The following is a 62153-nucleotide window of genomic DNA, read 5'->3' as shown; positions in this document are numbered from 1 at the left end:
AAGTTATCATTGACTCAGTACTGGTACTCTGTGTATTAGTCAAGTTATCATTGACTCAGTACTGGTACTCTGTGTATATAGCCAAGTTATCATTGACTCAGTACTGGTACTCTGTGTATATAGTCCAAGTTATCATTGTCTCTGTACTGGTACTCTGTGTACAGCCAAGTTATCATTGACTCTGTACTGGTACTCTGTGTACAGCCAAGTTATCATTGACTCAGTACTGGTACTCTGTGTATATAGCCAAGTTATCATTGACTCTGTACTGGTACTCTGTGTATATAGCCAAGTTATCATTGACTCAGTACTGGTACTCTGTGTATATAGCCAAGTTATCATTGATTCAGTACTGGTACTCTGTGTATACAGCCAAGTTATCATTGACTCAGTACTGGTACTCTGTGTATATAGCCAAGTTATCATTGACTCAGTACTGGTACTCTGTGTATATAGCCAAGTTATCATTGACTCTGTACTGTACTCTGTGTATATAGCCAAGTTATCATTGACTCAGTACTGGTACTCTGTGTATATAGCCAAGTTATCATTGACTCAGTACTGGTACTCTGTGTATAGCCAAGTTATCATTGACTCAGTACTGGTACTCTGTGTATATAGCCAAGTTATCATTGACTCAGGTACTGGTACTCTGTGTATATAGCAAGTTATCATTGACTCAGTACTGGTACTCTGTGTATATAGCAAAGTTATCATTGACTCAGTACTGGTACTATGTGTATATAGCCAAGTTATCATTGACTCAGTACTGGTACTCTGTGTATATAGCCAAGTTATCATTGACTCAGTACTGGTACTCTGTGTATATAGCCAAGTTATCATTGACTCAGTACTGGTACTCTGTGTATATAGCCAAGTTATCATTGACTCAGTACTGGTACTTCTGTGTATAGGCCAAGTTATCATTGACTCATGTACTGGTACTCTGTGTACAGCCAAGTTATCATTGACTCAGTACTGGTACTCTGTGTACAGCCAAGTTATCATTGACTCAGTACTGGTACTCTGTGTATATAGCCAAGGTTATCAATTGACTCAGTACTGGTACTCTGTGTATATAGCCAAGTTATCATTGACTCAGTACTGGTACTCTGTGTATATAGCCATGTTATCATTGACTCAGTACTGGTACTCTGTGTATATAGCCAGTTATCATTGACTCTGTACTGGTACTCTGTGTATATAGTCAAGTTATCATTGACTCAGTACTGGTACTCTGTGTATATAGCCAAGTTATCATTGACTCAGTACTGGTACTCTGTGTATATAGTCAAGTTATCATTGACTCAGTACTGGTACTCTGTGTATATAGCCAAGTTATCATTGACTCAGTACTGGTACTCTGTGTATATAGTCAAGTTATCATTGACTCTGTACTGGTACTCTGTGTACAGCCAAGTTATCATTGACTCTGTACTGGTACTCTGTGTATAGCCAAGTTATCATTGACTCAGTACTGGTACTCTGTGTATATAGCCAAGTTATCATTGACTCTGTACTGGTACTCTGTGTATATAGCCAAGTTATCATTGACTCAGTACTGGTACTCTGTGTATATAGCCAAGTTATCATTGATTCAGTACTGGTACTCTGTGTATACAGCCAAGTTATCATTGACTCAGTACTGGTACTCTGTGTATATAGCCAAGTTATCATTGACTCAGTACTGGTACTCTGTGTATATAGCCAAGTTATCATTGACTCTGTACTGGTACTCTGTGTATATAGCCAAGTTATCATTGACTCAGTACTGGTACTCTGTGTGTATATAGCCAAGTTATCATTGACTCAGTACTGGTACTCTGTGTATATAGCCAAGTTATCATTGACTCTGTACTGGTACTCTGTATATATAGCCAAGTTATCATTGACTCTGTACTGGTACTATGTGTATATAGCCAAGTTATCATTGACTCAGTACTGGTACTCTGTGTATATAGCCAAGCTATCATTGACTCAGTACTGGTACTCTGTGTATATAGCCAAATTATCATTGACTCAGTACTGGTACTCTGTGTATATAGCCAAGTTATCATTGACTCAGTACTGGTACTCTGTGTACAGCCAAGTTAACATTGACTCAGTACTGGTACTCTGTGTACAGCCAAGTTATCATTGACTCAGTACTGGTACTCTGTGTATATAGCCAGGTTATCATTGACTCAGTACTGGTACTCTGTGTATATAGCCAAGTTATCATTGACTCAGTACTGGTACTCTGTGTATATAGCCAAGTTATCATTGACTCAGTACTGGTACTCTGTGTATATAGCCAAGTTATCATTGACTCAGTACTGGTACTCTGTGTATACAGCCAAGTTATCATTGACTCAGTACTGGTACTCTGTGTATATAGCCAAGTTATCATTGACTCAGTACTGGTACTCTGTGTATATAGCCAAGTTATCATTGACTCTAGTACTGGTACTCTGTGTATATAGCCAAGTTATCATTGACTCAGTACTGGTACTCTGTGTATATAGCCAAGTTATCATTGACTCTGTACTGGTACTCTGTGTACAGCCAAGTTATCATTGACTCAGTACTGGTACTCTGTGTATATAGCCAAGTTATCATTGACTCAGTACTGGTACTCTGTGTATATAGCCAAGTTATCATTGACTCTGTACTGGTACTCTGTGTATATAGCCAAGTTATCATTGACTCAGTACTGGTACTCTGTGTATATAGCCAAGTTATCATTGATTCAGTACTGGTACTCTGTGTACAGCCAAGTTAACATTGACTCAGTACTGGTACTCTGTGTACAGCCAAGTTATCATTGACTCAGTACTGGTACTCTGTGTATATAGCCAGGTTATCATTGACTCAGTACTGGTACTCTGTGTATATAGCCAAGTTATCATTGACTCAGTACTGCTACTCTGTGTATATAGCCAAGTTATCATTGACTCAGTACTGGTACTCTGTGTATATAGCCAAGTTATCATTGACTCAGTACTGGTACTCTGTGTATACAGCCAAGTTATCATTGACTCAGTACTGGTACTCTGTGTATATAGCCAAGTTATCATTGACTCAAGACTGGTACTCAATGTGTATATAGCCAAGTTATCATTGACTCAGTACTGGTACTCTGTGTATATAGCTAAGTTATCATTGACTCAGTACTGGTACTCTGTGTACAGCCCAGTATTCATTGACTCAGTACTGGTACTCTGTGTATATAGTCAAGTTATCATTGACTCAGTACTGATACTCTGTGTATATAGCCAAGTTATCATTGACTCTGTACTGGTACTCTGTGTATATAGCCACGTTATCATTGACTCTGTACTGGTACTCTGTGTATATAGCTAAGTTATCATTGACTCAGTACTTGTACTCTGTGTATATAGCCAAGTTATCATTGACTCAGTACTGGTACTCTGTGTACAGCCAAGTTATTATTGACTCAGTACTGGTACTCTGTGTATATAGCCAAGTTATCATTGACTCTGTACTGGTACTCTGTGTATATAGCCAAGTTATCATTGACTCAGTACTGGTACTCTGTGTATATAGCCAAGTTATCATTGACTCAGTACTGGTACTCTGTGTATATAGCCATGTTATCATTGACTCAGTACTGGTACTCTGTGTATATAGCCAAGTTATCATTGACTCTGTACTGGTACTCTGTGTATATAGTCAAGTTATCATTGACTCAGTACTGGTACTCTGTGTATATAGCAAAGTTATCATTGACTCAGTACTGGTACTCTGTGTATATAGTCAAGTTATCATTGACTCAGTACTGGTACTCTGTGTATATAGCCAAGTTATCATTGACTCAGTACTGGTACTCTGTGTATATAGCCACGTTATCATTGACTCTGTACTGGTACTCTGTGTATATAGCTAAGTTATCAGTGACTCAGTACTTGTACTCTGTGTATATAGCCAAGTTATCATTGACTCAGTACTGATACTCTGTGTATATAGCCAAGTTATCATTGACTCTGTACTGGTACTATGTGTATATAGCCACGTTATCATTGACTCTGTACTGGTACTCTGTGTATATAGCTAAGTTATCATTGACTCAGTACTTGTACTCTGTGTATATAGCCAAGTTATCATTGACTCAGTACTGGTACTCTGTGTACAGCCAAGTTATCATTGACTCAGTACTGGTACTCTGTGTATATAGTCAAGTTATCATTGACTCAGTACTGGTACTCTGTGTATATAGCCAAGTTATCATTGACTCAGTACTGGTACTCTGTGTATATAGTCAAGTTATCATTGTCTCTGTACTGGTACTCTGTGTACAGCCAAGTTATCATTGACTCTGTACTGGTACTCTGTGTACAGCCAAGTTATCATTGACTCAGTACTGGTACTCTGTGTATATAGCCAAGTTATCATTGACTCTGTACTGGTACTCTGTGTATATAGCCAAGTTATCATTGACTCAGTACTGGTACTCTGTGTATATAGCCAAGTTATCATTGATTCAGTACTGGTACTCTGTGTATACAGCCAAGTTATCATTGACTCAGTACTGGTACTCTGTGTATATAGCCAAGTTATCATTGACTCAGTACTGGTACTCTGTGTATATAGCCAAGTTATCATTGACTCTGTACTGGTACTCTGTGTATATAGCCAAGTTATCATTGACTCAGTACTGGTACTCTGTGTGTATATAGCCAAGTTATCATTGACTCAGTACTGGTACTCTGTGTATATAGCCAAGTTATCATTGACTCTGTACTGGTACTCTGTATATATAGCCAAGTTATCATTGACTCTGTACTGGTACTATGTGTATATAGCCAAGTTATCATTGACTCAGTACTGGTACTCTGTGTATATAGCCAAGCTATCATTGACTCAGTACTGGTACTCTGTGTATATAGCCAAATTATCATTGACTCAGTACTGGTACTCTGTGTATATAGCCAAGTTATCATTGACTCAGTACTGGTACTCTGTGTACAGCCAAGTTAACATTGACTCAGTACTGGTACTCTGTGTACAGCCAAGTTATCATTGACTCAGTACTGGTACTCTGTGTATATAGCCAGGTTATCATTGACTCAGTACTGGTACTCTGTGTATATAGCCAAGTTATCATTGACTCAGTACTGGTACTCTGTGTATATAGCCATGTTATCATTGACTCAGTACTGGTACTCTGTGTATATAGCCATGTTATCATTGACTCTGTACTGGTACTCTGTGTATATAGTCAAGTTATCATTGACTCAGTACTGGTACTCTGTGTATATAGCCAAGTTATCATTGACTCAGTACTGGTACTCTGTGTATATAGTCAAGTTATCATTGACTCAGTACTGGTACTCTGTGTATATAGCCAAGTTATCATTGACTCAGTACTGGTACTCTGTGTATATAGTCAAGTTATCATTGACTCTGTACTGGTACTCTGTGTACAGCCAAGTTATCATTGACTCTGTACTGGTACTCTGTGTATAGCCAAGTTATCATTGACTCAGTACTGGTACTCTGTGTATATAGCCAAGTTATCATTGACTCTGTACTGGTACTCTGTGTATATAGCCAAGTTATCATTGACTCAGTACTGGTACTCTGTGTATATAGCCAAGTTATCATTGATTCAGTACTGGTACTCTGTGTATACAGCCAAGTTATCATTGACTCAGTACTGGTACTCTGTGTATATAGCCAAGTTATCATTGACTCAGTACTGGTACTCTGTGTATATAGCCAAGTTATCATTGACTCTGTACTGGTACTCTGTGTATATAGCCAAGTTATCATTGACTCAGTACTGGTACTCTGTGTGTATATAGCCAAGTTATCATTGACTCAGTACTGGTACTCTGTGTATATAGCCAAGTTATCATTGACTCTGTACTGGTACTCTGTATATATAGCCAAGTTATCATTGACTCTGTACTGGTACTATGTGTATATAGCCAAGTTATCATTGACTCAGTACTGGTACTCTGTGTATATAGCCAAGCTATCATTGACTCAGTACTGGTACTCTGTGTATATAGCCAAATTATCATTGACTCAGTACTGGTACTCTGTGTATATAGCCAAGTTATCATTGACTCAGTACTGGTACTCTGTGTACAGCCAAGTTAACATTGACTCAGTACTGGTACTCTGTGTACAGCCAAGTTATCATTGACTCAGTACTGGTACTCTGTGTATATAGCCAGGTTATCATTGACTCAGTACTGGTACTCTGTGTATATAGCCAAGTTATCATTGACTCAGTACTGGTACTCTGTGTATATAGCCAAGTTATCATTGACTCAGTACTGGTACTCTGTGTATATAGCCAAGTTATCATTGACTCAGTACTGGTACTCTGTGTATACAGCCAAGTTATCATTGACTCAGTACTGGTACTCTGTGTATATAGCCAAGTTATCATTGACTCAGTACTGGTACTCTGTGTATATAGCCAAGTTATCATTGACTCTGTACTGGTACTCTGTGAATATAGCTAAGTTATCATTGACTCAGTACTTGTACTCTGTGTATATAGCCAAGTTATCATTGACTCAGTACTGGTACTCTGTGTACAGCCAAGTTATCATTGACTCAGTACTGGTACTCTGTGTATATAGCCAAGTTATCATTGACTCTGTACTGGTACTCTGTGTATATAGCCAAGTTATCATTGACTCAGTACTGGTACTCTGTGTATATAGCCAAGTTATCATTGACTCTGTACTGGTACTCTGTGAATATAGCTAAGTTATCATTGACTCAGTACTTGTACTCTGTGTATATAGCCAAGTTATCATTGACTCAGTACTGGTACTCTGTGTACAGCCAAGTTATCATTGACTCAGTACTGGTACTCTGTGTATATCGCCAAGTTATCATTGACTCTGTACTGGTACTCTGTGTATATAGCCAAGTTATCATTGACTCAGTACTGGTACTCTGTGTATATAGCCAAGTTATCATTGACTCAGTACTGGTACTCTGTGTATATAGCCAAGTTATCATCGACTCTGTACTGGTACTCTGTGTATATAGTCAAGTTATCATTGACTCAGTACTGGTACTCTGTGTATATAGCCAAGTTATCATTGACTCAGTACTGGTACTCTGTGTATATAGTCAAGTTATCACTGACTCAGTACTGGTACTCTGTGTATACAGCCAAGTTATCATTGACTCAGTACTGGTACTCTGTGTATATAGCCAAGTTATCATTGACTCAAGACTGGTACTCAATGTGTATATAGCCAAGTTATCATTGACTCAGTACTGGTACTCTGTGTATATAGCTAAGTTATCATTGACTCAGTACTGGTACTCTGTGTACAGCCCAGTATTCATTGACTCAGTACTGGTACTCTGTGTATATAGTCAAGTTATCATTGACTCAGTACTGATACTCTGTGTATATAGCCACGTTATCATTGACTCTGTACTGGTACTCTGTGTATATAGATAAGTTATCATTGACTCAGTACTTGTACTCTGTGTATATAGCCAAGTTATCATTGACTCAGTACTGATACTCTGTGTACAGCCAAGTTATCATTGACTCAGTACTGGTACTCTGTGTATATAGCCAAGTTATCATTGACTCTGTACTGGTACTCTGTGTATATAGCCAAGTTATCATTGACTCAGTACTGGTACTCTGTGTATATAGCCAAGTTATCATTGACTCAGTACTGGTACTCGATGTATATAGCCATGTTATCATTGACTCAGTACTGGTACTCGATGTATATAGCCATGTTATCATTGACTCAGTACTGGTACTCTGTGTATATAGCCAAGTTATCATTGACTCTGTACTGGTACTCTGTGTATATAGTCAAGTTATCATTGACTCAGTACTGATACTCTGTGTATATAGCCAAGTTATCATTGACTCAGTACTGGTACTCTGTGTATATAGTCAAGTTATCATTGACTCAGTACTGGTACTCTGTGTATATAGCCAAGTTATCATTGACTCAGTACTGGTACTCTGTGTATATAGTCAAGTTATCATTGACTCTGTACTGGTACTCTGTGTACAGCCAAGTTATCATTGACTCTGTACTGGTACTCTGTGTACAGCCAAGTTATCATTGACTCAGTACTGGTACTCTGTGTATATAGCCAAGTTATCATTGACTCTGTACTGGTACTCTGTGTATATAGCCAAGTTATCATTGACTCAGTACTGGTACTCTGTGTATATAGCCAAGTTATCATTGATTCAGTACTGGTACTCTGTGTATACAGCCAAGTTATCATTGACTCAGTACTGGTACTCTGTGTATATAGCAAAGTTATCATTGACTCTGTACTGGTACTCTGTATATATAGCCAAGTTATCATTGACTCTGTACGGGTACTATGTGTATATAGCCAAGTTATCATTGACTCAGTACTGGTACTCTGTGTATATAGCCAAGCTATCATTGACTCAGTACTGGTACTCTGTGTATATAGCCAAATTATCATTGACTCAGTACTGGTACTCTGTGTATATAGCCAAGTTATCATTGACTCAGTACTGGTACTCTGTGTATATAGCCAAGTTATCATTGACTCAGTACTGGTACTCTGTGTATATAGCCAAGTTATCATTGACTCAGTACTGGTACTCTGTGTATACAGCCAAGTTATCATTGACTCAGTACTGGTACTCTGTGTATATAGCCAAGTTATCATTGACTCAGTACTGGTACTCTGTGTATATAGCCAAGTTATCATTGACTCAGTACTGGTACTCTGTGTATATAGCTAAGTTATCATTGACTCAGTACTGGTACTCTGTGTACATCCCAGTATTCATTGACTCAGTACTGGTACTCTGTGTATATAGTCAAGTTATCATTGACTCAGTACTGATACTCTGTGTATATAGCCAAGTTATCATTGACTCTGTACTGGTACTCTGTGTATATAGCCAAGTTATCATTGACTCAGTACTGGTACTCTGTGTACAGCCAAGTTATCATTGACTCAGTACTGGTACTCTGTGTATATAGCCAAGTTATCATTGACTCTGTACTGGTACTCTGTGTATATAGCCAAGTTATCATTGACTCAGTACTGGTACTCTGTGTATATAGCCAAGTTATCATTGACTCAGTACTGGTACTCTGTGTATATAGCTAAGTTATCATTGACTCAGTACTGGTACTCTGTGTACAGCCCAGTTATCATTGACTCAGTACTGGTACTCTGTGTATATAGTCAAGTTATCATTGACTCAGTACTGGTACTCTGTGTATATAGCTAAGTTATCATTGACTCAGTACTGGTACTCTGTGTACAGCCAAGTTATCATTGACTCAGTACTGGTACTCTGTGTATATAGCCAAGTTATCATTGACTCAGTACTGGTACTCTGTGTACAGCCAAGTTAACATTGACTCAGTACTGGTACTCTGTGTACAGCCCAGTTATCATTGACTCAGTACTGGTACTCTGTGTATATAGCCCAGTTATCATTGACTCAGTACTGGTACTCTGTGTACAGCCCAGTTATCATTGACTCAGTACTGGTACTCTGTGTACAGCCCAGTTATCATTGACTCAGTACTGGTACTCTGTGTACAGCCCAGTTATCATTGACTCAGTACTGGTACTCTGTGTATATAGCCCAGTTATCATTGACTCAGTACTGGTACTCTGTGTACAGCCCAGTTATCATTGACTCAGTACTGGTACTCTGTGTACAGCCCAGTTATCATTGACTCAGTACTGGTACTCTGTGTACAGCCCAGTTATCATTGACTCAGTACTGGTACTCTGTGTACAGCCCAGTTATCATTGACTCAGTACTGGTACTCTGTGTATACAGCCAAGTTATCATTGACTCAGTACTGGTACTCTGTGTATATAGCCAAGTTATCATTGACTCAGTACTGGTACTCTGTGTACAGCCAAGTTATCATTGACTCAGTACTGGTACTCTGTGTACAGCCCAGTTATCATTGACTCAGTACGGGTACTCTGTATATATATCCCAGTTATCATTGACTCAGTACTGGTACTCTGTGTACAGCCCAGTTATCATTGACTCAGTACTGGTACTCTGTGTACAGCCCAGTTATCATTGACTCAGTACTGGTACTCTGTGTACAGCCCAGTTATCATTGACTCAGTACTGGTACTCTGTGTACAGCCCAGTTATCATTGACTCAGTACTGGTACTCTGTGTACAGCCCAGTTTTCATTGACTCAGTACTGGTACTCTGTGTACAGCCCAGTTATCATTGACTCAGTACTGGTACTCTGTGTATAGCCCAGTTATCATTGACCCAGTACTGGTACTCTGTGTATATAGCCAAGTTATCATTGACTCTGTACTGGTACTCTGTGTACAGCCCAGTTATTGTTACTCGTTGTGGATTTATTCCTTGTGTTATTATCTTTCTATTATTTCTATTTCTGTCTCTCTGTATTGGTGGGAAGGACCGTCAGGAAGCATTTCACTGTTAGTTTACACCTGTTTTTTACCAAGTATTAGAATGTTTTTTACATTTGATTTAGATTTTGTCACTTTTTTTCTGTGCGTGTGTGTGTCTCATGCCAGCCGTGTGATGTTGGACGTCCTAATAATAGGTGGAGGACCCCATGCCCTGACCCTGGCCACCCTGCTGTCCTGTCCAGACCAGGCCCTGTCCCCACCTCCCCCCAACACAGACATCCTCCAGGGGATCCAGCTCAGCCAGGGCAGGGCCAAGACCAGCCGCTCTAAGAACAAGAGAGGAGGAGCTACCAGTGAGGATAACTACACTACAGCTCAATGTTTTTACATGAGCTTTTCATAAAGGGCCCAGATGAAGCCTGTTCCCAGACTAAAGAGTGAATGTTTATTAAAAGGGCGTTTTAGTCAGGGGCTAGACGTCGGCGTGATCTGGGTCCAGGAAAACATCCCATAAAGTAGACAGATGTTTTCCCTCACATTTTGGCCTTTCTTGATTTCAGTTAGGAGAGACATTCCTCTCTAATCTCTCTACACACATAGTGTACAGCATGCTGTTAGTGCTCTCTGTTTGACAGGTCTCTAATGTCTCCCCATCCCCAGGACAACAGCCAGCTGAGGAGCCGGCCGCTCCAAGCCTTGCCCAGACCCAGTCTCTAGACTAAAAAGAACATCTCCATTGAAAGTGCTTTTTTAGTCGAGGTTGAAGGTGTAGGCTTAATTTGAAGTAGACACAGTATAGACTGTATTTTAGTCTCTCCAGTTCACACCATTCTGCTGGTGATGCTGTCTGGTTGACAGGTGTGTAATATGTCCCAGGAAAGCAGACAGCCGAGCCCGTGGAGCAGACCGCTCCAGACCCAGAGTCAGTTTCATCCTGCCCTCCGCTGGCCTTCAGAGTGGTGGACTCATACGGAACATGGACCTCACTGTGGGAGAGCCAGTTCAGAGCACTCAACATCCCTCACCTTCGCTCACACACCCTGGTGCACACAGACCCACTCAATAAGGTACATCCATCACCTCTGCTCACACACCCTGGTGCACACAGACACACCCTGGTGCACACAGACCCACTCAATAAGGTACATCCATCACCTCTGCTCACACACCCTGGTGCACACAGACCCACTCAATAAGGTACATCCATCACCTCTGCTCACACACCCTGGTGCACACAGACACACTCAATAAGGTACATCCATCACCTCTGCTCACACACCCTGGTGCACACAGACACACCCTGGTGCACACAGACCCACTCAATAAGGTACATCCATCACCTCTGCTCACACACCCTGGTGCACACAGACACCCTGGTGCACACAGACCCACTCAATAAGGTACATCCATCACCTCTGCTCACACACCCTGGTGCACACAGACACACTCAATAAGGTACATCCATCACCTCTGCTCACACACCCTGGTGCACACAGACCCACTCAATAAGGTACATCCCTCACCTTCGCTCACACACCCTGGTGCACACAGACCCACTCAATAAGGTACATCCATCACCTCTGCTCACACACCCTGGTGCACACAGACCCACTCAATAAGGTACATCCCTCACCTTCGCTCACACACCCTGGTGCACACAGACCCACTCAATAAGGTACATCCATCACCTTCGCTCACACACCCTGGTGCACACAGACACACTCAATAAGGTACATCCATCACCTCTGCTCACACACCCTGGTGCACACAGACACACCCTGGTGCACACAGACCCACTCAATAAGGTACATCCATCACCTCTGCTCACACACCCTGGTGCACACAGACCCACTCAATAAGGCGATGGTCGCTGCTGTAGGGTTGAATGAATGGTTCCTTCTGAACAACGCGAGTTGAGGTCACTTCAGTTTTCAATCCAGTCAATTCAGGCAGTGTACTTGTTTTTGCCTATAATCCCTTTGTGTTGGTTCCCCCCAGAGGGCTTTGCAGGAGTTTGTTCTGGAGAAGGATCGGACAGCGGAGCTACACTGCCTCCCTGACCACACCTTCATTCTGGATGAGAACGCCTTCTTCAACGACATGCGCCTGGGCAAGAAGGACAGGAGGAGACTGAGCAGCAGCAGAGGCCTGCAGAAGAGCCTGTACTTTAGCCTGCCAGGCACCAGGCTCAGTGTGGACTTCTTCAGGCAGCAGGTCGGAGATGGAGATGCACGCTGGCCGTGGCTTGAGTTGAAGTGAAAAGGCACCATACCAGGGTTGGGGTGAATTCCATTTCTATTCAGTCAATTCAGGAAGTTAACTGAACTTCCAATTGGAATTGAAATGGAATTCACCCCAACCCGGCACCATACTTAACATAGTGTGTGAGTCCCTCCACTACACCAAATTGTGCAATAACAGGGATGCTTCTCTGTGTGACACAAGTAGGACTTAACTGGGAGTGGTCAACTAACCCTCCTGCTGGAGAGCTACTGGGGTTGCAGGCTTTTGTTCCAGACCTGCACTAATACACTTGATGACTACTAATGATAGTGAATGTGAGTTTTACAGTGAATGCTTGCCCTATTGTAGGGTTTATGTATAGCTGCAAGACAAAGTATGTGAACCCTTTGGAAATACCTGGATTTCTGCATAAATTGGTCATAAAATGTATTCTGATCTCCATCTAGGTCACAACAATAGACAAACCGGTCTGCTTAAACTAATAACACACCAACAATTATACGTTTTCATGTCTTTATTGAACACACTGTGTAAACATTCACAGTGCAGGGTGGAACAAGTAAGTGAACCCTTGGATTTAATATCTGGTTGACCCTCCTTTGGCAGCAATAACCTCAACCAAACGTTTTCTGTAGTTGCAGATCAGACCTGCACAACGGTCAGGGGGAATTTTGGACCGTTCGTCTTTACAAAACTGTTTCAGTTCAGCAATATTCTTGGGATGTCTGGTGTGACCCGCTCTCTTGAGGTCATGCCACAGCATCTCAATCTGGTTGAGGTCAGGACTCTGACTGGGCCACTCCAGAAGGCGTATTTTCTTCTGTTGAAGCCATTCTGTTGTTGATTTACTTCTGTGTGTTGGGTCTGTTGCATCACCCACCTTCTGTTGAGCTTCAATTGGTGGACAGAGCCTTACATTCTCCTGCAAAATGTCTTGATAAACTTGGGAATTCATTTTTCCCTCGATGATAGCAAGCTGTCCAGGCCCTGAGGCAGCAAAGCAGCCCCAAACCATGATGCTTCCTCCACCATACTTTACAGTTGGGATGAGGTTTTGATGTTGGTGTGTTGTGCCTTTTTTCTCTCCACACACAGTCTTGTGTGTTCCTTCCAAACAACTCAACTGTAGTTTCATCTGTCCACAGAATATTTAGTCAGAAGCGCTGTGGAACATCCAGGTGCACTTTTGCAAACTTCCGATATGCTGCAATGTTTTTTTCGGACAGCAGTGGCTTCTTCCGTGGTGTCCTCCCATGAACACCATTCTTGTTTAGTGCTTTACGTATCGTAGACTCGTCAACAGAGATGTTAGCATGTTCCAGAGATTTCTGTAAGTCTTTAGCTGACACACTAGGATTCTTCTTAACCTCATTGAGCATTCTGCTCTGTGCTCTTGCAGTCATCTTTGCAGGACGGCCACTCCTGGGGAGAGTAGCAACAGTGCTGAACTTTCTCCATTTATAGACAATTTGTCTTACCGTGGACTGATGAACATCAAGAATTTTAGAGATACTTTTGTAACCCTTTCCAGCTTTATGCAGGTCAACAATTCTTAATCTTAGGTCTTCTGAGATCTCTCTTGTTCGAGGCATGGTTCACATCCGGCAATGCCTCTTGTGAATAGCAAACTCAAATTTTGTGAGTGTTTTTTAAAGGGCAGGTCAGCTCTAACCAACATCTCCAATCTCGTCTCATTGATTGGACTCCAGGTTAACTGACTCCTGACTCCAATTATCTTTTGGAGAAGTCATTAGCCTAGGGGTTCACATACTTTTCCTACCTACACTGTGAATGTTTAAATTATGTATTCAATATAGACAAGAAAAATGCAATAATTTGTGTGTTATTAGTTTAAGCACACTATGTTTGTCTATTATTGAGACTTAGATGACGATCAGATCAAATTTGATGACCAATTTATGCAGAAATCCAGGTAATTCCAAAGGGTTCACATACTTTTTCTTGCCACTGTAGTTGTTCATTAAAATCTATGAACTTGTGAAATATAATGTAATATGTGTGTGCATGTAATCTATTAGCCATCAACTCAAATCATCCTGAACAAAATAACTACAACGACATGGCTCTATCCAGGTGGACAAATATGGCCTGGACAGTGTCCTGACAAAGGGCACAGTGGACAGACTGACCCCTGTCATGTCAGAAGGAATTGTGACATCATTCAGGGTGTTCCTTCAGAACGGGGACGTCCTCGAGGCAAGGCGGGTAGTCATGGCGACTGGGCCGACCCGTGCCCAGATGGCCAACATTCCATTCTGGGTGTCGTCCATAGCGGAGAGCTACCCTGAGGAACGCCTGCAGCACACCGTGCAGCTCATGCACCACCACCCCGCCTCACGGTCAGCACGGCAACAGGAACCAAGAAGCCAGAACCAGGAACAGGAAGAGAGTTCTTCTTCTCTCTCATCAGGTGGGTTGAGATGAGAATCCTCTGGTATTGAAAGCTATGGAAGTCACACATCTGTATAGATGGACCATATGTCTCCACATGATACTGTACTATATAGCCCTCTCCTGGTGTTGAGGTGACATGACATGACACTGTACAATAATGGCCTCTCCTGGTGTAGAGATGACATGACATGACACTGTACTATAATGCCCTCTCCTGGTGTAGAGGTGACATGACATGACACTGTACTATAATGCCCTCTCCTGGTGTAGAGGTGACATGACATGACACTGTGCTATAATGGTCTCTCCTGGTTTAGAGGTGACATGACACTGTGCTATAATGGTCTCTCCTGGTTTAGAGGTGACATGACATGATACTGTACTATAATGCCCTCTCCTGGTTTAGAGGTGACATGAGATGACACTGTACTATAATGCCCTCTCCTGGTGTTGAGGTGACATGACATGCTGTCAAGCCAAAGGCTGCAATACTGTAATATCACACTGACTGGGCATCTGTTTGAGTTATCATATGTAGAAATATGTAGAAGAAGCACAATTAGACCCAAGCAAATCATGAGAAAACAAAAAGATAATTACTTGACACATTGGAAAGAATTAACAAAAAAACTGGCCCTAAACAGAGAGTACACAGTCGCAGAATACCTGACCACTGTGACTGACCCAAACTTAAGGAAAGCTTTGACTATGTACAGACTCAGTGAGCATAGCCTTGCTATTGAGAAAGGCCGCCGTAGGCAGACATGGCTCTCAAGAGAAGACAGGCTATGTGCTCACTGCCCACAAAATGAGGTGGAAACTGAGCTGCACTTCCTAACCTCCTGCCAAATGTATGACCATATTAGAGACACATATTTCCTCAAATTACACAGATCCACAAAGAATTCAAAAACAAACCCAATTTTGATAAACTCCCATATCTACTGGGTGAAATACCACAGTGTGACATCACAGCAGCAAGATTTGTAACATGTTGCCACAAGAAAAGGTCAACCAGTGAAGAACAAACACCATTGTAAATACAACCCATATTTATGTTTATTTATTTTCCCTTTTGTACTTTAACCATTTGTACATTGTTACAACACTGTAAATATACATAATATGACATTTGTAATGTCTTTATTGTTTTGAAACTTCTGTATGTGTAATGTTTACTGTTCATTTTTATTGTTTATTTCACTTTTGTATATTATCTACCTCACTTGCTTTGGCAATGTTAACACATGTTTCCAATGCCAATAAAGCCCCTTGAATTGAATTGAAATTCACTTATTTACTTAGTACTTATTTGTGTTGGACATTCTGTTCCTGTTAAGAGTCAGTGTGGTGTCACTAACTCTGTCTCCATCCAGCAGGTCTCTATGTGGTGTCACTAACTCTGTCTCCATCCAGCAGGTCTCTATGTGGTGTCACTAACTCTGTCTCCATCCAGCAGGTCTCTATGTGGTGTCACTAACTCTGTCTCCATCCAGCAGGTCTCTATGTGGTGTCACTACCTCTGTCTCCATCCAGCAGGTCTCTATGTGCTGTCACTAACTCTGTCTCCATCCAGCAGGTCTCTATGTGGTGTCACTAACTCTGTCTCCATCCAGCAGGTCCCTATGTGGTGTCACTACCTCTGTCTCCATCCAGCAGGTCTCTATGTGGTGTCACTAACTCTGTCTCCATCCAGCAGGTCTCTATGTGGTGTCACTAACTCTGTCTCCATCCAGCAGGTCCCTATGTGGTGTCACTACCTCTGTCTCCATCCAGCAGGTCTCTATGTGGTGTCAGTAACTCTGTCTCCATCCAGCAGGTCCCTGCATGGTGTCACTAACTCTGTCTCCATCCAGCAGGTCTCTATGTGGTGTCACTAACTCTGTCTCCATCCAGCAGGTCTCTATGTGGTGTCACTAACTCTGTCTCCATCCAGCAGGTCCCTGCATGGTGTCACTAACTCTGTCTCCATCCAGCAGGTCCCTGCATGGTGTCACTAACTCTGTCTCCATCCAGCAGGTCTATATGTGGTGTCACTAACTCTGTCTCCATCCAGCAGGTCCCTGCATGGTGTCACTAACTCTGTCTCCATCCAGCAGGTCTCTATGTGGTGTCACTAACTCTGTCTCCATCCAGCAGGTCCCTGCATGGTGTCACTAACTCTGTCTCCATCCAGCAGGTCTCTATGTGGTGTCAGTAACTCTGTCTCCATCCAGCAGGTCTCTATGTGGTGTCACTAACTCTGTCTCCATCCAGCAGGTCTCTATGTGGTGTCACTAACTCTGTCTCCATCCAGCAGGTCCCTGCATGGTGTCACTAACTCTGTCTCCATCCAGCAGGTCTCTATGTGGTGTCACTAACTCTGTCTCCATCCAGCAGGTCTCTATGTGGTGTCACTAACTCTGTCTCCATCCAGCAGGTCCCTGCATGGTGTCACTAACTCTGTCTCCATCCAGCAGGTCCCTGCATGGTGTCACTAACTCTGTCTCCATCCAGCAGGTCCCTGCATGGTGTCACTAACTCTGTCTCCATCCAGCAGGTCTCTATGTGGTGTCACTAACTCTGTCTCCATCCAGCAGGTCCCTGCATGGTGTCACTAACTCTGTCTCCATCCAGCAGGTCTCTATGTGGTGTCACTAACTCTGTCTCCATCCAGCAGGTCTCTATGTGGTGTCACTAACTCTGTCTCCATCCAGCAGGTCTCTATGTGGTGTCACTAACTCTGTCTCCATCCAGCAGGTCTCTATGTGGTGTCACTACCTCTGTCTCCATCCAGCAGGTCCCTGCATGGTGTCACTAACTCTGTCTCCACCCAGCAGGTCCCTGCATGGTGTCACTAACTCTGTCTCCATCCAGCAGGTCCCTATGTGGTGTCACTAACTCTGTCTCCATCCAGCAGGTCCCTGCATGGTGTCACTAACTCTGTCTCCATCCAGCAGGTCTCTATGTGGTGTCACTAACTCTGTCTCCATCCAGCATGTCCCTGCATGGTGTCACTAACTCTGTCTCCATCCAGCAGGTCTCTATGTGGTGTCACTAACTCTGTCTCCATCCAGCAGGGCTCTATGTGGTGTCACTAACTCTGTCTCCATCCAGCAGGTCCCTGCATGGTGTCACTAACTCTGTCTCCATCCAGCAGGTCTCTATGTGGTGTCAGTAACTCTGTCTCCATCCAGCAGGGCTCTATGTGGTGTCACTAACTCTGTCTCCATCCAGCAGGTCCCTGCATGGTGTAACTAACTCTGTCTCCATCCAGCAGGTCTCTATGTGGTGTCAGTAACTCTGTCTCCATCCAGCAGGTCTCTATGTGGTGTCAGTAACTCTGTCTCCATCCAGCAGGTCCCTGCATGGTGTCACTAACTCTGTCTCCATCCAGCAGGTCCCTGCATGGTGTCACTAACTCTGTCTCCATCCAGCAGGTCTCTATGTGGTGTCACTAACTCTGTCTCCATCCAGCAGGTCCCTGCATGGTGTCACTAACTCTGTCTCCATCCAGCAGGTCTCTATGTGGTGTCACTAACTCTGTCTCCATCCAGCAGGTCCCTGCATGGTGTCACTAACTCTGTCTCCATCCAGCAGGTCTCTATGTGGTGTCACTAACTCTGTCTCCATCCAGCAGGTCCCTGCATGGTGTCACTAACTCTGTCTCCATCCAGCAGGTCTCTATGTGGTGTCACTAACTCTGTCTCCATCCAGCAGGTCTCTATGTGGTGTCACTAACTCTGTCTCCATCCAGCAGGTCTCTATGTGGTGTCACTAACTCTGTCTCCATCCAGCAGGTCTCTATGTGGTGTCACTAACTCTGTCTCCATCCAGCAGGTCTCTATGTGGTGTCACTAACTCTGTCTCCATCCAGCAGGTCTCTATGTGGTGTCACTAACTCTGTCTCCATCCAGCAGGTCCCTATGTGGTGTCACTACCTCTGTCTCCATCCAGCAGGTCTCTATGTGGTGTCACTACCTCTGTCTCCATCCAGCAGGTCTCTATGTGGTGTCACTAACTCTGTCTCCATCCAGCAGGTCTCTATGTGGTGTCACTAACTCTGTCTCCATCCAGCAGGTCCCTATGTGGTGTCACTACCTCTGTCTCCATCCAGCAGGTCTCTATGTGGTGTCACTAACTCTGTCTCCATCCAGCAGGTCTCTATGTGGTGTCACTAACTCTGTCTCCATCCAGCAGGTCCCTATGTGGTGTCACTACCTCTGTCTCCATCCAGCAGGTCTCTATGTGGTGTCAGTAACTCTGTCTCCATCCAGCAGGTCCCTGCATGGTGTCACTAACTCTGTCTCCATCCAGCAGGTCTCTATGTGGTGTCACTAACTCTGTCTCCATCCAGCAGGTCTCTATGTGGTGTCACTAACTCTGTCTCCATCCAGCAGGTCCCTGCATGGTGTCACTAACTCTGTCTCCATCCAGCAGGTCCCTGCATGGTGTCACTAACTCTGTCTCCATCCAGCAGGTCTATATGTGGTGTCACTAACTCTGTCTCCATCCAGCAGGTCCCTGCATGGTGTCACTAACTCTGTCTCCATCCAGCAGGTCTCTATGTGGTGTCACTAACTCTGTCTCCATCCAGCAGGTCCCTGCATGGTGTCACTAACTCTGTCTCCATCCAGCAGGTCTCTATGTGGTGTCAGTAACTCTGTCTCCATCCAGCAGGTCTCTATGTGGTGTCACTAACTCTGTCTCCATCCAGCAGGTCTCTATGTGGTGTCACTAACTCTGTCTCCATCCAGCAGGTCCCTGCATGGTGTCACTAACTCTGTCTCCATCCAGCAGGTCTCTATGTGGTGTCACTAACTCTGTCTCCATCCAGCAGGTCTCTATGTGGTGTCACTAACTCTGTCTCCATCCAGCAGGTCTCTATGTGGTGTCACTAACTCTGTCTCCATCCAGCAGGTCTCTATGTGGTGTCACTACCTCTGTCTCCATCCAGCAGGTCTCTATGTGGTGTCACTAACTCTGTCTCCATCCAGCAGGTCCCTGCATGGTGTCACTAACTCTGTCTCCACCCAGCAGGTCCCTGCATGGTGTCACTAACTCTGTCTCCATCCAGCAGGTCCCTATGTGGTGTCACTAACTCTGTCTCCATCCAGCAGGTCCCTGCATGGTGTCACGAACTCTGTCTCCATCCAGCAGGTCTCTATGTGGTGTCACTAACTCTGTCTCCATCCAGCATGTCCCTGCATGGTGTCACTAACTCTGTCTCCATCCAGCAGGTCTCTATGTGGTGTCACTAACTCTGTCTCCATCCAGCAGGGCTCTATGTGGTGTCACTAACTCTGTCTCCATCCAGCAGGTCCCTGCATGGTGTCACTAACTCTGTCTCCATCCAGCAGGTCTCTATGTGGTGTCAGTAACTCTGTCTCCATCCAGCAGGGCTCTATGTGGTGTCACTAACTCTGTCTCCATCCAGCAGGTCCCTGCATGGTGTCACTAACTCTGTCTCCATCCAGCAGGTCTCTATGTGGTGTCAGTAACTCTGTCTCCATCCAGCAGGTCTCTATGTGGTGTCAGTAACTCTGTCTCCATCCAGCAGGTCCCTGCATGGTGTCACTAACTCTGTCTCCATCCAGCAGGTCCCTGCATGGTGTCACTAACTCTGTCTCCATCCAGCAGGTCTCTATGTGGTGTCACTAACTCTGTCTCCATCCAGCAGGTCCCTGCATGGTGTCACTAACTCTGTCTCCATCCAGCAGGTCTCTATGTGGTGTCACTAACTCTGTCTCCATCCAGCAGGTCCCTGCATGGTGTCACTAACTCTGTCTCCATCCAGCAGGTCTCTATGTGGTGTCACTAACTCTGTCTCCATCCAGCAGGTCCCTGCATGGTGTCACTAACTCTGTCTCCATCCAGCAGGTCTCTATGTGGTGTCACTAACTCTGTCTCCATCCAGCAGGTCCCTGCATGGTGTCACTAACTCTGTCTCCATCCAGCAGGTCTCTATGTGGTGTCAGTAACTCTGTCTCCATCCAGCAGGTCTCTATGTGGTGTCACTAACTCTGTCTCCATCCAGCAGGTCTCTATGTGGTGTCACTAACTCTGTCTCCATCCAGCAGGTCCCTGCATGGTGTCACTAACTCTGTCTCCATCCAGCAGGTCTCTATGTGGTGTCACTAACTCTGTCTCCATCCAGCAGGTCTCTATGTGGTGTCACTAACTCTGTCTCCATCCAGCAGGTCTCTATGTGGTGTCACTAACTCTGTCTCCATCCAGCAGGTCTCTATGTGGTGTCACTACCTCTGTCTCCATCCAGCAGGTCTCTATGTGGTGTCACTAACTCTGTCTCCATCCAGCAGGTCCCTGCATGGTGTCACTAACTCTGTCTCCACCCAGCAGGTCCCTGCATGGTGTCACTAACTCTGTCTCCATCCAGCAGGTCCCTATGTGGTGTCACTAACTCTGTCTCCATCCAGCAGGTCCCTGCATGGTGTCACGAACTCTGTCTCCATCCAGCAGGTCTCTATGTGGTGTCACTAACTCTGTCTCCATCCAGCATGTCCCTGCATGGTGTCACTAACTCTGTCTCCATCCAGCAGGTCTCTATGTGGTGTCACTAACTCTGTCTCCATCCAGCAGGGCTCTATGTGGTGTCACTAACTCTGTCTCCATCCAGCAGGTCCCTGCATGGTGTCACTAACTCTGTCTCCATCCAGCAGGTCTCTATGTGGTGTCAGTAACTCTGTCTCCATCCAGCAGGGCTCTATGTGGTGTCACTAACTCTGTCTCCATCCAGCAGGTCCCTGCATGGTGTCACTAACTCTGTCTCCATCCAGCAGGTCTCTATGTGGTGTCAGTAACTCTGTCTCCATCCAGCAGGTCTCTATGTGGTGTCAGTAACTCTGTCTCCATCCAGCAGGTCCCTGCATGGTGTCACTAACTCTGTCTCCATCCAGCAGGTCCCTGCATGGTGTCACTAACTCTGTCTCCATCCAGCAGGTCTCTATGTGGTGTCACTAACTCTGTCTCCATCCAGCAGGTCCCTGCATGGTGTCACTAACTCTGTCTCCATCCAGCAGGTCTCTATGTGGTGTCACTAACTCTGTCTCCATCCAGCAGGTCCCTGCATGGTGTCACTAACTCTGTCTCCATCCAGCAGGTCTCTATGTGGTGTCACTAACTCTGTCTCCATCCAGCAGGTCCCTGCATGGTGTCACTAACTCTGTCTCCATCCAGCAGGTCTCTATGTGGTGTCACTAACTCTGTCTCCATCCAGCAGGTCTCTATGTGGTGTCACTAACTCTGTCTCCATCCAGCAGGTCTCTATGTGGTGTCACTAACTCTGTCTCCATCCAGCAGGTCTCTATGTGGTGTCACTAACTCTGTCTCCATCCAGCAGGTCTCTATGTGGTGTCACTAACTCTGTCTCCATCCAGCAGGTCTCTATGTGGTGTCACTAACTCTGTCTCCATCCAGCAGGTCCCTATGTGGTGTCACTACCTCTGTCTCCATCCAGCAGGTCTCTATGTGGTGTCACTAACTCTGTCTCCATCCAGCAGGTCTCTATGTGGTGTCACTAACTCTGTCTCCATCCAGCAGGTCCCTATGTGGTGTCACTACCTCTGTCTCCATCCAGCAGGTCTCTATGTGGTGTCAGTAACTCTGTCTCCATCCAGCAGGTCCCTGCATGGTGTCACTAACTCTGTCTCCATCCAGCAGGTCTCTATGTGGTGTCACTAACTCTGTCTCCATCCAGCAGGTCTCTATGTGGTGTCACTAACTCTGTCTCCATCCAGCAGGTCCCTGCATGGTGTCACTAACTCTGTCTCCATCCAGCAGGTCCCTGCATGGTGTCACTAACTCTGTCTCCATCCAGCAGGTCTATATGTGGTGTCACTAACTCTGTCTCCATCCAGCAGGTCCCTGCATGGTGTCACTAACTCTGTCTCCATCCAGCAGGTCTCTATGTGGTGTCACTAACTCTGTCTCCATCCAGCAGGTCCCTGCATGGTGTCACTACCTCTGTCTCCATCCAGCAGGTCTCTATGTGGTGTCACTACCTCTGTCTCCATCCAGCAGGTCTCTATGTGGTGTCACTAACTCTGTCTCCATCCAGCAGGTCTCTATGTGGTGTCACTAACTCTGTCTCCATCCAGCAGGTCCCTATGTGGTGTCACTACCTCTGTCTCCATCCAGCAGGTCTCTATGTGGTGTCACTAACTCTGTCTCCATCCAGCAGGTCTCTATGTGGTGTCACTAACTCTGTCTCCATCCAGCAGGTCCCTATGTGGTGTCACTACCTCTGTCTCCATCCAGCAGGTCTCTATGTGGTGTCAGTAACTCTGTCTCCATCCAGCAGGTCCCTGCATGGTGTCACTAACTCTGTCTCCGTCCAGCAGGTCTCTATGTGGTGTCACTAACTCTGTCTCCATCCAGCAGGTCTCTATGTGGTGTCACTAACTCTGTCTCCATCCAGCAGGTCCCTGCATGGTGTCACTAACTCTGTCTCCATCCAGCAGGTCCCTGCATGGTGTCACTAACTCTGTCTCCATCCAGCAGGTCTATATGTGGTGTCACTAACTCTGTCTCCATCCAGCAGGTCCCTGCATGGTGTCACTAACTCTGTCTCCATCCAGCAGGTCTCTATGTGGTGTCACTAACTCTGTCTCCATCCAGCAGGTCCCTGCATGGTGTCACTAACTCTGTCTCCATCCAGCAGGTCTCTATGTGGTGTCAGTAACTCTGTCTCCATCCAGCAGGTCTCTATGTGGTGTCACTAACTCTGTCTCCATCCAGCAGGTCTCTATGTGGTGTCACTAACTCTGTCTCCATCCAGCAGGTCCCTGCATGGTGTCACTAACTCTGTCTCCATCCAGCAGGTCTCTATGTGGTGTCACTAACTCTGTCTCCATCCAGCAGGTCTCTATGTGGTGTCACTAACTCTGTCTCCATCCAGCAGGTCCCTGCATGGTGTCACTAACTCTGTCTCCATCCAGCAGGTCCCTGCATGGTGTCACTAACTCTGTCTCCATCCAGCAGGTCTCTATGTGGTGTCACTAACTCTGTCTCCATCCAGCAGGGCTCTATGTGGTGTCACTAACTCTGTCTCCATCCAGCAGGTCCCTGCATGGTGTCACTAACTCTGTCTCCATCCAGCAGGTCTCTATGTGGTGTCAGTAACTCTGTCTCCATCCAGCAGGTCTCTATGTGGTGTCAGTAACTCTGTCTCCATCCAGCAGGTCCCTGCATGGTGTCACTAACTCTGTCTCCATCCAGCAGGTCTCTATGTGGTGTCAGTAACTCTGTCTCCATCCAGCAGGTCTCTATGTGGTGTCAGTAACTCTGTCTCCATCCAGCAGGTCCCTGCATGGTGTCACTAACTCTGTCTCCATCCAGCAGGTCCCTGCATGGTGTCACTAACTCTGTCTCCATCCAGCAGGTCTCTATGTGGTGTCACTAACTCTGTCTCCATCCAGCAGGTCCCTGCATGGTGTCACTAACTCTGTCTCCATCCAGCAGGTCTCTATGTGGTGTCACTAACTCTGTCTCCATCCAGCAGGTCCCTGCATGGTGTCACTAACTCTGTCTCCATCCAGCAGGTCTCTATGTGGTGTCACTAACTCTGTCTCCATCCAGCAGGTCCCTGCATGGTGTCACTAACTCTGTCTCCATCCAGCAGGTCTCTATGTGGTGTCACTAACTCTGTCTCCATCCAGCAGGTCTCTATGTGGTGTCACTAACTCTGTCTCCATCCAGCAGGTCTCTATGTGGTGTCACTAACTCTGTCTCCATCCAGCAGGTCTCTATGTGGTGTCACTAACTCTGTCTCCATCCAGCAGGTCTCTATGTGGTGTCACTAACTCTGTCTCCATCCAGCAGGTCTCTATGTGGTGTCACTAACTCTGTCTCCATCCAGCAGGTCCCTATGTGGTGTCACTACCTCTGTCTCCATCCAGCAGGTCTCTATGTGGTGTCACTACCTCTGTCTCCATCCAGCAGGTCTCTATGTGGTGTCACTAACTCTGTCTCCATCCAGCAGGTCTCTATGTGGTGTCACTAACTCTGTCTCCATCCAGCAGGTCTCTATGTGGTGTCACTAACTCTGTCTCCATCCAGCAGGTCCCTATGTGGTGTCACTACCTCTGTCTCCATCCAGCAGGTCTCTATGTGGTGTCACTAACTCTGTCTCCATCCAGCAGGTCTCTATGTGGTGTCACTAACTCTGTCTCCATCCAGCAGGTCCCTATGTGGTGTCACTACCTCTGTCTCCATCCAGCAGGTCTCTATGTGGTGTCAGTAACTCTGTCTCCATCCAGCAGGTCCCTGCATGGTGTCACTAACTCTGTCTCCATCCAGCAGGTCTCTATGTGGTGTCACTAACTCTGTCTCCATCCAGCAGGTCTCTATGTGGTGTCACTAACTCTGTCTCCATCCAGCAGGTCCCTGCATGGTGTCACTAACTCTGTCTCCATCCAGCAGGTCCCTGCATGGTGTCACTAACTCTGTCTCCATCCAGCAGGTCTATATGTGGTGTCACTAACTCTGTCTCCATCCAGCAGGTCCCTGCATGGTGTCACTAACTCTGTCTCCATCCAGCAGGTCTCTATGTGGTGTCACTAACTCTGTCTCCATCCAGCAGGTCCCTGCATGGTGTCACTAACTCTGTCTCCATCCAGCAGGTCTCTATGTGGTGTCAGTAACTCTGTCTCCATCCAGCAGGTCTCTATGTGGTGTCACTAACTCTGTCTCCATCCAGCAGGTCTCTATGTGGTGTCACTAACTCTGTCTCCATCCAGCAGGTCCCTGCATGGTGTCACTAACTCTGTCTCCATCCAGCAGGTCTCTATGTGGTGTCACTAACTCTGTCTCCATCCAGCAGGTCTCTATGTGGTGTCACTAACTCTGTCTCCATCCAGCAGGTCTCTATGTGGTGTCACTAACTCTGTCTCCATCCAGCAGGTCTCTATGTGGTGTCACTACCTCTGTCTCCATCCAGCAGGTCTCTATGTGGTGTCACTAACTCTGTCTCCATCCAGCAGGTCCCTGCATGGTGTCACTAACTCTGTCTCCACCCAGCAGGTCCCTGCATGGTGTCACTAACTCTGTCTCCATCCAGCAGGTCCCTATGTGGTGTCACTAACTCTGTCTCCATCCAGCAGGTCCCTGCATGGTGTCACTAACTCTGTCTCCATCCAGCAGGTCTCTATGTGGTGTCACTAACTCTGTCTCCATCCAGCATGTCCCTGCATGGTGTCACTAACTCTGTCTCCATCCAGCAGGTCTCTATGTGGTGTCACTAACTCTGTCTCCATCCAGCAGGGCTCTATGTGGTGTCACTAACTCTGTCTCCATCCAGCAGGTCCCTGCATGGTGTCACTAACTCTGTCTCCATCCAGCAGGTCTCTATGTGGTGTCAGTAACTCTGTCTCCATCCAGTAGGGCTCTATGTGGTGTCACTAACTCTGTCTCCATCCAGCAGGTCCCTGCATGGTGTCACTAACTCTGTCTCCATCCAGCAGGTCTCTATGTGGTGTCAGTAACTCTGTCTCCATCCAGCAGGTCTCTATGTGGTGTCAGTAACTCTGTCTCCATCCAGCAGGTCCCTGCATGGTGTCACTAACTCTGTCTCCATCCAGCAGGTCCCTGCATGGTGTCACTAACTCTGTCTCCATCCAGCAGGTCTCTATGTGGTGTCACTAACTCTGTCTCCATCCAGCAGGTCCCTGCATGGTGTCACTAACTCTGTCTCCATCCAGCAGGTCTCTATGTGGTGTCACTAACTCTGTCTCCATCCAGCAGGTCCCTGCATGGTGTCACTAACTCTGTCTCCATCCAGCAGGTCTCTATGTGGTGTCACTAACTCTGTCTCCATCCAGCAGGTCTCTATGTGGTGTCACTAACTCTGTCTCCATCCAGCAGGTCTCTATGTGGTGTCACTAACTCTGTCTCCATCCAGCAGGTCTCTATGTGGTGTCACTAACTCTGTCTCCATCCAGCAGGTCTCTATGTGGTGTCACTAACTCTGTCTCCATCCAGCAGGTCTCTATGTGGTGTCACTAACTCTGTCTCCATCCAGCAGGTCCCTATGTGGTGTCACTACCTCTGTCTCCATCCAGCAGGTCTCTATGTGGTGTCACTACCTCTGTCTCCATCCAGCAGGTCTCTATGTGGTGTCACTAACTCTGTCTCCATCCAGCAGGTCTCTATGTGGTGTCACTAACTCTGTCTCCATCCAGCAGGTCCCTATGTGGTGTCACTACCTCTGTCTCCATCCAGCAGGTCTCTATGTGGTGTCACTAACTCTGTCTCCATCCAGCAGGTCTCTATGTGGTGTCACTAACTCTGTCTCCATCCAGCAGGTCCCTATGTGGTGTCACTACCTCTGTCTCCATCCAGCAGGTCTCTATGTGGTGTCAGTAACTCTGTCTCCATCCAGCAGGTCCCTGCATGGTGTCACTAACTCTGTCTCCATCCAGCAGGTCTCTATGTGGTGTCACTAACTCTGTCTCCATCCAGCAGGTCTCTATGTGGTGTCACTAACTCTGTCTCCATCCAGCAGGTCCCTGCATGGTGTCACTAACTCTGTCTCCATCCAGCAGGTCCCTGCATGGTGTCACTAACTCTGTATCCATCCAGCAGGTCTATATGTGGTGTCACTAACTCTGTCTCCATCCAGCAGGTCCCTGCATGGTGTCACTAACTCTGTCTCCATCCAGCAGGTCTCTATGTGGTGTCACTAACTCTGTCTCCATCCAGCAGGTCCCTGCATGGTGTCACTACCTCTGTCTCCATCCAGCAGGTCTCTATGTGGTGTCACTACCTCTGTCTCCATCCAGCAGGTCTCTATGTGGTGTCACTAACTCTGTCTCCATCCAGCAGGTCTCTATGTGGTGTCACTAACTCTGTCTCCATCCAGCAGGTCCCTATGTGGTGTCACTACCTCTGTCTCCATCCAGCAGGTCTCTATGTGGTGTCACTAACTCTGTCTCCATCCAGCAGGTCTCTATGTGGTGTCACTAACTCTGTCTCCATCCAGCAGGTCCCTATGTGGTGTCACTACCTCTGTCTCCATCCAGCAGGTCTCTATGTGGTGTCAGTAACTCTGTCTCCATCCAGCAGGTCCCTGCATGGTGTCACTAACTCTGTCTCCGTCCAGCAGGTCTCTATGTGGTGTCACTAACTCTGTCTCCATCCAGCAGGTCTCTATGTGGTGTCACTAACTCTGTCTCCATCCAGCAGGTCCCTGCATGGTGTCACTAACTCTGTCTCCATCCAGCAGGTCCCTGCATGGTGTCACTAACTCTGTCTCCATCCAGCAGGTCTATATGTGGTGTCACTAACTCTGTCTCCATCCAGCAGGTCCCTGCATGGTGTCACTAACTCTGTCTCCATCCAGCAGGTCTCTATGTGGTGTCACTAACTCTGTCTCCATCCAGCAGGTCCCTGCATGGTGTCACTAACTCTGTCTCCATCCAGCAGGTCTCTATGTGGTGTCAGTAACTCTGTCTCCATCCAGCAGGTCTCTATGTGGTGTCACTAACTCTGTCTCCATCCAGCAGGTCTCTATGTGGTGTCACTAACTCTGTCTCCATCCAGCAGGTCCCTGCATGGTGTCACTAACTCTGTCTCCATCCAGCAGGTCTCTATGTGGTGTCACTAACTCTGTCTCCATCCAGCAGGTCTCTATGTGGTGTCACTAACTCTGTCTCCATCCAGCAGGTCCCTGCATGGTGTCACTAACTCTGTCTCCATCCAGCAGGTCCCTGCATGGTGTCACTAACTCTGTCTCCATCCAGCAGGTCTCTATGTGGTGTCACTAACTCTGTCTCCATCCAGCAGGGCTCTATGTGGTGTCACTAACTCTGTCTCCATCCAGCAGGTCCCTGCATGGTGTCACTAACTCTGTCTCCATCCAGCAGGTCTCTATGTGGTGTCAGTAACTCTGTCTCCATCCAGCAGGTCTCTATGTGGTGTCAGTAACTCTGTCTCCATCCAGCAGGTCCCTGCATGGTGTCACTAACTCTGTCTCCATCCAGCAGGTCCCTGCATGGTGTCACTAACTCTGTCTCCATCCAGCAGGTCTCTATGTGGTGTCACTAACTCTGTCTCCATCCAGCAGGTCCCTGCATGGTGTCACTAACTCTGTCTCCATCCAGCAGGTCTCTATGTGGTGTCACTAACTCTGTCTCCATCCAGCAGGTCCCTGCATGGTGTCACTAACTCTGTCTCCATCCAGCAGGTCTCTATGTGGTGTCACTAACTCTGTCTCCATCCAGCAGGTCCCTGCATGGTGTCACTAACTCTGTCTCCATCCAGCAGGTCTCTATGTGGTGTCACTAACTCTGTCTCCATCCAGCAGGTCTCTATGTGGTGTCACTACCTCTGTCTCCATCCAGCAGGTCTCTATGTGGTGTCACTAACTCTGTCTCCATCCAGCAGGTCTCTATGTGGTGTCAGTAACTCTGTCTCCATCCAGCAGGTCTCTATGTGGTGTCACTAACTCTGTCTCCATCCAGTAGGTCCCTGCATGGTGTCACTAACTCTGTCTCCATCCAGCAGGTCCCCATGTGGTGTGTGAGCCTGGCCAGAGGGTGGTGGTGGTTGGTGGAGGCCTGACTAGCGCTCACGTCATCTCCATCGCTCTGCAACAAGGAGCCAGTCATGTGACCTGGGTGATGCGCAAACACTTACAGGTCTGTTTCTGTTTAGATCTATGGCCATGTCCCAATTATCTTCCCTTCCTCCTGAAGGGGAAACTTGTTAGTTCTGGAAATTATCACATAGAAACTTCATTTGGAGGATCAAGGAGGTTTTAATATGCTTTTACATTTGTAGCACAAAACATTGTTTTGAAAATCCTGGTGAAAATGGCCTTTTTAGACCTATACATGCCTCCTGTCAGACCCTATGATCTGTGAACCATACATGATACAGACAACATCTTGGTGTCATTACACTCTTCATAGAGTGCTCTAAAATATGGACTATTTTTATATGTATTTAATATAGTTTGTCTATATTGTGAAATACAAATTTACACATGAGTTTATTCAACATTCAAACTAATAATATGAATATCTCAAAAGTACCCTTTTTGATTTTGTTCATTTTTAGACATGTTTAAAAAAATATACTCTAGAAGTACATCGCATTTCCAGAGTGCCCCCCCCCCCTCCCAGCTGAGGCCCCCCCCCCCCCCCCCCCCCCCTCTGCATCGGGCCTCTCCCCCAGTTGAAGTAGTTTGATGTTAAGAGACTGTTATAGTCAGACCACCATGATCTCCAACCCCAAACCCCTCTGCCTCGGCCCTCTCCCCCAGCTGAAGCAGTTTGATGTTAAGAGACTGTTATAGTCAGACCACCATGATCTCCAACCCCAAACCCCTCTGCCTCGGCCCTCTCCCCCAGCTGAAGCAGTTTGATGTTAAGAGACTGTTATAGTCAGACCACCATGATCTCCAACCCCAAACCCCTCTGCCTCGGCCCTCTCCCCCAGCTGAAGCAGTTTGATGTTAAGAGACTGTTATAGTCAGACCACCATGATCTCCAACCCCAAACCCCTCTGCCTCGGCCCTCTCCCCCAGCTGAAGCAGTTTGACGTGGGTGACGTGGAGAGCCTGGTGGGGCGGTACTCCCATGTGGAGCATGGCATCAAGATGGACGGCCTGGCCTACCTGCGCCAGTTCTACAACGAGAGCAGCGTCCATAAGAGACTGGCCATGATCAGACAGGCCAGGAAGGGAGGGGCAGTTACACCTGAGGCCTACGCAGCTCTGCAGCCCTACATCCAGACTGGACAGCTGTCTGTCCGAGCATACTGCCAGGTACAGAAATAACAACAATATTGTAATAGTACTAGTCAGAATAATACTGCTAGGTAAATAGATATCAATAATATGAATACTACTGTGACCCCCAGGCACACACTACCTCTGTCCACCCTCTCTACTGTGACCCCCAGGCACACACGTCCTCTGTCCACCCTCTCTACCTTGACCCCCAGGCACACACTACCTCTGTCCACCCTCTCTACTGTGACCCCCAGGCTCACACAACCTCTGTCCACCCTCTCTACTGTGACCCCCAGGCACACACTACCTCTGTCCACCCTCTCTACTGCGACCCCCAGGCACACACAACCTCTGTCCACCCTCTCTACTGTGACCCCCAGGCTCACACAACCTCTGTCCACCCTCTCTACTGCGACCCCCAGGCACACACGACCTCTGTCCACCCTCTCTACTGTGACCCCCAGGCTCACACGACCTCTGTCCACCCTCTCTACTGTGACCCCCAGGCACACACGACCTCTGTCCACCCTCTCTACTGTGACCCCCAGGCACACACGACCTCTGTCCACCCTCTCTACTGTGACCCCCAGGCACACACGACCTCTGTCCACCCTCTCTACTGTGACCCCCAGGCTCACACGACCTCTGTCCACCCTCTCTACTGTGACCCCCAGGCACACACGACCTCTGTCCACCCTCTCTACTGTGACCCCAGGCACACACGACCTCTGTCCACCCTCTCTACTGTGACCCCCAGGCACACACGACCTCTGTCCACCCTCTCTACTGTGACCCCCAGGCTCACACTACCTCTGTCCACCCTCTCTACTGTGACCCCCAGGCACACACGACCTCTGTCCACCCTCTCTACTGTGACCCCCAGGCACACACGACCTCTGTCCACCCTCTCTACTGTGACCCCCAGGCTCACACGACCTCTGTCCACCCTCTCTACTGTGACCCCCAGGCACACACGACCTCTGTCCACCCTCTCTACTGTGACCCCCAGGCTCACACGACCTCTGTCCACCCTCTCTACTGTGACCCCCAGGCACACACGACCTCTGTCCACCCTCTCTACTGTGACCCCCAGGCTCACACAACCTCTGTCCACCCTCTCTACTGTGACCCCCAGGCACACACGACCTCTGTCCACCCTCTCTACTGTGACCCCCAGGCACACACGACCTCTGTCCACCCTCTCTACTGTGACCCCCAGGCACACACGACCTCTGTCCACCCTCTCTACTGTGACCCCCAGGCACACACTACCTCTGTCCACCCTCTCTACTGTGACCCCCAGGCACACACGACCTCTGTCCACCCTCTCTACTGTGACCCCCAGGCTCACACTACCTCTGTCCACCCTCTCTACTGTGACCCCCAGGCACACACGACCTCTGTCCACCCTCTCTACTGTGACCCCCAGGCACACACGACCTCTGTCCACCCTCTCTACTGTGACCCCCAGGCTCACACGACCTCTGTCCACCCTCTCTACTGTGACCCCCAGGCACACACGACCTCTGTCCACCCTCTCTACTGTGACCCCCAGGCACACACGACCTCTGTCCACCCTCTCTACTGTGACCCCCAGGCACACACGACCTCTGTCCGCCCTCTCTACTGTGACCCCCAGGCACACACTACCTCTGTCCACACTCTCTACTGTGACCCCCAGGCACACACGACCTCTGTCCACCCTCTCTACTGTGACCCCCAGGCACAGACGACCTCTGTCCACCCTCTCTACTGTGACCCCCAGGCACACACGACCTCTGTCCACCCTCTCTACTGTGACCCCCAGGCACACACGACCTCTGTCCGCCCTCTCTACTGTGACCCCCAGGCACACACTACCTCTGTCCACACTCTCTACTGTGACCCCCAGGCACACACGACCTCTGTCCACCCTCTCTACTGTGACCCCCAGGGACACACGACCTCTGTCCTCTCTCTCTACTGTGACCCCCAGGCACACACGACCTCTGTCCACCCTCTCTACTGTGACCCCCAGGCACACACGACCTCTGTCCACCCTCTCTACTGTGACCCCCAGGCACACACGACCTCTGTCCGCCCTGGGGGTCGCAGTGGAGAAGTAACATTTGGAAACATAAAATAATACAATCTGGTGAAAGAGAGAAAGTAGAGTCAAGGTATTCACGGTGAACAGTGGTTATGGATTCATGACCTGTTGTGTTCTACAGGTGACTGAAGCTAAGTGGTGCTATGAAAGCCAGGTGTGGAGACTGTCACTGTGTGGACAGAATGGCTGTGAGACTTGGACTGGGGACAGGATATGGCTGGCTACAGGATGTAAACTGGACGTCAACCAAGACCCTATGCTCTCTTCTGTCATCAAGGAATTCCCTATTCAGGTGTGCTGCTATCATATCATATCTCAACCTCTGCAATAATCTTTCATGTGTCTTTAATAAAATCAGTGTCCACAAAATGACTATACTACTATACTATACTACAGTGGTGTAAAGTACTTAAGTAAAAATACTTTTTAGTTTTTGGTGTATCTGTACTTTACTTTACTATTTATATTTTTTACTACTTTTACTTTTACTTCACTACATTCCTATAGAAAATATTCTACTTTTTTGAAAAGTACTTGATACATTTTGAATGCTTAGCAGGACAGGAAAATAGTAAAATTCACGCACTTATCAACCGAACATCCCTGTTCATCCTTACTGCCTCTTATCTGGAGGACTCACTAAACAGAGAACATCCCTGGTCATCCCTACTGCCTCTGATCTGGAGGACTCACTAAACAGAGAACATCCCTGGTCATCCCTACTGCCTCTGATCTGGTGGACTCTCTAAACAGAGAACAGCCCAGGTCATCCCTACTGCCTCTGATCTGGTGGACTCTCTAAACAGAGAACATCCCTGGTCATCTCTACTGCCTCTGATCTGGTGGACTCTCTAAACAGAGAACAGCCCTGGCCATCCCTACTGCCTCTGATCTGATCTGGTGAACTCACTAAACAGAGAACATCCCTGGTCATCCCTACTGCCTCTGATCTGGTGGACTCACTAAACAGAGAACAGCCCAGGTCATCCCTACTGCCTCTGATCTGGTGGACTCACTAAACAGAGAACATCCTTGGTCATCCCTACTGCCTCTGATCTGGAGGACTCACTAAACAGAGAACATCCCTGGTCATTCCTACTGCCTCTGATCTGGTGGACTCACTAAACAGAGAACATCCCTGGTCATCCCTACTGCCTCTGATCTGGTGGACTCACTAAACAGAGAACATCCCTGGTCATCCCTACTGCCTCTGATCTGGTGGACTCACTAAACAGAAAACATCCCTGGTCATCCCTACTGCCTCTGATCTGGTGGACTCACTAAACAGAAAACATCCCTGGTCATCTCTACTGCCTCTGATCTGGTGGACTCACTAAACAGAGAACATCCCTGGTCATCCCTACTGCCTCTGATCTGGTGGACTCACTAAACAAAGAACATCCCTGGTCATCCCTACTGCCTCTGATCTGGAGGACTCTCTAAACAGAGAACATCCCTGGTCATCCCTACTGCCTCTGATCTGGTGGACTCACTAAACAGAAAACATCCCTGGTCATCCCTACTGCCTCTGATCTGGAGGACTCTCTAAACAGAAAACATCCCTGGTCATCCCTACTGCCTCTGATCTGGAGGACTCTCTAAACACACATGATTTGTTTGTACATTTTTACTGAATGTTGGACAAGAAAATGGTGCCATCTGGTTTGCTTAATATAAGGAATTTAATTTTTTTTTTTTTTTACTTTTTATACTTAAAACCAAATACTTTTATACATTTACTCAAGAAGATTTTACTGGGTGACTTTTACTTTTACTTGAGTTATTTTCTATTAAGGTATCTTTACTTTTACTCAAGTATGACAGGGTACTTTTTCCACCACTACTATACTACCATACTATACTACACAACAATACTACAATACTACTATACTATATATTTCTACTGTGATATACTACTATACTATGGGGTACTACTATACTATACTGCTATACCATAGGCTGCTACTGTACTATATTGCTACACTATAGGCGACTACTATACTACATTGTACGAATATAGGCTACTATTATATTATACTACTATAATATACTAATATAGGCTACAACTATACTATACCACTATGGGCTACTACTATACTATATGCTACTACTATACTATGCTACAATACTACTACACTATAGGCTACTACTATACTTTACCACTATACAATAGGCTGCTACTATACTATACTCCTATAGGATACTGCTATACTATACTTTAGGCTAGTAGAGCCTACTAGAGCCTATAGGCTACTACACTGATATAGGCTACTACTATACTTTAGGCTAATAGCATACTATGCAACTATACTATACTACTATAGCATACCACTATACCATACTATACCACACTATACTATACTACTGTGGGGTACTGCTATACTATACCATACTACACCATACTATACTACTATAGGTTACCACAATACTATAATATAGGCTGCTGCCATACTATGCTACTATACTATAGGCTGCTACTATACTACCATGCTATACTATAGAATACTACTATACTACGATGTTATGCCATATTAATATAGGCGGTTGCTATACTATGTCATACTATACTACTATACTATACTATTATACTATAGGCCGCTACCATACCATACTACACTATGATACTATACTATTATACTATAGGCTACTACTATAATATACTACTATGCCATAGGATATTACTATGCTACTATACAATAGGATACTACTATACTATACTACTATAGGATACTACTATACTACTATACCACACTAATATGCTATTAATAGGCTACTACTATACTATACTACTAATGGCTACTGATTTACTATACTACTATATGCTACTACTATACTGCTATACTATAGGCTACTACTATACTACGCTACTATACCATACTACTATGGGCTATTACTATACCATGCTATACTACTATAGTCTACTGCTATACCATACCATACTACACTACTATACTACTACAGGCTACTACTATACTATACTACTATAATATAGGCTACTACCATAGTATACTACTATGCTATAGGCTACTACTATATCATACTACTATAATATAAGCTAATACTATACTACTATACTATACTAATATAGGCTACTACAATGATATAGGCTACTACTATACTATACCATACTATACAATACTACTATAATATTATATTACACTATAGACTACCACTATACTATACCATACCATACTATATTACTATAGGCTGCTACTATACTACTATAGGCTACTACTATACTATACTATAGGATACTACTATACAACTATGCTATACTACTATAGGCTGCTACTATACTATACCACTATAGGATACTACTAAACTATAATACTATAGGTCACTACTGTACTATAATACCATACAATAGGTTACTACTATACTACTATAGTGCCACACTATACTCCTATACTAAACTATTATACTCTAGGATACTACGATACTATGCAGCTATACTAATATAGGCTACTACTATACAACTGTACTATACTACTATAGGCTGCAACTATATTATACCATAGGCTACTACTATAATATGCTACTATACTATACTCATATAGGCCACCACTATACTATGCCATACTACTATACTATGCCGTACTTTACTATACTACTATAATATACTACCATACTATGGGCTACAACTATACTATTCTATGATTCTATAGGCTGCTACTATACTATACCACTGTACTATGCTACTATACTATGTGCTGCTACTATATTACTATAGGCGCTACAATACTATATGCTGCTACCATACCACACCACAATGCTACTATACTACTATAGTATAGGTTACTACTATACTACTACACTACGGTGCTGCTATACTATAGGATATACTACATGCTGCTACAATACTACACTACAGTACTACTATACTATGGGCTACTACTAGCCTAGACTAAAGCACTACTATAGACTAATGCCATACTATACTACTATACTGCACCACAATACTGCTATGCTATAGGCTACTACTATACTACTATATAATGGGTTACTACTATACTATAGGCTACTACTATACTATAGGCAACTACTATACCACTGTAGACCACTACTATACTATAGACTACTACTCTACCATACTATTGTGCTATACTACTACTATACCATAGGCTACTGCTATGCTATTATACTCTATTATAGTACTATGGGCTGCCACTATACTATAGGCTACTACTACGGTACACTACAATGCTACCATGCGACCATACTGTAGGCTACTACAATACTACACTACTATAGGCTACTGCTATACAATAGGCTACTACTATACTATAATACTGATATACTGTGGGCTACTACTATATGCTACTACTATACTACTATACTATAGGCTATTACTATGCTACTATACGATAGGCTACTACTATATGCTACTACTATACTACACTGCTATGCTATTAATAGGATACTACTATACTTTACTACTAATGGCTACTGCTTTACTATACTAATATAGGCTACTACTATACTGCCATACTATAGGCTGCCATTATACTACTATACTATACTACTGTGCTATGCTACTATACTATAGGCTGCTACTATACTGCTATACTATATGCTGCTACTATACCATCCTACTACATGCTACTACTATACTATACTACTATTGGCTGCTACTATGCTACTTTACTAGTCTACTATACTACTACTATGCAACTACTATACTACTGTAGGCTGCTAATTTAATATACTTCTATAGGATACTACTATAGATTACCACCATACTACTATACTATACTGCTATACTATTAATAGGCTACTACTATGCTGTACTATTATATGCTGCTAATTTAATATTCTACTATAGGCTACTACTATACGACTATACTGTAGGCTACTACTATACTATAATACTGTAGGCTACTACTATACTATAGGCTACTACTATACTATAATACTGTAGGCTACTACTATACTATAGGCTACTACTATACTATAGGCTACTACTATACTATAATACTGTAGGCTACTACTATACTATAGGCTGCTACTATACGACTATACTATAGGCTACTACTATACTATAATACTGTAGGCTACTACTGTAGGCTACTACTATACTACTATGGACTACTACTATGCTACTATACTATACTATGGACTACTACTATACTACAGTTACCTGCATTTGATCCAAGTCTAATTACAATGTATCTCAACTTTAGGTCCTGGATGGCTGGCCTTGTATATCTGAGAGCTTGCAGTGGGCTCCAGGCTGTCCTCTGTACCTGATGGGACAGTACGCAGCACTTCAGGTATATTGGCATTTTTTTGCTAATCACACAATGAAGACCTTTTGTATAAAAATATTAGAATGGAATGTCAGAGAGAGAATATTTCATTCATATAGCTGGGAATTTGTCAACGCATTGACAGACACATGTAATGAAAAAATGCCGATATGGATTAAAATAAAATTAGCTTTTCTGGGTTTTGGAGGGGTGGAAAGATCATCAAATGGAGTGTTGGCAAAGCAGAGGAGGGATAGCCTTTTGATATATTTATAAACTTGTATTTTCTTTAGTCTTTCAAGGCCGCAATATAGGCTCTGAAATATAGGCAGCAAATACCTACAAAATATGGCTTGGAAAGTAGACCTATGTGAGAATCTCTTTTGTAAGGTACTTGTCGATAGAGACTCAGTTGGTTATGTAACATTGTACAGTCAGTGTGACTCAGCTGTATTACCTTTGTTGTCACAAACAGGTTGGTCCACACGCGCTGAATCTGGCAGGAGGACAGGCTGCAAGCGCGCGCATCGCGAAGGACATAATATTCCAGCACAGCCAGAGTGGTTACGGAGGGACAGGGACACAACCCACCGTGGAGAGAGCACACACCGAAGAATACATTCAACAGATGCACGGGCTGATGTGGTTATGATTAAAGACCTTAGCACAAATAATGTTGTGATGTCAAAGGGAGATTTACGCAGCGATAGATCATGGATTCGGCTGCCTTCCTAGCTGAGAATAAACTACACCTCACCCCTTCCTAGCTCAGAATAAACTATCCCCCCTTCCTAATAAACTACACCTCACCCCTTCCTATCTGAGAATAAACTAACCCCCCTCTTTTTTTATTCAAATTAATCCCTTGTGGTCAAGCCACGCCCTTCATGTCCGTACATGCGCAACAGATGCAGTGTTGCCAACCGCGACAACAATATGACTGCGCTTGGAAGATGATAGGCTTCTAATTCTGTTGTTGCCTACACACTGGGAGGATTTGATAGCCTACATTACGTGCTTGTCTGATTGTAGTTGATATTCGGAGTAAATTAGTCTTGTTGAGTCCACATCCAACTTCTGCCAGGTTAGTGACATTGACTTTCATGTATCAAAGTAAACTCCACTCCACGGAGAAGGAAGTTTTTCTTCACCATGGAGTGGAATTTAGTCCGATAAACTTAATTTATCCTAGCTAGAGACCGATGCTGTTATTGCTCTGTCATGTTGTCTTTTTACTCCATATTATCCCAATAAAAGTCTTAGCAAAATAAGAAATATTGTAACATCTAATAACAAACACTCGTTGTGGTGTTTGGTATTGACGTGATGTTTTGTATTGACGTGATGTTTGGTATTGACGTGATGTTTTGTATTGACGTGATGTTTGGTATTGACGTGATGTTTGGTATTGACGTGATGTTTTGTATTGACGTGATGTTTGGTATTGACGTGATGTTTGGTATTGACGTGATGTTCTGTATTGACGTTGAACAATAACGGTGGGTATTTGAATAATGCAGTTCTTTTTCCTTTTCTCGTCAGTATTTTTGTTCAAGGTGTACCATAATAAATAAGGTACTACTATTAAATAACCCTATCCTCTACGATGAGGATAAGAAGAGTTGTGAAGACAGTTTTGAGTGTGGAGCAGGTGGAAGGTGTGGGAGCCCATGTCCGCAGAAGCATAGGAAGAAAGGAGGTGCGTTACTGTCATACTGTCTGTCTTACATCTGCCTAGTTTATCATGTTTAATAATATCCTTTTAAAACACCAAACTAAACCACATGTTATGACATGGTAGGCTGATATCTTGTCCATCCATTTATTTCAGCTGATTAACCTGGATCCATTCTTGATGTTGGATGAGTTCAAAGTCAAAAAGCCGTCTGGCTTCCCTGATCACCCCCACAGAGGCTTTGAGACCGTGAGTAGGCTCTCTATTCTCTCTCTCTCGCTCTCTCTCTCTCGCTGTCTCTCTATTCTCTCTCTCTCTGCTCTCTCTCTCTATTCTCTCTATATTCTGTCTCTCTCTCTCTATTCTGTCTCTCTCTGCCTCTGTCTCTTTCTCTCTCTCTCTGTGTGTCTCTCTCTCTCTCTCTCTCTCTCTCTCTATTCTGTCTCTCTGCCTCTGTCTCTCTCTCTCTATATATATATATTCTCTCTATTCTATGCCTCTGTCTCGCTCTCTCTCTGTCTCTCTCTCTCTTTCTCTGTCTCTCTCTATTCTCTCTCTCTCTCTCTCTCTCTCTCTCTCTCTCTTTCTCTCTCTCTCTCTGTCTCTCTCTGTCTCTCTCTATTCTCTCTCTCTCTCTCTCTCTCTCTCTATTCTGTCTCTCTCTGCCTCTGCCTGTCTAGCTAGCGTGATGCAGCATCTATACTGTCTCTCTCTATCTGGAGTGATTGTAAGGACTGGGTGTCGGAGTGCGAAGTCAAGTGCAGGAAACAGCAGGTGCAATAACAAATGTTCTTTAATGAACACTGAGAAACTAGGCCACCCTTCTATACACTGGATGTTCTCATAAAACAACCCCAGACACGGGGGGGAACGAAAACAGTCCAGATACAACGTAGATCGAAAACAAACACCACTCTTACCAACTAACAATCCCGCACAAAGGAACGGGCGGGCCGGCTGACTGATAAGCCCAACTAATTACAAACCTAATACAAAACAGGTGTAACCAATAAACACATAAGGAGGGGGAGAAAAGGATCAGTGGCAGCTAATAGGCCGGTGACGACGACCGCCGAGCGCCACCCGAACGGGAAGGAGAGCCTGCCTCGGTCGGAGTCGTGACAGTACCCCCCCCTCTGACGCGCGGCTCCCGCAGCGCGCCGACACCAGCCTCGAGGTCGACCCGGAGGACGAGGTGCAGGGCGATCCGGATGGAGGCGATGGAAATCCCTCAGCATAGACGGATCCAAAATGTCCCCCACCGGTACCCAGCACCTCTCCTCCGGACCGTACCCCTCCCAGTCCACGAGGTACTGCAGGCCCCTCACCCGGCGTCTCGAGTCCAGAATGGCCCGTATCGTGTACGCTTACTCTGGGCGCATACCGAACAGGAGGAAACATAAACCCTAACGTCCCTAGCCAAGGTAGGCCACCAATACCTCCCCCGAAGGCTCCCCACTGTCCTCGTCACCCCAGGGTGACCCGAGGAGGGTAGAACGTGAGCCCACCGAATCAATTTGTCCCGAACACCAAGCGGCACGTACTTCCGACCCACCGGACACTGAGGAGGAGTGGGTTCCGCCCGTAACGCCCGCTCGATGTCCGAGTCCACCTCCCACACCACTGGTGCTATCAGCCTTGAGGCGGGAAGGATGGGAGTAGGTTCGGTGGACCGATCGTCCGTGTCGTAAAAACGGGACAGTGCATCCGCCTTTACGTTCTGGGAGCCCGGTTTATACGTTAATGTGAACCGGAATCGGGTAAAGAACATGGCCCACCTTGCCTGACGTGGGTTCAGTCTCCTAGCTGCCCGAATATACTCCAGATTCTGATGGTCGGTCCAGATGAGAAAAGGGTGCTTAGCCCCCTCAAGCCAGTGTCTCCACACCTTCAGAGCACTGACCACTGCTAACAACTCCCGGTCCCCCACATCATAGTTACGCTCCGCTGAACTGAGCTTCTTCGAGAAGAAAGCACAGGGGTGGAGTTTTGGTGGCGTACCAGAGCGCTGTGATAGCACGGCACCTAACCCAGCCTCGGACGCGTCCACCTCCACTATGAATGCTAGAGAGGGGTCCGGATGTGCCAACACGGGCGCATCCGTGAACAGCGCCTTCAACCTTTTGAAAGCTCCGTCCGCTTTTGCTGACCACTGCAACCGCACCGGACCCCCCTTCAGCAGTGAGGTAATGGGAGCTGCTACCTGGCCAAAACCCCGGATAAACCTCCGGTAGTAGTTGGCAAAACCCAAAAACCGCTGCACCTCTTTTACCGTGGTCGGAGTCGGCCAATTACGCACGGCATTAATGCGGTCACCCTCCACCACCACCCCCGAGGTGGAAATGCGATAACCCAGAAAAGAGACGGCTCGTTTGGAGAACACACACTTCTCAGCCTTGACATATAGGTCATGCTCCAGCAGTCTACCAAGCACCTTGCGTACCAGAGACACATGCGCGGCGTGAGTGGCTGAGTAGATCAGAATGTCATCGATATAAACAACCACTCCCTGCCCGTGCAGGTCCCTGAGAATGTCGTCTACAAAGGATTGGAAAACGGCTGGAGCATTCTTTAACCCATACGGCATGACGCAGTACTCATAATGGCCCGATGTGGTACTAAATGCGGTTTTCCACACGTCTCCTTTCCGAATACGCACCAGACTATACGCGCTCCTGAGATCCAATTTTGTGAAGAACTGCGCTCCGTGAAATGATTCCATTGCCGTAGCAATGAGAGGTAGTGGGTAACTAAACCCCACGGTGATGGCATTTAGACCTCTATAATCAATACACGGACGCAAACCTCCCTCCTTTTTCTTCACAAAAAAGAAACTCGAGGAGACGGGTGAGATAGAGGACCGAATGTACCCCTGTCCCAGAGACTCAGTGACATATGTCTCCATAGCCACAGTCTCCTCTTGGGACAAAGGGTACACGTGACTCTTGGGAAGCGCAGCGTTTACCTGGAGATCTATCGCACAATCCCTTCCCGGTCGATGAGGTGGTAATTTAGTCGCTTTCGTTTTACTGAAAGCGATTGCCAAATCGGCATACTCGGGGGGAATGCACACCGTGGAACCCTGGTCTGGACTTTCCACCGACGTGGCACCGATGGAAACTCCCAAACACCTTCCAGAACACTCCTTTGACCACCCCTGGAGAACCCCGTCTCCACGAAATTTTAGGATTGTGCCGGGCCAGCCAGGGAATCCCTAGCACCACTGGAAACGCAGGCGAATCAATAATATAAAGACTGATACGCTCCTTATGATTCCCCTGCGTCACCATGTCCAGGGGAACCGTGGTCTCCCTGACCACCCCTGACCCTAATGGCCGGCTATCTAGGGAGTGCACGGGAAAGGGAGAATCTATCGGCACAAGCGGAACCCCTAACCTAAGAGCGAGTCCGCGATCCATAAAGTTCCCAGCTGCGCCTGAATCGACTAGCGCCATTTTCTGGGAAGAGGGAAAAAATTTCAGGAAAAAAAATTAAGACAAACATGTGACCAACAGGGGGTTCTGGGTGAGTTTGGTGCGGACTCACCTGGGGTGATCGAGAAGCGTTCCGCCTACCATCTCGACTCCCAGAAGGACCCCCCCCAGCACCGATCGGCCGTGTGTCCTCTCCGACCACAGCTGGTGCAGGGAGAGCCTCCTCCTCCGGTACCCCTCGGCCCGGCCCCTCCCAACTCCATCGGAATAGGAGCGGAGGTGCTGGGTGGTGGAACGTACAGGACCCTCTCAGAACGCCCGCGGGCAGCCAGCAGATTGTCCAGTCGGATGGACATGTCAATCAGCTCATCCAGGGAAAGAGCGGTGTCCCGACATGCTAGCTCCCTGCGGACGTCCTCCCGGAGACTACACCGGTAGTGGTCAATAAGGGGCCTGTCATTCCACCCAGATCCTGCAGCCAGGGTCCGGAACTCCAGCGCGTAATCCTGGGCGCTCCTCTTCTCCTGCCTAAGGTGGAACAGTCGTTCTCCCGCCGCTCGGCCCTCTGGAGGGTGGTCAAAAACGGCACGAAAACGGCGGGTAAACTCTGGGTAGTGCTCCTTCGCTGAGTCTGGGCCATTCCAGACTGCGTTCGCCCACTCCAGAGCACGACCCGTGAGGCAGGAGACAAGGACACTCACCCTCTCCGCTCCCGAGGGAGTGGGTCTTACGGTGGCAAGGTACAGTTCCAGTTGGAGTAAGAACCCCTGGCACCCCGCCGCCGCTCCATCATAATCCCTCGGGAGTGTCAGACGGAGAGCGCTGGAGCCGGGGGATGGAGAGTCCTGGGCTGGAAGAGCCGAAGGTGGAGAGAGGAGACCACTCCTCTCCCATCGGTCCATTCGCTCCATCATTGACTCCATCGCCGATCCGATACGGTGGAGAACGGTGGTATGATGGAGCACCCGTTCCTCCATCGATGGGAGAGGATTGGCCGCTGCTCCTGCTGACTCCATTTCTTTCGGGTGCGGGATTCTGTAAGGACTGGGTGTCGGAGTGCGAAGTCAAGTGCAGGAAACAGCAGGTGCAATAACAAATGTTCTTTAATGAACACTGAGAAACTAGGCCACCCTTCTATACACTGGATGTTCTCATAAAACAACCCCAGACACGGGGGGGAACGAAAACAGTCCAGATACAACGTAGATCGAAAACAAACACCACTCTTACCAACTAACAATCCCGCACAAAGGAACGGGCGGGCCGGCTGACTGATAAGCCCAACTAATTACAAACCTAATACAAAACAGGTGTAACCAATAAACACATAAGGAGGGGGAGAAAAGGATCAGTGGCAGCTAATAGGCCGGTGACGACGACCGCCGAGCGCCACCCGAACGGGAAGGAGAGCCTGCCTCGGTCGGAGTCGTGACAGTGATACAATGTTGTGTTCTGACTGAAACCCTGGCAGGTTCATATGAGGCCGTTGAGGGAGGGTGAGGCACATACACCATTAATGATGAGGGAGGATGAGGCACATACACCATTAATGACGAAGGAGGATGAGGCACATACACCATTAATGACGAGGGAGGATGAGGCACATACACCATTAATGATGAGGGAGGGTGAGGCACATACACCATTAATGACGAGGGAGGGTGAGCCAGGTACACCATTAATGATGAGGGAGGATGAGGCACATACACCATTAATGACGAGGGAGGATGAGGCCCGTACAACATTAATGATGAGGAAGGGTGAGGCACGTACACCATTAATGACGAGGGAGGGTGAGGCACGTACACCATTAATGACGAGGGAGGATGAGGCACGTACACCATTAATGACGAAGGAGGATGAGGCACATACACCATTAATGACGAGGGAGGATGAGGCACATACACCATTAATGACGAGGGAGGGTGAGGCACGTACACCATTAATGATGAGGGAGGGTGAGGCACGTACACCATTAATGACAAGGGAATGTGAGTTACATACACCATTAATGATGAGGGAGGGTGAGCCAGGTACACCATTAATGATGAGGGAGGATGAGGCACGTACAACATTAATGATGAGGGAGGATGAGGCACATACACCATTAATGATGAGGGAGGGAGGGTGTGGGACATACACCATTAATGATGAGGGAGGGTGAGGCACAAACACCATTCATGATGAGGGAGGGTGTGGCACATACACCATTAATGATGCGGGAGGGTGTGGCACATACACCAGTACTGATGCGGAAGGGTGAGGCACACATACACCATTAATGATGAGGGAGGGTGAGGCACGTACACCCTTAATGATGAGGGAGGAGGAGGCACGTACACCATTAATGATGAGGGAGGATGAGGCACATACACCATTAATGATGAGGGAGGGTGAGGCACGTACACCATTAATGATAAGGGAGGAGGAGGCACATACACCATTAATGATGAGGGAGGATGAGGCACGTACAACATTAATGATGAGGGAGGGTGAGGCACGTACACCATTAATGATGAGGGAGGAGGAGGCACGTACACCATTAATGATGAGGGAGGATGAGGCACATACACCATTAATGATGAGGGAGGGTGAGGCACGTACACCATTAATGATAAGGGAGGAGGAGGCACATACACCATTAATGATGAGGGAGGATGAGGCATGTACAACATTAATGATGAGGGAGGGTGAGGCACGTACACCATTAATGATGAGGGAGGATGACGCACATACACCATTAATGATGAGGGAGGATGAGGCACGTACACCATTAATGATGAGGGAGGATGAGGCACATACACCATTAATGATGGGGGAAGATGAGGCACGTACACCATTAATGATGAGGGAGGATGAGGCACGTACACCATTAATGATGAGGGAGGGTGAGGCACGTACACCATTAATGATGAGGGAGGTTGTGGCACATACACCATTAATGATGAGGGAGGGTGAGGCACATACACCATTAATGATGGAGGGTGTGGCACATACACCATTAATGATGAGGGAGGGTGAGGCACATACACCATTAATGATGAGGAAGGGTGTGGCACATACACCATTAATGATGCGGAAGGGTGAGGCACACATACACCATTAATGATGAGGAAGGGTGTGGCACATACACCATTAATGATGAGGGAGGGTGAGGCACATACACCATTAATGATGAGGGAGGGTGAGGCACGTACACCATTAATGATGAGGGAGGATGAGGCACGTACACCATTAATGATGAGGGAGGAAGGTGCACGTACACCATTAATGATGAGGGAGGAGGATGCACGTACACCATTAATGATGAGGGAGGAGGATACACGTACACCATTAATGATGAGGGAGGATGAGGCACGTACACCATTAATGAGGGAGGATGAGGCACATACACCATTAATGATGAGGGAGGGTGAGGCACGTACACCATTAATGATAAGGGAGGAGGAGGCACATACACCATTAATGATGAGGGAGGATGAGGCACGTACAACATTAATGATGAGGGAGGGTGAGGCACGTACACCATTAATGATGAGGGAGGATGACGCACATACACCATTAATGATGAGGGAGGATGAGGCACGTACACCATTAATGATGAGGGAGGGTAGGGCACGTACACCATTAATGATGAGGGAGGATGAGGCACATACACCATTAATGATGGGGGAAGATGAGGCACGTACACCATTAATGATGAGGGAGGATGAGGCACGTACACCATTAATGATGAGGGAGGGTGAGGCACGTACACCATTAATGATGAGGGAGGTTGTGGCACATACACCATTAATGATGAGGGAGGGTGAGGCACATACACCATTAATGATGGAGGGTGTGGCACATACACCATTAATGATGAGGGAGGGTGAGGCACATACACCATTAATGATGAGGAAGGGTGTGGCACATACACCATTAATGATGCGGAAGGGTGAGGCACACATACACCATTAATGATGCGGAAGGGTGAGGCACACATACACCATTAATGATGAGGAAGGGTGTGGCACATACACCATTAATGATGAGGGAGGGTGAGGCACGTACACCATTAATGATGAGGGAGGATGAGGCACGTACACCATTAATGATGAGGGAGGAAGGTGCACGTACACCATTAATGATGAGGGAGGAGGATGCACGTACACCATTAATGATGAGGGAGGAGGATGCACGTACACCATTAATGATGAGGGAGGATGAGGCACGTACACCATTAATGATGAGGGAGGGTGAGGCACGTACACCATTAATGATAAGGGAGGAGGAGGCACGTACACCATTAATGATGAGGGAGGATGAGGCACATACACCATTAATGATGAGGGAGGATGAGGGACGTACACCATTAATGATGAGGGAGGATGAGGCACGTACACCATTAATGACGAGGGAGGGTGAGGCACGTACACCATTAATGATGAGGGAGGGTGAGGCACATACACCATTAATGATGGAGGGTGAGGCACATACACCATTCATGATGAGGGAGGGTGTGGCACATACACCATTCACGATAAGGGAGGGTGTGGCACATACACCATTAATGATGAGGGAGGGTGAGGCACATACACCATTAATGATGAAGGAGGGTGAGGCACATACACCATTAATGATGAAGGAGGGTGTGGCACATACACCATTAATGATGAGGGAGGGTGAGGCACATACGCCATTCATGATGAGGGAGGGTGAGGCACATACACCAATATTGAGGAGGTAGGGTGAGGCACCTACACCATTAATGATGAGGGAGGGTGAGGTACATACACCATTAATGAGGCACATACACCATTAACAATGAGGGAGGATGAGGCATGTACACCATTAATGATGAGGGACGGTGATGCACATACACCATTCATGGTGAGGCACATACACCAATATTGAGGAGGTAGGGTGAGGCACATACACCATTAATGATGAGGGAGGGTGAGGTACATACACCATTAATGAGGCACATACACCATTAACAATGAGGGAGGATGAGGCATGTACACCATTAATGATGAGGGAGGGTGAGGCATGTACACCATTAATGATGAGGGAGGGTGAGGCGCATACCCCATTAATGATGAGGGAGGGTGTGGCACATACACCATTAATGATGAGGGAGGGTGTGGGATATACACCATTAATGATGAGGGAGAGTGAGGGAGGGTGTGGCACATACACCATTAATGATGAGCGAGGGTGAGGCACATACACCATTAATGATGAGGGAGGGTGAGGCACATACACCATTAATGATGGGGGAGGGTGTGGCACACATACACCATTAATGACGAGGGAGGGTGAGGCACATACACCATTCATGATGAGGGAGGGTGAGGCACATACACCAATATTGAGGAGGTAGGGTGAGGCACCTACACCATTAATGATGAGGGAGGGTGAGGTACATACACCATTAATGAGGCACATACACCATTAACAATGAGGGAGGATGAGGCATGTACACCATTAATGATGAGGGACGGTGATGCACATACACCATTCATGGTGAGGCACATACACCAATATTGAGGAGGTAGGGTGAGGCACATACACCATTAATGATGAGGGAGGGTGAGGTACATACACCATTAATGAGGCACATACACCATTAACAATGAGGGAGGATGAGGCATGTACACCATTAATGATGAGGGAGGGTGAGGCATGTACACCATTAATGATGAGGGAGGGTGAGGCACATACACCATTAATGATGAGGGAGGGTGTGGCACATACACCATTAATGATGAGGGAGGGTGTGGGACATACACCATTAATGATGAGGGAGAGTGAGGGAGGGTGTGGCACATACACCATTAATGATGAGCGAGGGTGAGGCACATACACCATTAATGATGCGGGAGGGTGAGGCACATACACAATTAATGATGGGGGAGGGTGTGGCACACATACACCATTAATGATGAGGGAGGGTGTGGCACATACATCATTAATGATGAGGGAGGGTGAGTTACATACACCATTAATGATGAAGGATGGTGAGGCACATACACCAATATTGAGGAGGTAGGGTGAGGCATATACCCCATTAAAGATGAGGGAGGGTGAGGCTCATACACCCTTAGTGATGCGGGAGGGGGAGGCACATACACCATTATTGCACTTCCTGCTAAAGCCAGCAGATGGCACTAACATGCCTACTGTAGTGTAAGCCTCGTCCAGAGAAAGCTTTTCAATAGGTTTGTTAAACATAGCATTAGCTTGCTTTTGGATACTGGGGTTTGAATGAAAACCCACCAATATCACATATTTAGACAGAGGGGAGGAAGGAAATTAAACTTCTGCTTTGGAAGTGGTGTTGGTGAATCACGGTTTCCTCAACCATAAAGGCGATGGTCCACAGTGGGAACTTATAGAGTCAAAACAAGTGTTTTTAATAGAAAAGTGTTTGATACTGTAGATACATGTGTAACCTAACATAGCGTCTATCATGGCCCAGACCAGATGAGGCCATAGGCCCAGCTGATACTGTAGATACATGTGTAACCTAACATAGCATGGCCCAGACCAGATGAGGCCTTAGGCCCAGCTGATACTGTAGATACATGTGTAACCTAACATAGCGTCTATCATGGCCTAGACCAGATGAGGCCATAGGCCCAGCTGATACTATAGATACATGTGTAACCTAGCCTAGTGTCCACCATGGCCCAGACCAGATGAGGCCATAGGCCCAGCTGATACTATAGATACATGTGTAACCTAGCCTAGTGTCCACCATGGCCCAGACCAGATGAGGCCTTAGGCCCAGCTGATACTGTAGATACATGTGTAACCTAACATAGCGTCTATCATGGCCTAGACCAGATGAGGCCATAGGCCCAGCTGATACTATAGATACATGTGTAACCTAGCCTAGTGTCCACCATGGCCCAGACCAGATGAGGCCATAGGCCCAGCTGATACTATAGATACATGTGTAACCTAGCCTAGTGTCCACCATGGCCCAGACCAGATGAGGCCTTAGGCCCAGCTGATACTGTAGATACATGTGTAACCTAACATAGCGTCTATCATGGCCCAGACCAGATGAGGCCATAGGCCCAGCTGATACTATAGATACATGTGTAACCTAGCCTAGTGTCCACCATGGCCCAGACCAGATGAGGCCTTAGGCCCAGCTGATACTGTAGATACATGTGTAACCTAACATAGCGTCTATCATGGCCTAGACCAGATGAGGCCATAGGCCCAGCTGATACTATAGATACATGTGTAACCTAGCCTAGTGTCCACCATGGCCCAGACCAGATGAGGCCTTAGGCCCAGCTGATACTGTAGATACATGTGTAACCTAACATAGCGTCTATCATGGCCTAGACCAGATGAGGCCATAGGCCCAGCTGATACTATAGATACATGTGTAACCTAACATAGCGTCCACCATGGCCCAGACCAGATGATACTGTAGATACATGTGTAACCTAACATAGCATGGCCCAGACCAGATGAGGCCATAGGCCCAGCTGATACTGTATATGTGTAGCTTAGTGTCCAACTGGCCGCGGACTGGACCAGACCTGACGGGGGCGGGGCTGAAGCGCCCACGGCCCAGCATGCCATGCAGCAGGTGTGTTGGCTCACGGTTACATCTCAGAGCTCATAGCCACGTGCGCTGCCAGATCAGAGAGAGGCTCTCGCCCCCCTGGCTGGAGGTTTGGAAGCCTCTCTGAGAGACAGATGTTTACCTCTAACCTCTACAGCTTTCTACTTCCTGTCCGTTGTGACCTCAGTCCATGTGGCAGTGGAATGGACACGGAGTGAACACGTGCTCTTGTCTGTCCTGCTCAACGGACACTGCATTACACACACACACACACACACACACACACACACACACACACACACACACTGTACATATTTAATCTGTTAGACTTGCATGAGGAAAATATTAAATCAATTCTTTACCATACTATGTTTTCCAGTCTTACAAGCTTTATGATGAGATTTCCTTCCGAAACCATTCATGTTTACAACTGAGATTCATTCATCTCTTTCCTAACCTCAACCTCATTTGGCAAAGACTTAGAGAAAGTTGTTTTCCAGTTGTTTCTCCAGACATGATTGGTATTCGGGGGAGGGATAACTGCAGAGCACAGTGAATGTTTTGTTTTGCCTCTCAGCTGTTATATAAAATCAGCAATGGCTCATCTATGGGTTTGTGAATATATTTTCATCTATTTTGTCTTTGTTTAGGTGACCTACGTTTTGAAAGGCGTTTCAGCCCATGAGGATTTCTGTGGCCACGCTGGACTCCTGAAACCAGGGGATTTACAGGTAGAGAAACATCTTGTGACACTCACACTACTGTATGTAGGTTCCTACTCTTCACCATACTCCCACCAGAACCAATGAAGCATCTTGTGACACTCACACTACTGTATGTAGGTTCCTACTCTTCACCATACTCCCACCAGAACCAATGAAGCATCTTGTGACACTCACACTACTGTATGTAGGTTCCTACTCTTCACCATACTCCCACCAGAACCAATGAAGCATCTTGTGACACTCACACTACTGTATGTAGGTTCCTACTCTTCACCATACTCCCACCAGAACCAATGAAGCATCTTGTGACACTCACACTACTGTATGTAGGTTCCTACTCTTCACCATACTCCCACCAGAACCAATGAAGCATCTTGTGACACTCACACTACTGTATGTAGGTTCCTACTCTTCACCATACTCCCACCAGAACCAATGAAACATCTTGTGACACTCACACTACTGTATGTAGGTTCCTACTCTTCACCATACTCCCACCAGAACCAATGAAGCATCTTGTGACACTCACACTACTGTATGTAGGTTCCTACTCTTCACCATACTCCCACCAGAACCAATGAAGCATCTTGTGACACTCACACTACTGTATGTAGGTTCCTACTCTTCACCATACTCCCACCAGAACCAATGAAGCATCGTGCCTTCAGGGCATTTCCTGTGTTTTTCCCATGCAGCAGTCGTAAAGCTGTTGTCCCTGGTCAGTCAGTCAGCATCAACCAGGAAGTGGTTTAATAGACACTAATGCCACTGGCATTAAACAAAGCATGTGTCTATGTATGCTGATGATTCAACCATATACACATCAGAAACCACAGCTAGTGAAGTCACTGAAACCCTTAAAGAGTTGCAGTCTGTTTTGGAATGGGTGGCCAGTAATAAACTGGTCCTGAACATCTCTAAAACTAAGAGCATTGTATTTGGTACAAATCATTCCCTAAGTTCTAGACCTCAGCTGAATCTGGTAATGAATGATGTGGCTGTTGAACAAGTTGAGGAGACTAAGTTATGTCATGTTTTGTGTGGACCCAGGAAGAGTAGCTGCTGCTTTCGCAACAGCTAATGGGGATCCTAATAAAATACTACTACAAGAGACTTTGTGTGTGTGTGTGTGTGTGTGTGTGTGTGTGTGTGTGTGTGTGTGTGTGTGTGTGTGTGTGTGTGTGTGTGTGTGTGTGTGTGTGTGTGTGTGTGCGACAGCGAGAGAGAGAGAGAGAGAGAGAGAGACAAACACCATTGGGGGGGCTGGAGCTACTAACTCAGGGCAGACGGGTTTCCTCACAGTGGAACAGGAAGGGGAATGGCTGCTGACGAAACTTTAAGTGTTATTGCTCAATTAGCTTCCCACAGCAATGCTGCATCACCCTCAGGGCACTGAAAAGTTGCATCAGAATTGGCTCCCTATTCCCTATGTAGTGCACTACTTTTGGCTAAAACCCCTATTCCCTGAGCCCTTATTCTCTAGACCAGGGGTACTCAACTCTTACCCTACGAGGTCCGGAGCCTGCTGTTTTTCTGTTTTACCTGATAATGAATTGCACACACCCGGTTTCCCAGGACTAAATCAGTCCCTGATTAGAGGGGACAATGAGAACATGCAGTGGAACTGGCTTCGAGGTCCAACGTTGAGTTGGAGGGCTCTAGACCCTATTTAGTGCACAGCTTAGCCCCTAGACCAAAAGTAGTAGCAGCCATTTTGAACACAACCTTCCAGTGTGTTATTTTGATGTTAGTGGAGCTTTGAGAAGAACAATGGACATCCACTAGATACATATCACAGCAGTGGGGAAGATGGACATCCACTAGGTACATATCACAGGAGTGGGGAAGATGGGATATCCACTAGGTACATATCACAGCAGTGGGGAAGATGGACATCTACTAGGTACATATCACAGCAGTGGGGAAGATGGACATCCACTAGGTACATATCACAGCAGTGGGGAAGATGGACATCCACTAGGTACATATCACAGCAGTGGGGAAGATGGACATCCACTAGGTACATATCACAGCAGTGGGGAAGATGGACATCCACTAGGTACATATCACAGCAGTGGGGAAGATGGACATCCACTAGGTACATATCACAGCAGTGGGGAAGATAGGATATCCACTAGGTACATATCACAGCAGTGGGGAAGATGGACATCCACTAGGTACATATCACAGCAGTGGGGAAGATGGACATCCACTAGGTACATATCACAGCAGTGGGGAAGATGGACAGCCACTAGGTACATATCACAGCAGTGGGGAAGATGGACATCCACTAGGTACATATCACAGCAGTGGGGAAGATGGACATCCACTAGGTACATATCACAGCAGTGAGGAAGATGGACATCTACTAGGTACATATCACAGCAGTGGGGAAGATGGACATAAACTAGGTACATATCACAGCAGTGGGGAAGATGGGATATCCACTAGGTACATATCACAGCAGTGGGGAAGATGGACATCTACTAGGTACATATCACAGCAGTGGGGAAGATGGACATCCACTAGGTACATATCACAGCAGTGGGGAAGATGGACATCCACTAGGTACATATCACAGCAGTGGGGAAGATGGATATCCACTCGGTACATATCACAGCAGTGGGGAAGATGGACATCCACTAGGTACATATCACAGCAGTGGGGAAGATGGACATCCACTAGGTACATATCACAGCAGTGGGGAAGATGGACATCCACTAGGTACATATCACAGCAGTGGGGAAGGAAAGGTGTAAATGTGAAGTTAATTTCCTCCTAGAAACCAGTTAGTTCCACTATTAAGTCCACATGGGTGATTTATTATGGAAATCATATCAGGCAACATTGATTTCATGTATATTATACTGTACTATTATCCTTTATGTGGTTAGTAATTGTGTTTTGTGTGTGTGTGTGTCTATGCCTCTCTGTATCTGTGTGTGTGTGATTCTGTGTCCGTCTCTGTGTGTCTATGTCCATGTGTCTTCTAAAGTGGATGACGGCAGGCCGAGGGGTGGTCCATGCAGAGATGCCTGTGTCTGAGGAGCCCGTTCAGGGCCTGCAGCTGTGGGTCAACCTGAGGAGGGAGGACAAGATGGTGGAGCCCCAGTACCAGGAGCTGAAGGACAGCCAGGTCCCCAAGCCCAGCAGGGAGGGGGTCACTGTAGCTGTCATCTCTGGACAGGCCCTGGGGGTACAGGTGAGGAGCACCATACTAACCATAACCCTAGGTGTACAGGTCAGGAGCACCATACTAACCATAACCCTGGGTGTACAGGTCAGGAGCACCATACTAACAATAACCCTAGGTTTACAGGTCAGGAGCACCATACTAATCATAACCCTGGGTGTACAGGTCAGGAGCACCATACTAATCATAACCCTAGGTGAACAGGTCAGGAGCACCATACTAACCATAACCCTGGGTGTACAGGTCAGGAGCACCATACTAATCATAACCCTGGGTGTACAGGTCAGGAGCACCATACTAACCATAACCCTGGGTGTACAGGTCAGGAGCACCATACTAATCATAACCCTGGGTGTACAGGAGCACCATACTAATCATAACCCTGGGTGTACAGGTCAGGAGCACCATACTAACCATAACCCTGGGTGTACAGGTCAGGAGCACCATACTAACCATAACCCTGGGTGTACAGGTCAGGAGCACCATACTAATCATAACCCTGGGTGTACAGGTCAGGAGCACCATACTAATCATAACCCTGGGTGTACAGGTCAGGAGCACCATACTAACCATAACCCTAGGTGAACAGGTCAGGAGCACCATATTAACCATAACCCTGGGTGTACAGGTCAGGAGCACCATACTAACCATAACCCTGGGTGTACAGGTCAGGAGCACCATACTAATCATAACCCTGGGTGTACAGGTCAGGAGCACCATACTAACCATATTAACCATAACCCTGGGTGTACAGGTCAGGAGCACCATACTAATCATAACCCTGGGTGTACAGGTCAGGAGCACCATACTAACCATAACCATAACCCTGGGTGTACAGGTCAGGAGCACCATACTAACCATAACCCTGGGTGTACAGGTCAGGAGCACCATACTAACCATAACCCTGGGTGTACAGGTCAGCAGCACCATACTAACCATAACCCTGGGTGTACAGGTCAGGAGCACCATACTAATCATAACCCTGGGTGTACAGGTCAGGAGCACCATACTTACCATAACCCTGGGTGTACAGGTCAGGAGCACCATACTAACCATAACCCTGGGTGTACAGGTCAGGAGCACCATACTAACCATAACCCTGGGTGTACAGGTCAGGAGCACCATATTAACCATAACCCTGGGTGTACAGGTCAGGAGCACCATACTAACCATAACCCTGGGTGTACAGGTCAGGAGCACCATACTAACAATAACCCTGGGTGTACAGGAGCACCATACTAACCATAACCATAACCCTGGGTGTACAGGTCAGGAGCACCATACTAACCATAACCCTGGGTGTACAGGTCAGGAGCACCATATTAACCATAACCCTGGGTGTACAGGTCAGGAGCACCATATTAACCTTAACCCTGGGTGTACAGGTCAGGAGCACCATATTAACCTTAACCCTGGGTGTACAGGTCAGGAGCACCATATTAACCTTAACCCTGGGTGTACAGGTCAGGAGCACCATACTAATCATAACCCTGGGTGTACAGGTCAGGAGCACCATACTAACCATAACCCTGGGTGTACAGGTCAGGAGCACCATACTAACCATAACCCTGGGTGTACAGGTCAGGAGCACCATATTAACCTTAACCCTGGGTGTACAGGTCAGGAGCACCATATTAACCATAACCCTGGGTGTACAGGTCAGGAGCACCATACTTACCATAACCCTGGGTGTACAGGTCAGGAGCACCATACTAACCATAACCATAACCCTGGGTGTACAGGTCAGGAGCACCATATTAACCATAACCATGGGTGTACAGGTCAGGAGCACCATATTAACCATAACCCTGGGTGTACAGGTCAGGAGCACCATACTAATCATAACCCTGGGTGTACAGGTCAGGAGCACCATACTAACCATATTAACCATAACCCTGGGTGTACAGGTCAGGAGCACCATACTAATCATAACCCTGGGTGTACAGGTCAGGAGCACCATACTAACCATAACCATAACCCTGGGTGTACAGGTCAGGAGCACCATATTAACCATAACCATGGGTGTACAGGTCAGGAGCACCATATTAACCATAACCCTGGGTGTACAGGTCAGGAGCACCATATTAACCATAACCATGGGTGTACAGGTCAGGAGCACCATACTAACCATAACCATAACCCTGGGTGTACAGGTCAGGAGCACCATACTAACCATAACCCGGGTGGTGGTAGTGGGTGTGGCCAGTGGTGCGGTTTTAGAGGCCCTCTTCTTGGCCGCAGAGACAAACTGCTGCTGTTTTAAAGCACATTTCCTGCAATTCTACACATTTTGCCGTGGAGCAGAGCGAACATTGTACTGTTTTTTAAAGCTAATTTCATGCCATTCAAAAAAATGTGCCGTTGGGCTGAGAGAAGATTTTAAAGCTAAATTCCTTCAATTCTACACATTTTGCCGTGGCTTATGCCTTGTTCTTATGCTATCTGCATGACTCAAACATTATAACAAAATCAATGTGGGGCCCCGTGACATGACATTTTAAAAATGTTAGATTCTCCCTGACTGTCTCATTTTTATTTTGGGGATTGTTAGTTCTCAGAGGTAATCTTTAAAAAGTATATATTGCTCTATTATATTTTCTACATATTTAACTGGGTTTGAGTTATTTCAGTTTATACAAGTTCTTATGGCTGTTTGTTCTGACTTCCACATGACATCAACCAGTGTTTCCCCTATATGCACTTAGCAGCGGTGCACCACGGGATGGTAAAATTATTTCTTATTTTTATATATATTTTTTTGGTGGCGTCCACAAATTAGCAACGGCAGTGCGCCGCTGCTAAACGCATATAGGGGAAACACTGGTTGATGTCATGTGGAAGTCGTAACAAACAGCCATAAGAACATGTATAAACTTAAACGACTAAAAATAGATTCATATATTTCTCACCCTACAAAGTAACGCATTTGTAATCACAGGTCCAAAACCACAGTGGATGAAGAAGGGGGGGGGGGGGAGTTTATCATCGCCATCATTGTCATCATCATTGTTCCTTTGTCACTGTGTTATACAGAATGAATACTTAGTGTCGGCTGTTGATATGATGTGCTGGGGTCTTGCCCATATCAAGCCAGAAAACCTTATACAATACAATGACTGAGATGTTGAAAGCCTCAGGCCTAGATACGCCTCGCCAGAAATCCCAACCAACCACAAGACATTCAGGTTCATCATGTGACGTTTGCAGACAATTACATCTTCAGGAGTATCCATCCTCTCCCCCCCCCCCCTTCTCCTCCTTATTTTCTCTGTGTCTGTCTGCTGAGTTAGACGAGACAGGAAATGAGTAGCAGGTTTCTGGGGAAGTGGGTTTGTCATGTTTCAGATGTAAATTTGACCGGGGCCAGTTGGGTTTGGGGTTACTCTAGGGCAGGAGAGGAGACTGGCAGACAGAGTTTCTCATGACGTCTATAAGGTTTGTCATGTTTCAGATGTAAATTTGACCAGGGCCGGTTGGGTAGGGGTTACTCTAGGGCAGGAGAGGAGACTGGCAAACAGAGTTTCTCATGACGTCTATAAGGTTTGTCATGTTTCAGATGTAAATTTGACCAGGGCCGGTTGGGTAGGGGTTACTCTAGGGCAGGAGAGGAGACTGGCAGACAGAGTTTCTCATGACGTCTATAAGGTTTGTCATGTTTCAGATGTAAATTTGACCAGGGCCGGTTGGGTAGGGGTTACTCTAGGGCAGGAGAGGAGACTGGCAGACAGAGTTTCTCATGACGTCTATAAGGTTTGTTATTTTACAGATGAAAATGTGTTGAAACTGGGAAAGGGGCGGGGCATCGCTGGGACCGCTGGTATGTTAGCTAGCTACCTAATGTTAGTTGGCTACTAATACATTGAACTTTCCAGTATATTAACTATATGCTATCTCACTACCTACCCAACATTTATTAACTTGATTATTCACGTCATTCTTAGCATAGCTAAGTGGTATAGTCTTTGTGCGTTCTCAATGGACATTGTTAATGAAGTCATAAGATGTCTAGCTATTCATTTGTTATCTATGCTAACAGCCTAGCAAGAAGTTACATAGCAACAGCATCAACTTCCGGTAGACAGGCGAAGCGCTACTACACTCAACTGAAAGGATACCGTTTGTTTACAGTATACTAAAATGAACTAATATTATGTAGTATATATACTCATTAAGTATGTAGTTTACAGTATGTTATTATGGGTATTCAAACACAGCTATGGTTGTTGCATTCATCCATTTTCTGTCCTGTGGCCTTCACCAAGTGACATCCTAAGCGATTATGTTATTACAATTGTATTATTTAACACAATACAACACATCATTCATAAGGCCTTATTTTTGAGGGCTTAGTTTTACCATAATACAGTGGCCTGAAATCATGGTTTACAAGAAAAATGTAGGCCTGCAAATCACATTATGCTGGCTTGCAAAGTGATGTGTAATTCCTATTGGAATCCAGCCAGAGTGGGGATATCCAACATTTAGAATTTTTTATTCACCTGCAACCTGATTCAGAATGACTGCCGGGATGGGAAGACTAAGGTATGAGAATACCTTAAGCATCTAAACTGGATCAACCATTTCAGTAATGGGTGCAGTGAATCGATATAACATATTGGATTAGCTTAGAAAAATGTATGTTATTTAATTAATAAATAAATGTACATTCAAAACATTAGATATTGAAACAAACAATTCAAAAAATCTAACTGCAGTAGAGCATGCTGGGAAATATGATAATGACGGGCGTGGTTTTTGTTCAACACTGGTTACACCAACACTAGGTATTAACACCAACACTGGGTTTCTTCTAAACCAATGACTGTTTAACACTTACAGAGCTACTTTAACCACCTTAATCAACACTAGAAATGTTACACTGAAAAATCAACACTAGAAATGTTACACTGAAAAATCAACACTAGGTAACACTGGCTAACACCCTGATTTAAACAACAGGATTGTTTAACAACAGCAACAGTATTTTATAACAACAGCTTAAAACGCAACACCAGCTGGGCGTTCAGTCCGTTCATAGTAACACAAAGTAACACTACATCAACACCTAAACTGCTTAGACCAGGATATGAACCCTGACCATTTACTGTGGGGTAGAGTTACTCTAGGATGTGAGAGGATACAGACAGCGAGACAGAGTAATGACTTCCAACAGGGGTTAATACAGCTGGGTTTGGCCTGCCGCTGACTGACAGGGTTACAGAGTAATGACTTCCAACAGGGGTTAATACAGCTGGGTTTGGCCTGCTGCTGACTGACAGGGTTACAGAGTAATGACTTCCAACAGGGGTTAATACAGCTGGGTTTGGGCTGCCGCTGACTGACAGGGTACAGAGTAATGACTTCCAACAGGGGTTAATACAGCTGGGTTTGGGCTGCCGCTGACTGACAGGGGTTACAGAGTAATGACTTCCAACAGGGGTTAATACAGCTGGTTTGGGCTGCCGCTGACTGACAGGGTTACAGGAGTAATGACTTCCAACAGGGGTTAATACAGCTGGGTTTGGGCTGCCGCTGACTGACAGGGTTACAGAGTAATGACTTCCAACAGGGGTTAATACAGCTGGTTTGGCCTGCCGCTGACTGACAGGGTTACAGAGTAATGACTTCCAACAGGGGTTAATACAGCTGGGTTTGGCCTGCTGCTGACTGACAGGGTTACAGAGTAATGACTTCCAACAGGGGTTAATACAGCTGGGTTTGGGCTGCCGCTGACTGACAGGGTTACAGAGTAATGACTTCCAACAGGGGTTAATACAGCTGGGTTTGGGGCTGCCGCTGACTGACAGGGTTACCAGAGTAATGACTTCCAACAGGGGTTAAATACAGCTGGGTTTGGGCTGCCGCTGACTGACAGGGTTACAGAGTAATGACTTCCAACAGGGGTTAATACAGCTGGGTTTGGGCTGCCGCTGACTGACAGGGTTACAGAGTAATGACTTCCAACAGGGGGTTAATACAGCTGGGTTGGGCTGCCGCTGACGGACAGGGTTACAGAGGTAATGACTTCCAACGGGGTTAATACAGCTGGGTTGGCCTGCTGCTGACTGACAGGGTTACAGAGGTAATGACTTCCAACAGGGGTTAATACAGCTGGTTTGGGCTGCCGCTGACTGACAGGGTACAGAGTAATGACTTCCAACAGGGGTTAATACAGCTGGGTTTGGGCGGCCGCTGACTGACAGGGTTACAGAGTAATGACTTCCAACAGGTGTTAATACAGCTGGTTGGGGCTGCCGCTGACTGACAGGGTTACAGAGTAATGACTTCCAACAGGGTTTAATACAGCTGGGTTTGGCCTGCTGCTGACTGACAGGTTACAGAGTAATGACTTCCAACAGGGGTTAATACAGCTGGGTTTGGGCTGCCGCTGACTGACAGGGTTACAGAGTAATGACTTCCAAACAGGGGTTAATACAGCTGGGTTTGGGCTGCCGCTGACTGACAGGGTTATAGAGTAATGACTTCCAACAGGGGTTAATACAGGTCAGACAGATAGACTGCCCCTTGAGTTTGACTGGAACCTGGACTATCTAGAGGATGAAACATTCACGTATGTACAGCTGGTCTGGTCCTCCCTCACAGTAGGGCTGGTCTGGTCTTCCATCACCGTAGGGCTGGTCTTCTCTCACAGTAGGGCTTGTCTGGTCTCCCATCACAGTAGGGCTGGTCTTCTCTCACAGTAGGGCTGGTCTGGTCTTCCATCACAGTAGGGCTGGGTCTGGTCTTCCCTCACAGTAGGGCTGGCATGCAGTGTCCTCTTCACAGACTATCCTTATGACTTCCTATGACTCTTCCTATGACTGCGGGTGATAAAGGGCAACTCCTCCACTTTCAACCTCATGTTTATTATCTCCAGCACCATACCAGTGTCTACATATGTGAAGACATCACATGAATATGAGGTTGAAAAGTGTGGAATTGCCCTTTAAAAGAGGCTGTGGGAAGGTAACACCAACGGACCAGGGGCTAGGTGTTAAAAGAGGAAGTGGGAAAGGTAACACCAACAGATCAGGGTGCTAGGTGTTTAAAAGAGGAAGTGGGAAAGGTAACACCACAGATCAGGGCTAGGTTAAAGAGGAAGTGGGAAAGGTAACACCACAGATCAGGGTGCTAGGTGTTAAAAGAGGAAGTGGGAAAGGTAACACCACGGATCAGGGTGCTAGGTGTTAAAAGAGGAAGTGGGAAAGGTAACACCAACAGATCAGGGTGCTAGGTGTTTTAAAAGAGGAAGTGGGAAGGGTAACACCAAGATCAGGGTGCTAGGTGTTAAAAGAGGAAGTGGGAAAGGTAACACCAACAGATCAGGTGCTAGTGTTAAAAGAGGAAGTGGGAAGGGTAACACCAACAGATCAGGGTGCTAGGTGTTAAAAGAGGAAGTGGGAAGGGTAACACCAACAGATCAGGGTGCTAGGTGTTAAAAGAGGAAGTGGGAAAGGTAACACCAA

At 46.5% G+C, this 62153-nt stretch overlaps 2 protein-coding genes across 2 annotated transcripts; both read left to right on the top strand.

The window, feature by feature from the left end:
* The first annotated feature begins 10538 nt into the window (after positions 1-10538).
* LOC120036901 lies at positions 10539-38843 on the top strand. Its single transcript, XM_038983191.1, has 9 exons — positions 10539-10719; positions 11255-11433; positions 12365-12580; positions 14705-15041; positions 29525-29658; positions 30549-30788; positions 32966-33136; positions 38025-38114; positions 38566-38843. The coding sequence occupies exons 1-9, from the start codon at positions 10539-10541 to the stop codon at positions 38740-38742; spliced, it is 1725 nt and encodes a 574-aa protein (XP_038839119.1). The 3' UTR covers positions 38743-38843.
* A 139-nt stretch (positions 38844-38982) lies between these two features.
* On the top strand, positions 38983-54696 carry LOC120036900 (pirin-like; the record flags this gene model as incomplete). The annotated part of the gene is made up of 5 exons (XM_038983190.1): positions 38983-39174; positions 39633-39789; positions 39922-40014; positions 51420-51500; positions 54490-54696. Coding segments are annotated over exons 2-5 (474 nt in total), but the record flags the coding sequence as incomplete, so codon positions are not given.
* Between the last annotated feature and the right edge of the window lie 7457 nt (positions 54697-62153).

This window comes from Salvelinus namaycush, unplaced genomic scaffold (assembly GCF_016432855.1).
Source record: "Salvelinus namaycush isolate Seneca unplaced genomic scaffold, SaNama_1.0 Scaffold1504, whole genome shotgun sequence".
NCBI classification, from domain to species: domain Eukaryota; kingdom Metazoa; phylum Chordata; class Actinopteri; order Salmoniformes; family Salmonidae; genus Salvelinus; species Salvelinus namaycush.
This window is presented reverse-complemented; position numbering and strand designations above follow the sequence as displayed.

Bases quoted from the DNA above. Each gene is read 5' to 3' on its own strand.
- LOC120036901 (XM_038983191.1), top strand. From the start codon at position 10,539: ATGTTGGACGTCCTAATAATAGGTGGAGGACCCCATGCCCTGACCCTG. The intron at 30,789-32,965 runs GTACAGAAATAA...TGTGTTCTACAG, and splicing joins CTGTCCGAGCATACTGCCAG to GTGACTGAAGCTAAGTGGTG. The intron at 33,137-38,024 runs GTGTGCTGCTAT...TCTCAACTTTAG, and splicing joins TCAAGGAATTCCCTATTCAG to GTCCTGGATGGCTGGCCTTG.